This window comes from Clavelina lepadiformis, chromosome 1 (genome assembly GCF_947623445.1).
Source record: "Clavelina lepadiformis chromosome 1, kaClaLepa1.1, whole genome shotgun sequence".
NCBI lineage: Eukaryota > Metazoa > Chordata > Ascidiacea > Aplousobranchia > Clavelinidae > Clavelina > Clavelina lepadiformis.
Window position 1 is genome coordinate 3,940,058 of NC_135240.1, and position 60,522 is coordinate 4,000,579.

The 60,522-nt window shown below is 37.0% G+C and overlaps 1 protein-coding gene and 2 long non-coding RNA genes across 8 annotated transcripts; 2 read left to right on the forward strand and 1 right to left on the reverse strand.

Annotated features, from left to right (window-relative positions):
* Positions 1–3,595: 3,595 nt before the first annotated feature.
* On the forward strand, positions 3,596–4,377 carry LOC143469601 (uncharacterized). Its single transcript, XR_013119156.1, has 5 exons — positions 3,596–3,721; positions 3,794–3,876; positions 3,972–4,103; positions 4,194–4,263; positions 4,344–4,377. It is a non-coding gene; the product is annotated as an uncharacterized LOC143469601 (long non-coding RNA).
* A 37,161-nt stretch (positions 4,378–41,538) lies between these two features.
* Positions 41,539–47,152, reverse strand: LOC143453780 (putative ATP-dependent RNA helicase DDX4). The gene is given in 15 exon segments (XM_076954960.1): positions 41,539–41,676; positions 41,781–41,813; positions 41,894–41,963; positions 42,054–42,185; positions 42,281–42,442; positions 42,538–42,646; positions 43,368–43,525; positions 43,675–43,710; positions 43,712–43,775; positions 43,891–44,057; positions 44,147–44,308; positions 44,413–44,535; positions 44,663–44,779; positions 44,876–45,072; positions 47,016–47,152. Coding segments are annotated over 14 exon segments (1,491 nt in total). The 5' UTR covers positions 44,993–45,072; positions 47,016–47,152; the 3' UTR covers positions 41,539–41,635.
* A 913-nt stretch (positions 47,153–48,065) lies between these two features.
* LOC143468893 (uncharacterized) lies at positions 48,066–58,104 on the forward strand. 6 transcript variants are annotated; one of them, XR_013119040.1, is made up of 9 exons: positions 48,066–48,969; positions 49,057–49,207; positions 49,407–49,698; positions 51,096–51,692; positions 51,892–52,183; positions 53,581–54,177; positions 54,377–54,668; positions 56,066–56,662; positions 56,862–58,104. It is a non-coding gene; the product is annotated as an uncharacterized LOC143468893 (long non-coding RNA). The 6 variants fall into 6 exon arrangements; XR_013119041.1 differs by having other exon boundaries at positions 48,070–49,207; positions 56,066–56,424; positions 56,512–56,662; positions 56,862–58,102; XR_013119039.1 differs by having other exon boundaries at positions 48,071–49,207; positions 53,581–53,939; positions 54,027–54,177; positions 56,862–58,101.
* Positions 58,105–60,522: the final 2,418 nt, after the last annotated feature.

Here is a 60,522-nt window from a genome sequence, read left to right on the forward strand (position 1 = left end):
ATTGTTAAGCCATTTATCTTTTATGTTCGCAGTCTTCTAGCTTTCAGTGAAATGTTCATTAGCTAAGAGACAAGTAGTAGGTTTTAGGTCATAATAAGATAGCTGGTGGCTTATATTATTTCCCAAAGGAATACATGTCACAATGGTTAACCCGAACAATGCAGACAGTGAGTCATATTAAAAAAGTAAGAGATTTTCCGGTCCAATGCGCATGTGACGTAGTTACAGGATGAATATCAGGGCCGATAGAAATGGATTCGTAAATTGCGACAGTGCGAGGAGTAACGTTTGTTTTGCGGCATTCGCGAATGTATCTGCGACGTAGGATCCGTTGATCATAGTTTCATCAGTAGCAGTAAGGCTTGTCATGACATGTCGCATTTGTTCCTTGAGAAGGTTGGCTTCAGACAAAGAGCTGAACAACGATTTAAAATCAGTAAACGAGTCAGAGTCAGGTAGCTCGTAGAGGATTTTCTCGCAATCGGGTGCCTTTGTAGTTGACGTGTATAAGCGACAAAAGTAAGTTGAGTTAGTGCACCTGCACATGTTCCTGCGACAAGGTGTAGTTGTGATACAGGGACAGTGTGTCCCAGAACTCGGAAGACAAAACTTCCTACTGGTCGATACGATTCTAGCAGATGTACTCCTGGTAAAACAATGCTGTCTGAAATGAGTTGGCCGTATTGACTGTGGCCGTTTTGATCGCGATATAGGATGAGAGGACGTTGGCTAAATGCCAGGGTTGCTTTCACGTTGGCCTGTCGAGTGGTTGATGTTGGGCGTGAATTTCTGGCCGCTCTGAAATGAGATATATTTTAAAGCTGCTGTTGTGCCACTTGCATTAGGAGGTTCCCTCTGCTCTTTTGCAGGAGAAAGTGTGAAACCGGGCCGAGTTTAGTTCTTTGTCTTCAATTTATGTTTGCTAATTGTGTTTGGCACCAACCTGCAAATTGATCGTGCGTTAAACATCATTACTGTAATTTTCATTTTGCGACACTGAGTGCATTTCCGGGTATTAAACGCCTAATTGTCTTTTGCGTGCTGTAGTTGGGTTCAATGTCGCCAACAAGAAACTAGCGAAGGAAAACTCATTAATCCCTAAAGATGGTTGTAAATATGTCGCAGTCGCCAAACCGACGGATTTTTATATTTTAGTGCCAGAACCCGTGGAAAATTCCCTTCTGAACACGTTTTGGATAGAACGTTGTAATGGGGTTTGTAGCATACAAGTGTTTTTTTTAGTTATGAGATACTTTGAAGCAAATTAAAAATGAATTACTGTGCTATCTGCAATTTGCAACAGAAAAGTCCTAACCATTTCATCACCCCGAAAGTTAAATTTGCCACAAAATGTTTAATTGTTGACATAATGACGTAATAATTGATACAAAGCGTTTTTGTTGTGCCTGCAATGTCGCTTGTTTCGATAGACTTTAAGATAAAATAAACGAATCATTGCAGATTTGCAGTATATGTTGGCCATGGTTTCATTTCGATAAACCAGAGGTTTTTTGTATAGCGGACCTTGAGATGTCAAACGTATACGAAATTTTTAGAAGTAGACATTTAGGTAGTAGAGTTATTGCAATCGAATGGTTTTAACATAAAAATTAAACCCACTTAAAAACCTTAAAAAGAGTTAGATTCTCACAATGTTATCCACGTCAATTCCAATCATTAATCATTAAAGTCGAAGTCAAAGAAATACGACTCATTTTATGGTATAGCCATAGCGGTAAAATGTTCATTCCTCATAGAAAATTAGAAATTCTAAATCATCACGATATCTAATTAAGCCTAACCGCGAGATCGACCGATCGCGAGATCTTGGGCTTAACTTTTTTCCCATACAGCTGCATGACGCCACATAATGTTATAAATTGGATGAAATCAAATGAATCATGTTCAATATATGACTCTGAGTTCTGGTCGTTTATCAAAAGAACGAGTTTTAAAACTTAACTTCAGATAGCACAGCGGAAACATTTCCCGATTTTGCTGTAGGCGGCGCCTTATTTTTTTATGTTGGGTCAGTCCTCAAATCGCTACCATTAAAATTAAAGTAAAGCACTACAATAGCCACTTTAAAATTGATAACGTCCTGGATCGTTGCTTTTGCCGTCACCCGCTGCGGTTTTAATGATTGTTCACTATTTATTAATTTCTTCTTTCACTCGAATTTCTGTTATAATTCCTCCCTGCCAAAGTTTTCTCTTCTATTGACTCGTATAATTTGTTAATTGTATGCGTTTGTCCAACCGTGTACCATTTTTGAGGTCATGGTTTCTTTGCACATGCTTTAGTTGTCTTTGATAAATGGCCGCCCAGCCAATTTTTTATTATTTCAAGTCAGAAACCTTTAATTTGCGTTAGATGTTTCCGGTGGTAGCTGTAGAGTCAGGTGAACATGTTATTTAGTTTATGTCTGTATTTATAAATAGCCGCAGATCAATAACCGCATTTCTCCGCATCAGGCTTGTATGTGGAGTAAGGACGAGAATGCGATCTCTCCAATGCTGGGCTGCAAGGTCACTCAAAAGTAGTCGGGAAGCTTCAACAACACGCATCAGGTCGCATGGAGCTGGATTTTGTGTCTGGCTGGTGTTGGAATAAGCTGCATTTCGATTTCAGTGAATTATCTCGCAAAATTGTTTCAAAATTAAAACTTGTAGAAGCAGTGCTGAGGCTGATGCACGTGACAAGGTTTGAATAGGTTTGAAACTACACCGCGGTTATTTTGCGAGTGACACAAAAAATATTGTCTACGAGTGCATCAAAAATTCAAAATGTGGCTTAAAAACGTAAAGTTTTGAAAAAATTCAGTAACTTTAAAAAATCAAAACAGTTGCTAGAACAGAGTTTAATAAACGACACTGACAGCGTTAAATTGTTTCAAAAGAGAATCTTCCTCAAAACCCCGTCTCTGCCAGTGCCCGAGAGAAGCTGGAAGTTCTTGAGGACGACCGGATATCTGATAGTCGGGGTCGAGTAGGGACCACTTGGGTATTTGGAGGTGGATAGGGGCGAGGCAGCCCTGGTTAAGTGGGACGTCGTAGCCCACCATGCACCTGAGGCAGTAGATGATGGCAGACTTGCGGATCGCTCTCGGCGCGTTCAACTTGTTTATCACCATAGGGGATGTACTCTCGAAATCGGTTGTCGCGCTTCTCGATATGAGCTTCTGGACCAGGTGGATACTCTAAACAGAAAGCTTCGTTGAAATGTCTGTGATTGATACAGTTGTGGCGTCACAAAGACACTTAACTTCTGGTTAGCGGCAACTAGCGCCCTCAAGTCGGCCAGGTTGCCATGGAGATTGTGGGTCCGGCTGCAACTAGTGAATTCTCCTGGGAGCGTGAGAAACGCGGTTACTTCTGTGAGGAAACAAGTAAAAACAAGTTCAAAAGGGTTTAAAGCAGTGGTTCCCAACCTGGGGTCCGTGAGTTTCTTGGTTGCATGTAGGCTACTTTATTTCTCTATTGTTTGTACAACGAAAGAAGAGAATCATAAATATTTTAAGACACTATTTCATTGAAATTTGCAGCAGCTCTCAAGTATATCCGATATTTCAGTAAATATCCCTCAATAGTAGGTTATACATTAAATAACAAGACATTTTCTGATTGAATTCTTGGCAAATTTTAGGTACGGGTCCGCAGGCTTGAAAATTTATTAAAAGGGGTCCGCGACTAAAAAAACATTGGGAACCACTGGTTTAAAGGTAATTTTGACTCATTACAAAACCAGAAACCAATTCTTCATTTCACACAACAACTACCGTGAAACTTTTCAGCATCATATGATCAGCATCATTCTTTCTATGACAACACTAAGGATGCCCAGTTAGCAAGATCACTTGTAAAGGTTTTGTCAGAGGTTAGTGCCTATTGATGAAATGATAATCTCACATCATGTATTAAAGTAACTAGTTGTTTGGTAGGCGCGTGCAATAACCAGTTTCTCAAACACAGGCAGTGCAAGACGTGCCGCCCTGGCTGGAGAGTTGTGCGGAATCGGCAGTTGGCTCTAGTTTTGGTGCAGATAGAGGTGAATTCGGTGGACGTGATGCTCGTCGCGGAGGACGCCGAGCAAAACAAAACCAGGTAAAGTTGGTTGTCACTTTCTATCCGTTTGTAATTATTTTTGCTGTTTATTTGCGTTTTCAATTTATCTTGAACTTCAATGTTTGCTAGGGCTTTGGTGGCGGCAATGATGACTTCGGCTCACGATCAACGGGTGACTATGATTACAACGATGGCGGCGGTAAGTGTGACTTCTGCTGCGTCAATTACAATTAAACTTGGAGAAATATAAGACAGTTGTAAATTGATGTGTTATTGCAGGATTTGATGGACGTTCAGCGGCACAAAACAATGGTAAATTTTTCATCTAAGTGAAGAAATATGGCACTTTTTAATAGATACAATCTCCAGTAACATATACACTTGTCTGTAATATATTAATTCTATAATATATGCAGAACCTTCTGGATTTGGAGACGATGAGGATGACTGGGATTAAACAACGTAAATTTTGTTCGGAAACGTCTGAGAATTTACGTTTAAAATAATTTGTCCTGATTCTATACCCGTTTTCCTTTTTTGTTTTGTGTCTTGCTTTGTGGCGTTTGCGAGTATTTTACACTTATGCGTAACTTTGATTTTTCTTTTAACTACTCGTTTTTGCAATGCCATACAGCGTTCGTGATAATTTAATAATTGCAATAATATTATACAAATTGGCATTTGCATGATTCTTTGTATTTTCTTCAGCTGGAATTAATTAAATGTTTAAACAGACGTGTTTATCGTCGTTAAGCAGTTATTCAAACAAGAAATTCTAAACCGACATATTGGACGCAGATACAAGTATTTCAAGTAGCATTGTTTTCACGGCGTAAAGTTTGAGTGTACTTGATGAAATGTTTAGATGACGTAGAATGTATGCAATACGTGGTTTTATGGTAGCAGTGTAATAATAACATGGCGTTAGCTGATTGGCAGACGTGTATGATATAAAAGGTTAAGCTTGGTTCAAATCGTCCTGGCTGCTCGGGCTGGCGAGGCTCTGCAAGGGCTTGTCCCTTCAGGACTTGCTAGTACTTCTCTCAGTTTTTAGTTTTGGATCTGTTTTACGTTTTGGCTTATTCAGTATTGAGTTCAAGTGAGTTCTATTGAGTATTGAGTTCTATTCAAATGTGGAATGGTGATTAATTGGTTTCGATGTGACGACTTATTCGGACAATATAACAAATAGACTTTATGAAGTTGGTGTTGATTTGAAGAAACATTATTGAGGCAGTAAACGCAACGGAGTCAAAAACAATTATCTCGGAGTCAAACAGTAAGACAAGACAAGCCGTTCAGAAAGCGAAAAACTGGGAAGAAACGCACGGGGTAAATTGTTTTTTGAAATAAAAGTGTGCATGTTAGAATGCGCGTAAAGTCAATTTTTTTCGGGGCGCCATACCCCCAGAACCCCTTGGAAAGATTACATCATTACATCTCCCGTAATTTTGGGGCCACAAAATCAAGTCACGCCATACCTCGCTTTTGCTTCACTGTATATAAGCTCCTCGAGCGACTTGACTCCTCCAGCCACCACTGTATATAAGCGCATACATACATAATTATTAATTAGTTCTACGTGGGCATTTCTCCATAGCATTTATATTACAAATAATATTTTAATTTTAAATGCAAACCAAAAGATAATAATTCCAGGAGCGGAGGACAAGCGGTTGCAGAGAAGAGCAGCTAAAGATTTGAATAAAGCATGGCCGCCAAAAACGTTTACAGAGTGAAATAAAACTTACATTACCATGCTGCTTAACTGCATATTCTGTTCATGCCAGAGATTAACAAGCTATTAGCAGCGAAATTGATCAAAATTTGTACGTACGAACATCACTGTTTATATTTCTCGGAAATTCAGAGACTGTCAAGAAAGTGTTATCACGTATTGGCAGCGTACGGTGTGCAGAGAGCAAGTGTGAAGACTTGTGTCGAGTAATCTTGAGAAAAGAGTCATAGGAGGTCTCGCGATCGATAGGTGGGCGACATCAGTAATTTTAGGTGGCATCCAATCAAGACATGGATCGCACTTGCTCGAAAGCGGACTTTCGTTTCTTCTGGGACCTTGTAAAGCGTTTTTTTGTTTACTAATTGCGGCCGCAAACTAATGCAAAAATGAACAAATAATCAAATATCTCACCGTTCTGATATACAAGTTGTAATTTGTAATGCACTCCATTGTTTTTTTTTCTGGCCGGGAACTTCCTAAAAATATTGGAATATTGTAAAATACTTTAAGTAAAAAAAATTACTTTTGCGAAATAGAAATACAGCAGAGGACGACGATAATAAGCTTTTCTTTTAATCGTTCACTTGGTACACGCTGATATATATAAGCTAAGGAAGTAGACTCAAAATTTTAACCGAAAAATAATAAAAATGATAAAATCAAAATAACTGTACGTTTTTGAGTTGTTTTTCTTAAATTAAAAGTAATAAGAAAACTACCGTTTCATTTTCCACAAAACCAACAAATGCGCTATTTTCTATGTCCACAAGTTGCCAATTTAGATCATGGAACGTCACAATGAAGTGAAAGAAGTTCCTTTTACGCAACTTACTAGGCGGCTGTTTTTCGAAATGTGCTTCCCGAAGCCAGACCCTGCAAAAAGAAAAAAAATTCAGAAAATCCCAAATTTAAAGCGCACAGACATATAAGAAAGATCGACTATAGGCTATAGCAAATATCAGCCTTTATTCATGACTTGTTCATGTTGACATATTTGGTCGCGTTTTCAACTAACAAAATGGCCGCCGTAATTGGCTACGCGAAAAACGTCTACTTAAAACTTTACGCTCTTTTTAAAATTTTTACCAAATCAAAATATATTGCAAGACTCAAATAAAAACTCACAAAACACGGTGTGTCTCATATTTCTAGCGCAAAAGAAATTATTTCTCGTTAGTAGCCAACAACGTTGCTAACATTGCGCCGTCATAAACACTATTAAAGCTCTTTTTGCTAAAAAACTTTGCGTCTGCGTCAAAACTTTGCAAAAGCTTGTATTTTTAATTCGATTTTCCTCTGCTCTTTGACTTAACAGTGCATGAGAAGAAACGCAAATCTGATTTCGAAATCGATCTATTGATTTCGGTTGCATGCTTGCGCGAATACAGCCTCATGTTTGACTTTGCCTTGCTCAAAACTTAAAGATAAAACGTTACAATTCTCGCCTTGTTTACGTTTGAGAATAATATCAGTCGGCCGGTATGTCCCAATGCACCACTGCTAATTGTGCATCAATAGAAAGGTCCTCGCCCGGTGAGATAACACGGTGTGCTCGAGAACAACCTTGAAAATATTTAGGTAATTATTACCACAGTTGATGAAAAGATTGATGGATGCTTTGCTGCGGGCGCTGAGATTTACTGAGTATAGAAACGTGGGTATTACGCTCAGAAATATTTTTTAAGATATATTTCTTGTCTAAAAAACATTTTCGTCGTTAAAGTTTTACAAGAACTTAAAAACGAATTCTTATTCTGAACTAGATTCAAAATTACCAGAATCACTGACTGCTAATACGGTTAAAAATTCCAAAATTGGTGCAAAAGTTCACAAATTCAATCGCGCGACAGAAACGAGATTTCTTAAAAATAAATTACCAATTCGTTTGGTTGACAAATCATCAAAAGAAAATTATTATTATTGTCTTGGCTCTGAATTTGTTGCCTGTGATGGTTGTCACGCTGTGTTTTGAGCACAGAGTCTGCAACATCTGCAACATGTTGAGCAACAGTCTGGGTTTGCAACATCTTGAGCAACATTTTGTAACTTTCTTATCTTTTACGTGTGGACACAAGGAACACCAATTCCTCTTCTATAACGTGTTTGACTTCGATAACATAACACTAATTTTGCCTAATTTCCCTAATTCAGCCGGCTGACAACAGTTCATTTAACCGCCCAAATTATCACTTTGGCATCATTAAAAGGTTCATATTTATTATTTAAGCTTAATTTTTACCTTTTTTTTAGCAAATGGGAACTTTCCATATGTATGAATCCATTTAAAAGTTAAACTTGCTAATATTTCTGTTACTTTGGAAAATTGTTGAAATGCAATTCATATTTAATATTTTAGCTAGATTTTTTACTTTATTTAGCAAATGGGTACACTCAGTCGCCATTTGCAAACCCTGTTTAGCAAATGGGTACAATCAGTCACCCTTTGTAAGTTATATTTCGCACGGGTACAATTGTGCACGAAGTAACTATTACCAAATGTATCTCGCAAAATATACGGACCTGGTCATTTTTTAAGCCGACTCCCACTTCTCTCCAGCCAGTCAAAAATCAACATAGTCACGGCACCATCAAGTCCAAAGTTGTGAAGGTAACTCATAAATATTTGCTTTGAATGGTGATAAATTTCTATACATTTTTGCTACCAGCACAAAGGCAGAAGTCACGGAATGAATGGTTCTCTGTGAATTCGACTTTAGCAATCTTAAGCTAACGAACGAAAACCCTTGAATTACCTGGGTCAGAGCTTACTGTGGTTGTGCTGACCGACTACCTGAAAGGGCGTATAAAGGTTTCTTATAGTTATTAGAAGTGGTTACTGTGGTCCATATCTCGACTCTGCACTTGCTTATTGCTTTCTAACCCCAGCACCAATATCACACGCCTCAAGTTCCATCCTGAGTATAACAAATACTTGCAAGAGTCATATTAGTCTTCTTGTTGTGTTCGTCAGGCGATCCTACGAAAAAGTGACGGAAGGCTGCTTTCTATCCTTCAGCTGACTGTGGACCCACAACCTCCTGTGGTTGACCAGACTTTCCGATTTTACAACCCGGAACAAACTTTCTTGAAAAAATGCATTAGACTCCTCCCATTTAATAATAACTCTGGTAAGCGGCAACTTTATTTGATTCTATTTAGTTATTTTCGTTTCTATTGCCTTTACTTGTGTTAATTTTTCCTCGTTCTGATTTTAGTGCTCTGTCTTATAACACTGGGCAATAGATTCGGGCTTTTTCAAAAACGACTGCAAAACTTTTGATCATGTTTAAATTGTTACGTCGCAGATCATCAATTCCATGTCGTATGCAGCGATCCAGAAATTGTTTGCCAAGCTAGGTCACTTAGCCGTGACGAGCCGCGGGAAGTTTTCTTAAAAGCACCATATGGTAATTCCCCGTCTATAAGAAGATTATTCCTGGCCATTTATAAGTAAGAGTTTAAAGTTTCATCTTGATCAAAGTTGGCATCTCAATCGACTAAAGACTTTTAAATTCAATCTTAAGGACTAGCATATTTTTTTCTTGAAGATTTTGTAAATTTCGTTTTTCTAATAAGCATGCACAGCTAGGGTACTTTTTAAGCCACATTCATTGGCAGTGGTTTATTTGATTTCATCTTCATTTTTTAATGCAATTTTAAACCTATACCCAACTTTACTGTGTTTAACTTACAAAATAACCTGTTGTTATGATATTATTATTTCTTACGTTCCAGACTGGCGAAGAAGGGGTTCCGTTATCGAATAGTTTATTTATTTGTGAAAAACCACGAATAGATCACACGCAGTTTCTAACGAAGGACAAGCCCTATGCCGAACCGTGTCCATTTCGATGCGGTGCGTTTTATTTAACTTGAACCATACTTTGCAGACTTAGTCAGTACAGTAATACAAAGCTTTGCTTATAAAAGTTAAATATGAGTAGAGAAACTAATAAGAGAAGTCATTTTTGCAGGTCAGGTGATAGTATCAAAGGTGTATTTGGGTAAAAGCGCCCCTGCTCAAGGCACAGCCAGGTAAAGTTTTTTCTTTGTTAAATCGTGTTCTTAACTTCTTACTCTAACATATTTGTCAAGATGTGATATGTTGTTTAAGGATTAGCACTGAGAAATATCACAACATCGACAGCGTGTACCGACCAAGGAAAGAATGAGTTGACTCCGCGTCACAGTCCACTAAAAGTAAGCAGCCCAATATCTGCCACAAAACTCCGATGGTTAGTGGCATCTATGTGGGATGGTGGGCACAAACAGTGTTTGATTTAACCAAACTTTGTTACCCACAGTTTAAGACTGTGAATGCAGCACTCGCCAGTGTGAATGGTTCGTCTTTGACCGTGACCTTGTGCTCCCAGAATACATCATTAATTTAGAATACTTGGCAAAGGTAAGCTGATGACGTCATATTGGTAGAAATTGCGTTACGTCACTGTCATTTGCAGAAGTCAACGTCTCCGCTTCAGCTGCGCGTCGGGCAGTGTGACGGCTAAACGCCAAGGTGCCAGGCTCAAATGCAGTCATCACTTTGGTAACGTCAAGTGATCCGAGTGTGCTGTATGTCAATGAGGAGGATAAAAAGAAGATAAGAAGATAAAAAGCAACGGAAGTTCCGCCACAGGTTCGTCCGCGGTCTCGACTCGTCTCACTGTCTGAAGACCTCCTCTTGAAATTGGGCCGTGCAATATCCATCTCTCAAATTACAGTGAGCGGAGAAAGTTTTCATGGCTTGTCAAGTTGTAGCAAGAATGTTGAATCGGTCGGAACCAAATACAATCTCTCTCTCACTTCCAGGTGCTCAACTTGCACGGGAATGGTCTAGGCAAGTTGAAGGGAATCAAGACGTTGTCGCAGTTGAAACGCTTGATTGTCAGTTTTAACGAGCTGAACAGACTGGACGACATTGCTTAGATGCCGCAACTGGAGCAGGTTGATGCCAGTTTCAACAAAACCAACTCTTGTCAACTCTTGCTGACATTGTACTTCAGTTCGGTGCGTACATAATTGCTTATATAAGTTATGAGATTTTAATTGGGTCAATTCACTCACTGTGATGGGTAATTGGATCAATAACTGCCACTTGGGGCGGGGAAGCATCGTAAGCAGCATATTATATAGATAACACTGGTCTACACAAAATTTCAGGTTTGGGTTTTGACAACTCATTTTAGCTAATTTTGGGGCGCTGAATCCGAAAATGAACTCAGATTTTTTCTATCACATCACGTTTTTGAGATATGAAATATCCTTAATTTTTGAAAAAAATCAATTTTTGCCCCCCCCTCTGTTGTCAAAACAAGGAATTCTGATGCAATAAACACTGTTTTATCTGCAATAATCTAGCTTTAATTAGCAAACAAGCATTCTATATTATATTCACACAAATTTGCGTTGTCTTTATTAAAATTTCATGTTTTGGAATAAAAAATAGGCATACAAAAGAGCAACCATAATAACATCAAACGCTACATTATGCTGACGAACCTGTCGATAGGACAGTGACAAGGTATTATCTGAATTATAGCCTACAGTTCACACTATATGCACATAGACAACGGAGTGCAGAAATTCTGAAGACACACACAGAAATAGCAAAGTGCCAAAATAAAGATTGACTCAAAGGGACTTGGGCAGGGCGAGTTCAGAAACAGTCAACAAAAGAGCTTTCATAAAATATGAACTCTTCACTTATAAGCTTAAAAATGCTCTTTTGAGGGAATTTCTTTTATGAGCAGCATCTGGAATTTCTCTTTTCAAACTCCAGCAATAGTCGGCCATCATATGACAATCCCACCGACCTTGATAACGTTCCTCCATAATTTTAATATCCTGGTCGAAACGTTCACCATGTTCTTCACTAACTTTCCCAAGGTTTTCTGGAAACTCATCTGCATGGCTCTTCAAGTAGTGAACTTTGATGCTCATCCTGCATCCCAAATCTTCAAAACTAAGCAGTAGCTCCCTTAAGAGATCGTTATAGTTTTCTGTTTCCCATAAAATGGAAGGATATAAGTATAGTTATAGTTCTGCAAGTGATATAAATACTGGCTGTGGCTTTTCATCACTGTGAGGAACTGGCCGCAATGCCGAATCCAGATTTGGATATTTCAAACGATGTTTACTCTTTTTGTTATACCCTTTCACACTAACAAGACAAAAATAACAATCGTCAACATGTTTCGTTGCTCTCGCCAAATCATGGGTATTCCAAATTTCATTTGTGAACCTTTTCTTTGCGACCAACTTCTCAGACATTCAACGCAGGTTTTGCACGCTTTATGAGGAGCCCAGCTTTTGTCCTGGTCCCCTAACTTGACTTTAAAGTAAGCAAGATATGGCCTTTTTACAAACGTGGTAATATTGCATTGTTGAGACTTCAACATGAAGCATCCACAAATGTAACAAAATATATCCGGATCATTACAACATTTTCTTCTTTTGCTGGAAGCAGACATTCGAGCAGATTGTAAAAGAGAACTAGAGGCTATCGGCGGGTTTGTCGTTTGCAAGTATATGTTTGATTTGAACCATTTGGTCAACCAAGGCATAACCAATCTTTGTCTCGTTATAAAACCTGATGATCTCAGGCCCCTTTTTGGGGTCTTCTTCGTCAATGCTCATATCGTGATGCATGCTGCGGCTCTTCATAGTAGTAACACTTATACGACATATACAACTTATACGAGTGAAAACTTGCACGAAGTAACTATTACCAAATGTATCTCGCAACGTTGCAGGTATCAAATTGCACGAAATAAAAATTACCAAATGTAACTCGCAATGTATACGGCTATCAAATTGCCAAAAAGTATGGTATCTGGAAAATGGTTATGCATTTTGTAGACATTTCCAGATTACCTTGCAAATCACTACTTCAAGTTAGAAATTTAACTGGGCAACTCGCAAAAGGTTATTGTATTGCACAGCGTTTAACTTTTGAAATTTTAATTTTGTGTATAGTAAAGAAACGTATTGCAATAATGTTGATTATGACAGACAAGACACACAGGTTTACCTCCACTATCTGTGAATACAAACTCTTCCTCCCATTCCGTTTTAAAATTTCTATTCTCCTCTTCATACTTTCTCTTTTGGCAATAATTCCTCAACAACATTTCTTGGATAAAATCCTTTTGCAATTATTGATATAACCGTAACCCACACTGGAAACTAGGTCAGCCCTGACGTGCAGCTTAAATCTGACGGTTTACTTAACTACAGTGTACAGGTTAGCAGTTTAGCACACTTCTTCACAAATCACAATATATTACTCTTCGGAGTGTAGTTTCATTTTTACTAACAATCAGTTGACTGTTACTGCTTGTGATAGAACGCATTGTTTCATAATCTGATCAATTAACTCGTCTAGACCGGAAAAATGGATGTCTAAATCAACAATGCAAATTCATTAAAGAGCCGCAGTTTGGCCACCCCTGCACTAGGCATTGATAACGTTTCTCTTCAGTAAGTTCAGTGTGAGTTATGATATGAATTTTATCATACGAATTTTAGGGCACCTTGCGTTGATAAACTTCCTGAAAAAACAAGCTGTTTGCCCAACACAACCATATGGTGCAATTTTATATTTCATAAATACAACAAAGTCATTGATATAACATGTAAATGTGAACAAATAAAACACGAACAAATGGATGCAACATCTGGATGAATGGTTTGTAAATGTCTTTTGATGCTGATTTTTGTCCAAAGACCCCTTCAAAATATTTAGATTTCCTCAATAGGAGGTTTAAAATTTGTTTATGCATCAGTCATTAAACATTGTCAATGTCGTTTTACAGTGTCAATAGTTTCAAGACTCCGCAAATTGTTATTTTCGGAAAAGGAATGTTGAAACACTTGGCAATAATAAGATCAATCTCCATTGTGGATTTTGATATGACCTTTCAATATGTGGCTTCGGGTAAATGACTTGAGGCAAACTTGGCAATGATAAGGTCGCTCACCAGTGTGGACTGTGGATTCCCATATGAGCTTTTAAATTACCGCTTGTGGTAAATGACTTGAGGCAAACTTGGCACTGATAAGGTCGCTCACCAGTGTGGATTCTCATATGAGTTTTCAAATTACTGCTATCTGAAAATGACTTGTAGCACACCTGGCATTGATAACGTCGCTCACCAGTGTGCATTCTCATATGAAGTTTTAAATTACTGCTTGTGGTAAATGACTTGAAACAAAGTTGGCACTGGTAAGGTTTCTCACAAGTGTGCATTCTCATATGAGCTTGCAAACTTCCACTTGCGGTAAATGTCTTGAGGCACACCTGGCATTGATATGGTCGTTCACCTGTGTGGATTCTCATATGAGCTTTTAAATTACTGCTATCTGAAAATGACTTGTAGCACACCTGGCATTGATAAGGTCGTTCACCAGTGTGCATTCTCATATGAACTTTTAAATTACTGCTTGTGGTAAATGACTTGAAACAAAGTTGGCACTGATAAGGTCGCTCACCAGTGTGGATTCTCATATGAGCTTGCAAACTTCCACTTGTGGTAAATGTCTTGAGGCACACCTGGCATTGATATGGTCGTTCACCTGTGTGCATTCTCATATGAGCTTTTAAATGTTGGCTTTGAGTAAATAACTTTTTACAAAACTTGCAGTGATAATTACGCTCTCCAGTATGAGTTCTTACATGATCTTTCAAACTGCTGCTTTGGCCAAATGACTTGTCGCACACATCGCATTGATAAGGTCGCTCACCTGTGTGAGTTCTTAAATGTTGTTTCAAGTTGCTTTTGCATTTGAATGATTTATCACAAAATTTGCAGGAAAATTTCTTTTCTTGTCCTTCTTTATTAAAAACGTCTTGTGAAATCCCATCACTGATTGATTTTAACAAAACGTCAACTGGCATTCCAACTACTTGACGATCAATTGCGTTAACACTTAATATTATACAAACTTATAACCTATTTTCTGAAAAGAACTTAAATATTTGAAGGTTTTATTGATAGGAGTAAACTCATATAATGGGTAAATGTTTTAATAAAAATAATCAATATCAATAATTGTTTGCAAAATTAATTACAAAGTAAAAAAAGCAGTGACTGTCACATATAAAAACGAAATTCAAAAAGTTTCAAAGACTTTTTGGCATGAGGCCTAAGTCAAGTGACATTTCGGCGACAGATTGAGGTCTAACCATTTTTATTATCATTGTTTTTAATTTAGACAACCATAAAACCAAAATAAAGCTAAGCAATAACGCCAAAGAAATATGTTGTGTTATCTGATGAACTGTGGCAAAAGTATCCTTGTTTCAGAAAACGAAGTAATGATTTTGAAGCTGAATGCATTACTTGTGCATATGCGTATAGTTATCCAAAAACATGTGATAAATTCGTTAAACGTAAAACTCTACTTGCATTGTACTAGCTGGCGAAATTGGCCTTTTTTTAGGCGATGAAAATATGGTAGGTACAATATACAGCCAAAATCATACGTAATATTCTTAATCAGTGATATCACAAAAACCTCTAATCTCAAACAACTTCTGTAATGAAAAAAGTTACTTTCCAGAAGTCAAACTCTTCTAAATAATCGAGAAAACAATTTAATTATATTGTATAATAATATATATTATAATATGCTGCTTAACCTTAGTCTATTCTAGACACTGTATATTAAGATGGAAAATGAATTGCGGTATCTACAGTATTAAGTAGTAAAGAAATGACAACATTTAGCCAACATTTTACGGCTTAAAAATTGGTTTTCTGAAAAATGACATGCTAATTTTTTACATTCGAAGAATGGATTATTTCACGTTAACTGCTTCAATTTCATTAATTAATGTGAAAAACATTATACAACAAACATATTATACAAAAGTTTAACAAAACTACCATTAACCTACATGCAGATAAGTTAGCTATAAAAGTAAGGCTGCAAAACCTGAAGGTGCACCTAGTCGCTTGCCTTCAATTCCTTCATTGTCCATCCATTCTTCCATTCTATCAGAAAAATACGTACACTTCATTATTGCACGAAAACATTCACTGTCCTACCAGTTTTGCAAATAAAATAAATAAGCAAATATTTGAACATCGTTAAATACAAGAAAGCCAGCAAAAATATTTCTGGAAAATGTGCCATCAAATTGTAGTTAGTAGCCTAGCTTAGCCTTTTAACAAAGCCGGATCTCATCGCTTATCTAATCTGACTTCGCACGCGTTGCATTTGCATCTGGTTTATGAAATAACGCCAACCTAGCTCCGACGAAATATTTCCGCTATTTATATTTATTTATATTTATTTATAATTATTTATATTTATTTATAATTATTTATATTTATTTATATTTATTTATATTTATTTATATTTATTTATATTTATTTATATTTATTTATATTTATTTATATTTATTTATATTTATTTATATTTATTTATATTTATTTATATTTATTTATATTTATTTATATTTATTTATATTTATTTATATTTATTTATATTTATTTATATTTATTTATATTTATTTATATTTATTTTTATTTATTTATATTTATTTATATTTATTTATATTTATTTATATTTATTTATATTTATTTATATTTATTTATATTTATTTATATTTATTTATATTTATTTATATTTATTTATATTTATTTATATTTATTTATATTTATTTATATTTATTTATATTTATTTATATTTATTTATATTTATTTATATTTATTTATATTTATTTATATTTATTTATATTTATTTATATTTATTTATATTTATTTATATTTATTTATATTTATTTATATTTATTTATATTTATTTATATTTATTTATATTTATTTATATTTATTTATATTTATTTATATTTATTTATATTTATTTATATTTATTTATATTTATTTTTATTTATTTATATTTATTTATATTTATTTATATTTATTTCTATTTATTTATATTTATTTATATTTATTTCTATTTATTTATATTTATTTATATTTATTTCTATTTTATTCTATTATATGTCTATTTTATTTTATTTCTATTGAATTGAATTCTTTAAATTATATGTGTAAGATATCAGATACCGGATGTTATTTTGTTTGATGACGAAAACAAAAGACTGGTACCATACATCAATGCATTTAATGTGGTTAGTGTAATAAATTCAAACAAATATGAATGTTGACGGACTCTTATTTTCATTTTGTAATTTCTTAAATACAGCTAGATGGTCTCTTTTTTATTTTTAAATACAACTAAATTTGCTAAGACTTTGTACATATACATTCTATGAGTATATTATATAGTAGATTGTATCTGTAGTATGTACAAAGACAGTTTTATGTCAAAATTAGTCAAAATTAACAGAACGTCTTAACCTGCAAATGTTTCTCTTTATATGTCTCCAGGTTAATGGACTCCAATGTTTTGAAATCACAAACTTGTGGTACACCGAGGCAAATCTTGCGTTTCCTCTCATTCTGCAATTCGTGAATACGTGCTTCCATTGATGAGGTGACGTCTTCGAAGAAGAATTCAAAAGCTCCCTGAAAGATTTATTTAATCTACGAACTATATGACTATAGGCCTACTACCTAAATTCTAAAGCCTTATCATGTCAACTTTAACTTAACACACATCTATCACCTTCTGGCAGTATCTTGCTGACCCTCGTTACCTAAAATTGTGTTAAGTCATGAGATAGATGTGGACGAAGATAAAAAAGGAATTACCTGTTTCTAATCAGATGATCTAGGTTATGCCAAAAAGTTTCTTACTCGGTGACCAGGTACAACAAAGGCCAATTGAAAGACTTGCGCCAGTAACTGAAAGGTCGTTACGTTCGAGTTGGACTTCCTGAAAATGCGAAACAGCGTGATCGAATTAAATACACGCTGTTATGATTACATCCTATTTACACATACTGCCTCGATAAACAATGTCATGTAATCGCTATAAAATACACATAGTTCGTTTCCATATCTCAAACAATACTGCACCACAAAGCCTATGCATATAAAGGAATACACTTCATTGCTTTTTTTACACTAATACATAAACATTTTAACGCAACTAAAGAATATATAATCTTTTAGATTTTAGAATATTAAACAGCAGTTAACATAATTATTCATCCAATATGTTTCTAAACTGTTTTCTTATTTTCTAACGCTGCGATCTCTAACATTGCATGAGTTTTTTCTACTGCACAGTCAGTTTATACTGTGTGTATTTACCAAAACTTATGATTGGGAAGTTTTTTCGGCGGCGGTCCATAGAATCAGCCATCTCCATTGCCTTGGGTTGATCAGCGTGAAGCTTGCCGCGTAGGTGTCTCACGAGGCCATTCCAAGAAGTCAGGAACTTTTTGCAAAGTTCGCACTTGAAATCACATTTCCCATTAATTTTTTTATCGTTCACGACTTTGCAGTGACGCGATATGTTCGCATTCATGACACCACAGTATCTAGAACAATTACTAACACCATTATGTCATTATTCTCGGACATGTTTGGCTTTCGTTTTCTTTTACACATAGAAATCAAAAACAGCATTGACAAGCTGAAGGTATTTTAAATTATCTTCCATTCATACTTGAAAGCTGTTCGAAATTATAATAGAACTTACAGACACTTTTTCTTCTTATTTAGTCCAGTATTAGAAGATCCAGATTTTGTGATTTCCGACTGCGCTTGTCCATTATCCTTATTCATGAACCGGTCATTTTGTTCTGTTGCTGGGTCACTTTTATCATCTCCCTGCTGTTATAAAAAGAAAACTTGCTGTTGTTCAAATTCATTTAAATTTAGATGGTTTAAGTGTCTATATACCTGTGGCATCGTAATGATGACAAAAAGTGCACAAATAAAGGTGCTGTAATAGGCAAAATATCGGAGACCCACGTTTAAGGGCTTTAAGGGTCTGTAGGTCCATCTGAAGCCCTATCTAAAACAATGCAAAGTACAATTTTTCAATTTGAATTTGCTTCTAAACAAGCCCGGTCATCTTGCTGAGTTTTTGTATCCGCCGAGATGTAGGTCAAAAGGACTTAATGCGGTATTTTGAGAAAATTCTCGTATCTGGAATTCTCGCACCAAATGCTTCAACTTTTTAACAACTGTTTTCCTTACATTTCTCCAAAAAATCAGCCAAAAAGCCTTAACTTTGAACCAACACAAAACGTTAACTTTAGCCTGAACCTACACTCCGCTCACGCCATAACAACAGCAAACCTCCACAGATTAAGGTGACATGCGCACTGGACCGGAACCATTGATACTTTTTCTATAGTGACGTCTTGGATGCGACCTTCGTAACAATCGCCGGGTTGCCGTTTTAAAACTACTGAAAATCGTACTACACCCCCTTCAAAGGCAAATTGTCAAGTTGACTTGGCTATCACGTACAACTCTTTTTCGCTTTAAAGACAGTAAATAGGCATTATGCGTGCGATTGCCGCCATAGTTGTCCCAAAGATCAGAATCTCCAATCGAAACGCAAAAAAATCGTTTGCCGCTAGATGGCGCAAAAATCGACTTATTTTATCACGTTATACAGGGACTCAATTTGAATTGAACAATTGAAAATAAATTGAAAAAAAATTGAAAGTTAAAACAATTTGAATTTCACACCTCTGTCAATGTGAACACTTACAAGCGAGGGTCAAAATGCCATTTCGGAAACATCCTAAGCGACATAGGTTCTCCAATGGTCACCGCTTTTATGAAAGAAAGGAGTCAGTTCCACGTAGCTCAGCTGAGTCGAAACTAAAATGGAAAAGGCCATCAGGTAAGAAAGTCTGTAATAAAATGGTATTATGAATATTGCTGCTGCTGTAGTTGTATTAATTAAAGCAGTTTGGTATACCAAATGAGCTTTGACCCTACCAAATTTGAATCCAAAAAGTAGCAAAACCTGTTTTTTTTTATAACGTTTAAGTGCGTTTAAACTAAAGAAATATCCAAAATGCTAGATTCAGAGATGATCTCGCTGAAACATCCTAACACGGGTGACATTTTGGGTCACCATCTTCTACGACCTCTAGTCAAGGAGGAAAGGGTTCGATTGTTGAATTTAAATGCTTTTGTTGTGACTTTGTTAGTTAGAGTTTCGCCACTTTTGATAAAGTCTCTGGGCAGGAAAATCGTAGTATGTGGCAAAGCAATAGCAAAGTAAACCTTCAGTTGGCCTGTGGAATCATGCTTAGCGGTCTACGCCGGCGATCCGCGCAAGCTTTTTTAAGCTGCCTTGATCTTCCTTCACCAAATTTGAAGCGGCTGTCACGGTACTGCAAGAAAACTTCAGACTTGGTCTCGAAGTGCAACGAAGACGACATGAGAGACAGGCGAATTAGTCTGAAGGAGCGGAACTTGCGCGTTGGACTTCCTTCAAAGGCAAAAGTGTCGGTGGAAGCTGATTCACGGTAAGAAAAACAAACTGTTATGACACTAAAATCTATCAAACATTTTATTAGCATCCTGTGAGCTGGTACTTTTCTTCCTATTGAAATTGAACTAACCATCACACGGTACCGTTTTAGTAAGTAAAACCTACTTTGTATATGGTACATCAGTTTTACGTCATCTTAATATAGACTTAACGTGGGTCTTGCGGCAGCTTCTAAGCAACTAACCCAACCCGCAACACAGGTTGTAAGTGTTATGGCGGAAAATGTAACACCAAAAAAGAGCATTATTGCAATTGGCATCGACTGATGTGAGGTCAAATGACCAATTCCCAATAGGGGTTCCGCCAGGTTAGCAATTTAATTTAAGTTTAATGTGAGTTACTTACTTCTCAATCGCAAATAACTGCAACATTTTCCGGTCAGCAAGCTTTCATCAACAGCTACTGTACCTTTACTTATACGAATGTCGTATACGTGTTACAGGAAATATGGGACGTACCTTGGGTGAACAACTGGCAAAGGACCTGCAGCGGGACGCGATCGATGTCGACGTTTTAACGACCGACAACGATTCCAAGTTCTTCGAAGGTTTTTCAAAGCAAATGGAAAATAGCCAAAAACAGCAGGTTTGCACACATTTCGTTCACTTGGTCGGCGCATGAAACAACTAAAACTGGGCACGCTTTTTCCGGCAAGAGACACGAACAGAACCGTAGCGGCGCGATCCCAAAAAAAGTTTGCATTGGAGTGCCAAAGCAGACTTTTCGCTGAATATAAAGTCTGCATATTAAAATACGGAAATAACATTGATGAAATGGCCGCAAAACTTATCGGCGCAGCTGACGCCATGTTAGGCTGCCTGCAAGGTGACCATAGCGACTGCAAGCGGTTGTCCTTTGTCTGTCGCGGTAGAGAAAAGCCAGTAACTTGGGACAGCCGCAGGGTGCGACTTGTGCTTGACGAGCACGCGAAACTAACTTGCAAGCGGGCAATAGCAAAATATTTCAACAAAACAATTCTGTCAAGAATACGTCTTGACAGAAACACAAATAAGGTTGAAAGTGTTAACGCTACACTGGCAAAGACTTTACAAAAGGTCGACATTTTCAAGTAACTATGGCTGGGCGTGCTCACCTGGCTGTGATATGCCGTAATAATGGCCTTGGCAGTGGGATAGCAAGGGCTTGCGCAGCTTAAGGCGTTGGTTTGGAAGTGGGTTCTCCAGCAACGAAACGCTTAGCTGGTCTTCAGGCGGAACAAGTCCAGGCTGGATTGGAGAAAGACACTCCGGCAGCTCGAAGGCGACGAAAGTTCTGCAAAAGTAGGAGATTTAGACAACACGAGAATCGTGCAGTAACGGAGACTTATAAAAATGACTCACGTAATTATCGTGTGAAGTAGCGTTTAAGGCCAAAACATGCACGTTTTAAAGTTGTCATGGCCAAAGCAAAAGTGGTTTTGCAAGCAGCGTTTTCTTGCGTTGTTAATTTCGGCTGGCTCCAAACTTAAATGGTGCGGATTGACACAAAGACGGTCATGGCACGCGTGACTTACGTGAAGTTTGCCGGTAAGCGGTATGGGCGACTGATCCACCAGTAGCATATAAGCAAGCCGGTGTGCGCCATATCGCTTACCGCCAAAATTCATGCATCCTAGCCATAACTGGTTTTTGCCCCAACCCAGCTAAGGCAACAAGCGTTTGGAGCGAGCCGAACTTTCTTAAATGTTAAATTTTCAATTGCGTTTCCAATCACCTGCATTGTGCATTAAAATAAAGAGTTACTTGTTCTAAAGTGTCTGGTTATTCCGATTTAAAGCTGTACGCTCCAAAACTTGCCCAAAAGTGCTGTAAAAACACTCAATGCAACAACAGGGCTTTGTCTTACCAAACCAAAAGTAATATAATAAAAAAACAAGAAATTAAACATTTCTAGACACCGAACACTTCTTTTTTCCAGGTTTTTTTTGCTAGGCAGCATTACAGCAAGGTAGGCTAAAAGCAAAATTAAAGTTTGAACAAGTTTAACATTTCGCCTTGCAATTGCTATAATTTTGCTTAAAGGGTCTGTAGGTCCATTTGAAGCCCTATCTAAAACCGCACTGGACCGGAACCATTGATACTTTTTCTATAGTGACGTCTTGGATAAGACCTTCGTAACAATCGCCGGGTTGCCGTTTTAAAACTACTGAAAATCGTAGTACACCCCCTTCATACACTAAAAAAAGCCTAACAATCTAAAAAGAATCAAAAATTTTAACAGCTACGTTACACAACACGCCTTAATGTGATGTATAATTTAGGTCACCCTTAACTCATTCCTTCGTTATTCACCCTGGAAATGTTTTATTTTTCACCGGGCCCGCCAGCATTGGCTCTTATGTGACAACCCTCAGGTACAGCAACTGTTTGTTGTTGCCGTCACTGCGCGCGCCATACGTTTTATGAGTCGAACTGACGTTATCGGCGATAAGCGACGTTATCGGCCAGTTAATTGCGCGAATTAGAATCTGTCAACGTATTTCGTTTTTACGGATTTCGATAAATTAATTATCGGTCTTTTCGAACTCGGCATTATTACGTAATTAGTGAACCTGGGTCTCCGTTATATTCAGCAATACATTTGATCAATGATGATCATCACAACATCATATCATGACTTGAAAGACTAAATCACTCCGGACATACATTACCATTGGCAATTAACCCGGAGAGTTAAACTTTTCACGAAATCATAATTATTTTTAAAGGTAAAGACGTGAAAACCAGTACAAAGTGTAGTTGTTTGGTTACGTTAATCACAATGACGTGTTCGTATCCAGCAGAAACAATTGCTGCCGTTTTGTTTGATTGAAATTGAGGTATGTTATTTTACCCGCTGAGATCTATACAACAAATTACTTCAGGTCAAGTTGCAAGTCTAAACCTATGGAATCAGTTTGCGCGGAAATACTCGTAAGAATTAGTGGTAACAACCTGAATAATATCAAAATAAATACTTATCTCTGAAGCCGTCTTACTTCAGAAGATTCCAATGTGGTTTGTTTTGATCCGGCTGGTCTATTCCCCGTACCCACGACGCTATCATCGTCGTAATTTTTTTCCTTTTCATTTTCATCACCTTCTTGTTCCTAATGCAGAGATAGGTTTAAACCGGTAAGTTTTATTTTTGCCAGTAAAATTGACATTGTCTTTATTATTTTATCGATAAATGCAAACAACACGATGTTTCCTCAAACGGAGGTCAGACTGCTTTTGGTCCTCTTCTTTGCGGTTCTTTCCCGCACAATTCTCTTCCCCTAGAAAAGAATAGCAATTTATTTCATTCACGTAACTGGTTACATAAGTGCGCACACATTTACACAAGCTAGTGTACAATACCTGATGTCACAAAGTCAACCATCTCGATGTCAGTCATTTGGTTCATATTCAATGTCGTTAATTTGTTTACTGATATCACCTGTACAAATTAATTTATACATTTTCTTTGGCCACTTTTTAGCGATTTGGGAAACACTATACTGTACTCAAACTGTTTTTGAGCTCTATCTGATCAACGACTATGGCTAACTTGAAAATAGTTAAAAAACTGTAAAACATTTGGTCCAAGCCAAGTGTGTCCCTTAAGCTGTCTGGCAAACTGAACAGCAGTACATGTAAATGATCTTTTAGTCTTCCAGCAAAAAGGGATGCGTTATATAGTCAGTTACCATTTGACAATACCCTACACGAAATTAGAAAAAAATGACCTAATATTGGCAAATACAAAAGAAATGAGCGAAACAGAGCGTGATGTTAATTGACCGTGGGATACTATAAGACGCTTTGATGGAAAACGTTATAAATCATACCATGGAGAGTTTAGAATTGAAAAAACAAAGATATGCGCCCTAGAAAGTTAATGATGCAAAGCCTTATACAAGTGATACAACTCGACTTGCTGTATTGTCAAGAAAACGTTCCTCAATGAGCTTGATTGAGGCGCGAGTACCAGGATGCGCGATATTACGGAAGAGTTCAAATACAGTGCGATGCGCCGCGATTCCCCGGTCAATATAACTGCAAAATTCGCGTCTTCTTTGTGACTTCTTTGTGGTCTGTCATTCGTGATGCCGCACAATGGAGTTGGCGACTTGTGACGACCTCACGACCTCAGTGCAGTTGGAAAGTAACAAGTCAATAGTTACCTTTATACTGTTTCCAGAATGGAAGCGAAGATACAGAATCAATGAAAACATCCGAATGGGCAACGGCTGCATTATGGGTCCGCGAAGGTTTCCCCTTCGCGCGTTTCCAGATTTCTGTCGAATTTTCCCACCAAACACGCGACCGATCGTTTTCGCGCGTCTTGTGGTAAAAATAGATGCCAGGTCCTATTTGACAATAAACTGCGGGGAAAAAATGACGACCGATAAACCAATGTCTAGAAATAGGTTGCTAGGTTTGATAAAACCATAAATTTTAGAAAATAAATGAGACAAATAGGGCGTAAAGTTAATTCACCGTGGGTTATAGACCTAACGATCAAAAACGTTATCAATCATACCATGGTGAGTTTAGAACTAAAGAAACTAAGAAAGGTGCCCTAGAAAGGGAATGATGCAAAGACTTATACAACTGACACAACTCGAAAGCTTTGTTTAACTTTTCACCCAATTTTACAAAAGGCATTTGGTAAAACCTCAGTCAACACAGTCACAGGCTAATATGCCACAAACGCATGTTATGCATGAGACAAACTTGGCATAGATAAGGTCGGGATAGGTAGGTAGGTTATGGATAACATTTTCAATGCCGTTTGATATTTGAAAAGTTAAAGGCAGTAGCTATTTGTTAACCCTATTTAGCAAATGTTTACAATCAGTAGCAATTTGTTAACACTATTTAGCAAACGGCAAATTTAGCAAGGGTATTTATCGAATTTCTTCAGTTCTAAATTCACCACCTTAAAGTTGATAACGTTTTAGATCAGTACGTTTTCCTGTACCCCATTATGAATCAACTTTTCGCTCAACTTTGCTCCTTTCTTTCGTCTTCTTCTTCGTGTCGAGTAGATGGTTTCTTGCTAAAGAACGAAACAGAAGAAAACTGCTAAAGAACGATAAAATAAAATAAATAAATAAATAAATTAAAGATAAAATAATAAAGACAATGTCAATTTTACTGGCAAAAATAAAACTTACCGGTTTAAACCTATCTCTGCATTAGGAACAAGAAGGTGATGAAAATGAAAAGGAAAAAAATTACGACGATGATAGCGTCGTGGGTACGGGGAATAGACCAGCCGGATCAAAACAAACCACATTGGAATCTTCTGAAGTAAGACGGCTTCAGAGATAAGTATTTATTTTGATATTATTCAGGTTGTTACCACTAATTCTTACGAGTATTTCCGCGCAAACTGATTCCATAGGTTTAGACTTGCAACTTGACCTGAAGTAATTTGTTGTATAGATCTCAGCGGGTAAAATAACATACCTCAATTTCAATCAAACAAAACGGCAGCAATTGTTTCTGCTGGATACGAACACGTCATTGTGATTAACGTAACCAAACAACTACACTTTGTACTGGTTTTCACGTCTTTACCTTTAAAAATAATTATGATTTCGTGAAAAGTTTAACTCTCCGGGTTAATTGCCAATGGTAATGTATGTCCGGAGTGATTTAGTCTTTCAAGTCATGATATGATGTTGTGATGTTCATCATTGATCAAATGTATTGCTGAATATAACGGAGACCCAGGTTCACTAATTACGTAATAATGCCGAGTTCGAAAAGACCGATAATTAATTTATCGAAATCCGTAAAAACGAAATACGTTGACAGATTCTAATTCGCGCAATTAACTGGCCGATAACGTCGCTTATCGCCGATAACGTCAGTTCGACTCATAAAACGTATGGCGCGCGCAGTGACGGCAACAACAAACAGTTGCTGTACCTGAGGGTTGTCACATAAGAGCCAATGCTGGCGGGCCCGGTGAAAAATAAAACATTTCCAGGGTGAATAACGAAGGAATGAGTTAAGGGTGACCTAAATTATACATCACATTAAGGCGTGTTGTGTAACGTAGCTGTTAAAATTTTTGATTCTTTTTAGATTGTTAGGCTTTTTTTAGTGTATGAAGGGGGTGTACTACGATTTTCAGTAGTTTTAAAACGGCAACCCGGCGATTGTTACGAAGGTCTTATCCAAGACGTCACTATAGAAAAAGTATCAATGGTTCCGGTCCAGTGCGGTTTTAGATAGGGCTTCAAATGGACCTACAGACCCTTTAAGCAAAATTATAGCAATTGCAAGGCGAAATGTTAAACTTGTTCAAACTTTAATTTTGCTTTTAGCCTACCTTGCTGTAATGCTGCCTAGCAAAAAAAACCTGGAAAAAAGAAGTGTTCGGTGTCTAGAAATGTTTAATTTCTTGTTTTTTTATTATATTACTTTTGGTTTGGTAAGACAAAGCCCTGTTGTTGCATTGAGTGTTTTTACAGCACTTTTGGGCAAGTTTTGGAGCGTACAGCTTTAAATCGGAATAACCAGACACTTTAGAACAAGTAACTCTTTATTTTAATGCACAATGCAGGTGATTGGAAACGCAATTGAAAATTTAACATTTAAGAAAGTTCGGCTCGCTCCAAACGCTTGTTGCCTTAGCTGGGTTGGGGCAAAAACCAGTTATGGCTAGGATGCATGAATTTTGGCGGTAAGCGATATGGCGCACACCGGCTTGCTTATATGCTACTGGTGGATCAGTCGCCCATACCGCTTACCGGCAACCTTCACGTAAGTCACGCGTGCCATGACCGTCTTTGTGTCAATCCGCACCATTTAAGTTTGGAGCCAGCCGAAATTAACAACGCAAGAAAACGCTGCTTGCAAAACCACTTTTGCTTTGGCCATGACAACTTTAAAACGTGCATGTTTTGGCCTTAAACGCTACTTCACACGATAATTACGTGAGTCATTTTTATAAGTCTCCGTTACTGCACGCTTCTCGTGTTGTCTAAATCTCCTACTTTTGCAGAACTTTCGTCGCCTTCGAGCTGCCGGAGTGTCTTTCTCCAATCCAGCCTGGACTTGTTCCGCCTGAAGACCAGCTAAGCGTTTCGTTGCTGGAGAACCCACTTCCAAACCAACGCCTTAAGCTGCGCAAGCCCTTGCTATCCCACTGCCAAGGCCATTATTACGGCATATCACAGCCAGGTGAGCACGCCCAGCCATAGTTACTTGAAAATGTCGACCTTTTGTAAAGTCTTTGCCAGTGTAGCGTTAACACTTTCAACCTTATTTGTGTTTCTGTCAAGACGTATTCTTGACAGAATTGTTTTGTTGAAATATTTTGCTATTGCCCGCTTGCAAGTTAGTTTCGCGTGCTCGTCAAGCACAAGTCGCACCCTGCGGCTGTCCCAAGTTACTGGCTTTTCTCTACCGCGACAGACAAAGGACAACCGCTTGCAGTCGCTATGGTCACCTTGCAGGCAGCCTAACATGGCGTCAGCTGCGCCGATAAGTTTTGCGGCCATTTCATCAATGTTATTTCCGTATTTTAATATGCAGACTTTATATTCAGCGAAAAGTCTGCTTTGGCACTCCAATGCAAACTTTTTTTGGGATCGCGCCGCTACGGTTCTGTTCGTGTCTCTTGCCGGAAAAAGCGTGCCCAGTTTTAGTTGTTTCATGCGCCGACCAAGTGAACGAAATGTGTGCAAACCTGCTGTTTTTGGCTATTTTCCATTTGCTTTGAAAAACCTTCGAAGAACTTGGAATCGTTGTCGGTCGTTAAAACGTCGACATCGATCGCGTCCCGCTGCAGGTCCTTTGCCAGTTGTTCACCCAAGGTACGTCCCATATTTCCTGTAACACGTATACGACATTCGTATAAGTAAAGGTACAGTAGCTGTTGATGAAAGCTTGCTGACCGGAAAATGTTGCAGTTATTTGCGATTGAGAAGTAAGTAACTCACATTAAACTTAAATTAAATTGCTAACCTGGCGGAACCCCTTTTGGGAATTGGTCATTTGACCTCACATCAGTCGATGCCAATTGCAATAATGCTCTTTTTTGGTGTTACATTTTCCGCCATAACACTTACAACCTGTGTTGCGGGTTGGGTTAGTTGCTTAGAAGCTGCCGCAAGACCCACGTTAAGTCTATATTAAGATGACGTAAAACTGATGTACCATATACAAAGTAGGTTTTACTTACTAAAACGGTACCGTGTGATGGTTAGTTCAATTTCAATAGGAAGAAAAGCACCAGCTCACAGGATGCTAATAAAATGTTTGATAGATTTTAGTGTCATAACAGTTTGTTTTTCTTACCGTGAATCAGCTTCCACCGACACTTTTGCCTTTGAAGGAAGTCCAACGCGCAAGTTCCGCTCCTTCAGACTAATTCGCCTGTCTCTCATGTCGTCTTCGTTGCACTTCGAGACCAAGTCTGAAGTTTTCTTGCAGTACCGTGACAACCGCTTCAAATTTGGTGAAGGAAGATCAAGGCAGCTTAAAAAAGCTTGCGCGGATCGCCGGCGTAGACCGCTAAGCATGATTCCACAGGCCAACTGAAGGTTTACTTTGCTATTGCTTTGCCACATACTACGATTTTCCTGCCCAGAGACTTTATCAAAAGTGGCGAAACTCTAACTAACAAAGTCACAACAAAAGCATTTAAATTCAACAATCGAACCCTTTCCTCCTTGACTAGAGGTCGTAGAAGATGGTGACCCAAAATGTCATCCGTGTTAGGATGTTTCAGCGAGATCATCTCTGAATCTAGCATTTTGGATATTTCTTTAGTTTAAACGCACTTAAACGTTATAAAAAAAACAGGTTTTGCTACTTTTTGGATTCAAATTTGGTAGGGTCAAAGCTCATTTGGTATACCAAACTGCTTTAATTAATACAACTACAGCAGCAGCAATATTCATAATACCATTTTATTACAGACTTTCTTACCTGATGGCCTTTTCCATTTTAGTTTCGACTCAGCTGAGCTACGTGGAACTGACTCCTTTCTTTCATAAAAGCGGTGACCATTGGAGAACCTATGTCGCTTAGGATGTTTCCGAAATGGCATTTTGACCCTCGCTTGTAAGTGTTCACATTGACAGAGGTGTGAAATTCAAATTGTTTTAACTTTCAATTTTTTTTCAATTTATTTTCAATTGTTCAATTCAAATTGAGTCCCTGTATAACGTGATAAAATAAGTCGATTTTTGCGCCATCTAGCGGCAAACGATTTTTTTGCGTTTCGATTGGAGATTCTGATCTTTGGGACAACTATGGCGGCAATCGCACGCATAATGCCTATTTACTGTCTTTAAAGCGAAAAAGAGTTGTACGTGATAGCCAAGTCAACTTGACAATTTGCCTTTGAAGGGGGTGTAGTACGATTTTCAGTAGTTTTAAAACGGCAACCCGGCGATTGTTACGAAGGTCGCATCCAAGACGTCACTATAGAAAAAGTATCAATGGTTCCGGTCCAGTGCGCATGTCACCTTAATCTGTGGAGGTTTGCTGTTGTTATGGCGTGAGCGGAGTGTAGGTTCAGGCTAAAGTTAACGTTTTGTGTTGGTTCAAAGTTAAGGCTTTTTGGCTGATTTTTTGGAGAAATGTAAGGAAAACAGTTGTTAAAAAGTTGAAGCATTTGGTGCGAGAATTCCAGATACGAGAATTTTCTCAAAATACCGCATTAAGTCCTTTTGACCTACATCTCGGCGGATACAAAAACTCAGCAAGATGACCGGGCTTGTTTAGAAGCAAATTCAAATTGAAAAATTGTACTTTGCATTGTTTTAGATAGGGCTTCAGATGGACCTACAGACCCTTAAAGCCCTTAAACGTGGGTCTCCGATATTTTGCCTATTACAGCACCTTTATTTGTGCACTTTTTGTCATCATTACGATGCCACAGGTATATAGACACTTAAACCATCTAAATTTAAATGAATTTGAACAACAGCAAGTTTTCTTTTTATAACAGCAGGGAGATGATAAAAGTGACCCAGCAACAGAACAAAATGACCGGTTCATGAATAAGGATTATGGACAAGCGCAGTCGGAAATCACAAAATCTGGATCTTCTAATACTGGATTAAATAAGAAGAAAAAGTGTCTGTAAGTTCTATTATAATTTCGAACAGCTTTCAAGTATGAATGGAAGATAATTTAAAATACCTTCAGCTTGTCAATGCTGTTTTTGATTTCTATGTGTAAAAGAAAACGAAAGCCAAACATGTCCGAGAATAATGACATAATGGTGTTAGTAATTGTTCTAGATACTGTGGTGTCATGAATGCGAACATATCGCGTCACTGCAAAGTCGTGAACGATAAAAAAATTAATGGGAAATGTGATTTCAAGTGCGAACTTTGCAAAAAGTTCCTGACTTCTTGGAATGGCCTCGTGAGACACCTACGCGGCAAGCTTCACGCTGATCAACCCAAGGCAATGGAGATGGCTGATTCTATGGACCGCCGCCGAAAAAACTTCCCAATCGTAAGTTTTGGTAAATACACACAGTATAAACTGACTGTGCAGTAGAAAAAACTCATGCAATGTTAGAGATCGCAGCGTTAGAAAATAAGAAAACAGTTTAGAAACATATTGGATGAATAATTATGTTAACTGCTGTTTAATATTCTAAAATCTAAAAGATTATATATTCTTTAGTTGCGTTAAAATGTTTATGTATTAGTGTAAAAAAAGCAATGAAGTGTATTCCTTTATATGCATAGGCTTTGTGGTGCAGTATTGTTTGAGATATGGAAACGAACTATGTGTATTTTATAGCGATTACATGACATTGTTTATCGAGGCAGTATGTGTAAATAGGATGTAATCATAACAGCGTGTATTTAATTCGATCACGCTGTTTCGCATTTTCAGGAAGTCCAACTCGAACGTAACGACCTTTCAGTTACTGGCGCAAGTCTTTCAATTGGCCTTTGTTGTACCTGGTCACCGAGTAAGAAACTTTTTGGCATAACCTAGATCATCTGATTAGAAACAGGTAATTCCTTTTTTATCTTCGTCCACATCTATCTCATGACTTAACACAATTTTAGGTAACGAGGGTCAGCAAGATACTGCCAGAAGGTGATAGATGTGTGTTAAGTTAAAGTTGACATGATAAGGCTTTAGAATTTAGGTAGTAGGCCTATAGTCATATAGTTCGTAGATTAAATAAATCTTTCAGGGAGCTTTTGAATTCTTCTTCGAAGACGTCACCTCATCAATGGAAGCACGTATTCACGAATTGCAGAATGAGAGGAAACGCAAGATTTGCCTCGGTGTACCACAAGTTTGTGATTTCAAAACATTGGAGTCCATTAACCTGGAGACATATAAAGAGAAACATTTGCAGGTTAAGACGTTCTGTTAATTTTGACTAATTTTGACATAAAACTGTCTTTGTACATACTACAGATACAATCTACTATATAATATACTCATAGAATGTATATGTACAAAGTCTTAGCAAATTTAGTTGTATTTAAAAATAAAAAAGAGACCATCTAGCTGTATTTAAGAAATTACAAAATGAAAATAAGAGTCCGTCAACATTCATATTTGTTTGAATTTATTACACTAACCACATTAAATGCATTGATGTATGGTACCAGTCTTTTGTTTTCGTCATCAAACAAAATAACATCCGGTATCTGATATCTTACACATATAATTTAAAGAATTCAATTCAATAGAAATAAAATAAAATAGACATATAATAGAATAAAATAGAAATAAATATAAATAAATAGAAATAAATATAAATAAATATAAATAAATAGAAATAAATAGAAATAAATATAAATAAATATAAATAAATAAAAATAAATATAAATAAATATAAATAAATATAAATAAATATAAATAAATATAAATAAATATAAATAAATATAAATAAATATAAATAAATATAAATAAATATAAATAAATATAAATAAATATAAATAAATATAAATAAATATAAATAAATATAAATAAATATAAATAAATATAAATAAATATAAATAAATATAAATAAATATAAATAAATATAAATAAATATAAATAAATATAAATAAATATAAATAAATATAAATAAATATAAATAAATATAAATAAATATAAATAAATATAAATAAATATAAATAAATATAAATAAATATAAATAAATATAAATAAATATAAATAAATATAAATAAATATAAATAAATATAAATAAATATAAATAAATAGAAATAAATAGAAATAAATATAAATAAATATAAATAAATATAAATAAATATAAATAAATATAAATAAATATAAATAAATATAAATAAATATAAATAAATATAAATAAATATAAATAAATATAAATAAATATAAATAAATATAAATAAATATAAATAAATATAAATAAATATAAATAAATATAAATAAATATAAATAAATATAAATAAATATAAATAATTATAAATAAATATAAATAATTATAAATAAATATAAATAAATATAAATAGCGGAAATATTTCGTCGGAGCTAGGTTGGCGTTATTTCATAAACCAGATGCAAATGCAACGCGTGCGAAGTCAGATTAGATAAGCGATGAGATCCGGCTTTGTTAAAAGGCTAAGCTAGGCTACTAACTACAATTTGATGGCACATTTTCCAGAAATATTTTTGCTGGCTTTCTTGTATTTAACGATGTTCAAATATTTGCTTATTTATTTTATTTGCAAAACTGGTAGGACAGTGAATGTTTTCGTGCAATAATGAAGTGTACGTATTTTTCTGATAGAATGGAAGAATGGATGGACAATGAAGGAATTGAAGGCAAGCGACTAGGTGCACCTTCAGGTTTTGCAGCCTTACTTTTATAGCTAACTTATCTGCATGTAGGTTAATGGTAGTTTTGTTAAACTTTTGTATAATATGTTTGTTGTATAATGTTTTTCACATTAATTAATGAAATTGAAGCAGTTAACGTGAAATAATCCATTCTTCGAATGTAAAAAATTAGCATGTCATTTTTCAGAAAACCAATTTTTAAGCCGTAAAATGTTGGCTAAATGTTGTCATTTCTTTACTACTTAATACTGTAGATACCGCAATTCATTTTCCATCTTAATATACAGTGTCTAGAATAGACTAAGGTTAAGCAGCATATTATAATATATATTATTATACAATATAATTAAATTATTTTCTCGATTATTTAGAAGAGTTTGACTTCTGGAAAGTAACTTTTTTCATTACAGAAGTTGTTTGAGATTAGGGGTTTTTGTGATATCACTGATTAAGAATATTACGTATGATTTTGGCTGTTTATTGTACCTACCATATTTTCATCGCCTAAAAAAAGGCCAATTTCGCCAGCTAGTACAATGCAAGTAGAGTTTTACGTTTAACGAATTTATCACATGTTTTTGGATAACTATACGCATATGCACAAGTAATGCATTCAGCTTCAAAATCATTACTTCGTTTTCTGAAACAAGGATACTTTTGCCACAGTTCATCAGATAACACAACATATTTCTTTGGCGTTATTGCTTAGCTTTATTTTGGTTTTATGGTTGTCTAAATTAAAAACAATGATAATAAAAATGGTTAGAACTCAATCTGTCGCCGAAATGTCACTTGACTTAGGCCTCATGCCAAAAAGTCTTTGAAACTTTTTGAATTTCGTTTTTATATGTGACAGTCACTGCTTTTTTTACTTTGTAATTAATTTTGCAAACAATTATTGATATTGATTATTTTTATTAAAACATTTACCCATTATATGAGTTTACTCCTATCAATAAAACCTTCAAATATTTAAGTTCTTTTCAGAAAATAGGTTATAAGTTTGTATAATATTAAGTGTTAACGCAATTGATCGTCAAGTAGTTGGAATGCCAGTTGACGTTTTGTTAAAATCAATCAGTGATGGGATTTCACAAGACGTTTTTAATAAAGAAGGACAAGAAAAGAAATTTTCCTGCAAATTTTGTGATAAATCATTCAAATGCAAAAGCAACTTGAAACAACATTTAAGAACTCACACAGGTGAGCGACCTTATCAATGCGATGTGTGCGACAAGTCATTTGGCCAAAGCAGCAGTTTGAAAGATCATGTAAGAACTCATACTGGAGAGCGTAATTATCACTGCAAGTTTTGTAAAAAGTTATTTACTCAAAGCCAACATTTAAAAGCTCATATGAGAATGCACACAGGTGAACGACCATATCAATGCCAGGTGTGCCTCAAGACATTTACCACAAGTGGAAGTTTGCAAGCTCATATGAGAATGCACACTGGTGAGAAACCTTATCAGTGCCAACTTTGTTTCAAGTCATTTACCACAAGCAGTAATTTAAAAGTTCATATGAGAATGCACACTGGTGAGCGACCTTATCAATGCCAGGTGTGCTACAAGTCATTTTCAGATAGCAGTAATTTAATAGCTCATATGAGAATGCACACAGGTGAACGACCATATCAATGCCAGGTGTGCCTCAAGACATTTACCGCAAGTGGAAGTTTGCAAGCTCATATGAGAATGCACACTGGTGAGAAACCTTATCAGTGCCAACTTTGTTTCAAGGCATTTACCACAAGCAGTAATTTAAAACTTCATATGAGAATGCACACTGGTGAGCGAATTTATCAATGCCAGGTGTGCTACAAGTCATTTTCAGATAGCAGTAATTTGAAAACTCATATGAGAATCCACACTGGTGAGCGACCTTATCAGTGCCAAGTTTGCCTCAAGTCATTTACCACAAGCGGTAATTTAAAAGCTCATATGGGAATCCACACTGGTGAGCGACCTTATCATTGCCAAGTTTGCCTCAAGTCATTTACCCGAAGCCACATATTGAAAGGTCATATCAAAATCCACAATGGAGATTGATCTTATTATTGCCAAGTGTTTCAACATTCCTTTTCCGAAAATAACAATTTGCGGAGTCTTGAAACTATTGACACTGTAAAACGACATTGACAATGTTTAATGACTGATGCATAAACAAATTTTAAACCTCCTATTGAGGAAATCTAAATATTTTGATGGGGTCTTTGGACAAAAATCAGCATCAAAAGACATTTACAAACCATTCATCCAGATGTTGCATCCATTTGTTTGTGTTTTATTTGTTCACATTTACATGTTATATCAATGACTTTGTTGTATTTATGAAATATAAAATTGCACCATATGGTTGTGTTGGGCAAACAGCTTGTTTTTTCAGGAAGTTTATCAACGCAAGGTGCCCTAAAATTCGTATGATAAAATTCATATCATAACTCACACTGAACTTACTGAAGAGAAACGTTATCAATGCCTAGTGCAGGGGTGGCCAAACTGCGGCTCTTTAATGAATTTGCATTGTTGATTTAGACATCCATTTTTCCGGTCTAGACGAGCTAATTGATCAGATTATGAAACAATGCGTTCTATCACAAGCAGTAACAGTCAACTGATTGTTAGTAAAAATGAAACTACACTCCGAAGAGTAATATATTGTGAAGAAGTGTGCTAAACTGCTAACCTGTACACTGTAGTTAAGTAAACCGTCAGATTTAAGCTGCACTTCAGGGCTGACCTAGTTTCCAGTGTGGGTTACGGTTATATCAATAATTGCAAAAGGATTTTATCCAAGAAATGTTGTTGAGGAATTATTGCCAAAAGAGAAAGTATGAAGAGGAGAATAGAAATTTTAAAACGGAATGGGAGGAAGAGTTTGTATTCACAGATAGTGGAGGTAAACCTGTGTGTCTTGTCTGTCATAATCAACATTATTGCAATACGTTTCTTTACTATACACAAAATTAAAATTTCAAAAGTTAAACGCTGTGCAATACAATAACCTTTTGCGAGTTGCCCAGTTAAATTTCTAACTTGAAGTAGTGATTTGCAAGGTAATCTGGAAATGTCTACAAAATGCATAACCATTTTCCAGATACCATACTTTTTGGCAATTTGATAGCCGTATACATTGCGAGTTACATTTGGTAATTTTTATTTCGTGCAATTTGATACCTGCAACGTTGCGAGATACATTTGGTAATAGTTACTTCGTGCAAGTTTTCACTCGTATAAGTTGTATATGTCGTATAAGTGTCACTACTATGAAGAGCCGCAACATGCATCACGATATAAGCATTGACGAAGAAGACCCCAAAAAGAGGCCTGAGATCATCAGGTTTTATAACGAGACAAAGATTGGTTATGCCTTGGTTGACCAAATGGTTCAAATCAAACATATACTTGCAAACGACAAACCCGCCGATAGCCTCTAGTTCTCTTTTACAATCTGCTCGAATGTCTGCTTCCAGCAAAAGAAGAAAATGTTGTAATGATCCGGATATATTTTGTTACATTTGTGGATGCTTCATGTTGAAGTCTCAACAATGCAATATTACCACGTTTGTAAAAAGGCCATATCTTGCTTACTTTAAAGTCAAGTTAGGGGACCAGGACAAAAGCTGGGCTCCTCATAAAGCGTGCAAAACCTGCGTTGAATGTCTGAGAAGTTGGTCGCAAAGAAAAGGTTCACAAATGAAATTTGGAATACCCATGATTTGGCGAGAGCAACGAAACATGTTGACGATTGTTATTTTTGTCTTGTTAGTGTGAAAGGGTATAACAAAAAGAGTAAACATCGTTTGAAATATCCAAATCTGGATTCGGCATTGCGGCCAGTTCCTCACAGTGATGAAAAGCCACAGCCAGTATTTATATCACTTGCAGAACTATAACTATACTTATATCCTTCCATTTTATGGGAAACAGAAAACTATAACGATCTCTTAAGGGAGCTACTGCTTAGTTTTGAAGATTTGGGATGCAGGATGAGCATCAATGTTCACTACTTGAAGAGCCATGCAGATGAGTTTCCAGAAAACCTTGGGAAAGTTAGTGAAGAACATGGTGAACGTTTCGACCAGGATATTAAAATTATGGAGGAACGTTATCAAGGTCGGTGGGATTGTCATATGATGGCCGACTATTGCTGGAGTTTGAAAAGAGAAATTCCAGATGCTGCTCATAAAAGAAAGTCCCTCAAAAGAGCATTTTTAAGCTTATAAGTGAAGAGTTTATATTTTATGAAAGCTCTTTTGTTGACTGTTTCTGAACTCGCCCTGCCCAAGTCCCTTTGAGTCAATCTTTATTTTGGCACTTTGCTATTTCTGTGTGTGTCTTCAGAATTTCTGCACTCCGTTGTCTATGTGCATATAGTGTGAACTGTAGGCTATAATTCAGATAATACCTTGTCACTGTCCTATCGACAGGTTCGTCAGCATAATGTAGCGTTTGATGTTATTATGGTTCTCTTTTGTATGCCTATTTTTTATTCCAAAACATGAAATTTTAATAAAGACAACGCAAATTTGTGTGAATATAATATAGAATGCTTGTTTGCTAATTAAAGCTAGATTATTGCAGATAAAACAGTGTTTATTGCATCAGAATTCCTTGTTTTGACAACAGAGGGGGGGCAAAAATTAATTTTTTTTAAAAATTAAGGATATTTCATATCTCAAAAACGTGATGTGATAGAAAAAATCTGAGTTCATTTTCGGATTCAGCGCCCCAAAATTAGCTAAAATGAGTTGTCAAAACCCAAACCTGAAATTTTGTGTAGACCAGTGTTATCTATATAATATGCTGCTTACGATGCTTCCCCGCCCCAAGTGGCAGCTATTCATCCAATTACCCATCACAGTGAGTGAATTGACCCAATTAAAATCTCATAACTTATATAAGCAATTATGTACGCACCGAACTGAAGTACAATGTCAGCAAGAGTTGACAAGAGTTGATTTTGTTGAAACTGGCATCAACCTGCTCCAGTTGCGGCATCTAAGCAATGTCGTCCAGTCTGTTCAGCTCGTTAAAACTGACAATCAAGCGTTTCAACTGCGACAACGTGTTGATTCCCTTCAACTTGCCTAGACCATTCCCGTGCAAGTTGAGCACCTGGAAGTGAGAGAGAGATTGTATTTGGTTCCGACCGATTCAACATTCTTGCTACAACTTGACAAGCCATGAAAACTTTCTCCGCTCACTGTAATTTGAGAGATGGATATTGCACGGCCCAATTTCAAGAGGAGGTCTTCAGACAGTGAGACGAGTCGAGACCGCGGACGAACCTGTGGCGGAACTTCCGTTGCTTTTTATCTTCTTATCTTCTTTTTATCCTCCTCATTGACATACAGCACACTCGGATCACTTGACGTTACCAAAGTGATGACTGCATTTGAGCCTGGCACCTTGGCGTTTAGCCGTCACACTGCCCGACGCGCAGCTGAAGCGGAGACGTTGACTTCTGCAAATGACAGTGACGTAACGCAATTTCTACCAATATGACGTCATCAGCTTACCTTTGCCAAGTATTCTAAATTAATGATGTATTCTGGGAGCACAAGGTCACGGTCAAAGACGAACCATTCACACTGGCGAGTGCTGCATTCACAGTCTTCAACTGTGGGTAACAAAGTTTGGTTAAATCAAACACTGTTTGTGCCCACCATCCCACATAGATGCCACTAACCATCGGAGTTTTGTGGCAGATATTGGGCTGCTTACTTTTAGTGGACTGTGACGCGGAGTCAACTCATTCTTTCCTTGGTCGGTACACGCTGTCGATGTTGTGATATTTCTCAGTGCTAATCCTTAAACAACATGTCACATCTTGACAAATATGTTAGAGTAAGAAGTTAAGAACACGATTTAACAAAGAAAAAACTTTACCTGGCTGTGCCTTGAGCAGGGGCGCTTTTACCCAAATACACCTTTGATACTATCACCTGACCTGCAAAAATGACTTCTCTTATTAGTTTCTCTACTCATATTTAACTTTTATAAGCAAAGCTTTGTATTACTGTCCTGACTAAGACTGCAAAGTATGGTTCAAGTTAAATAAAACGCACCGCATCGAAATGGACACGGTTCGGCATAGGGCTTGTCCTTCGTTAGAAACTGCGTGTGATCTATTCGTGGTTTTTCACAAATAAATAAACTATTCGATAACGGAACCCCTTCTTCGCCAGTCTGGAACGTAAGAAATAATAATATCATAACAACAGGTTATTTTGTAAGTTAAACACAGTAAAGTTGGGTATAGGTTTACAATTGCATTAAAAAATGAAGATGAAATCAAATAAACCACTGTCAATGAATGTGGCTTAAAAAGTACCCTAGCTGTGCATGCTTATTAGAAAAACGAAATTTACAAAATCTTCAAGAAAAAAATATGCTAGTCCTTAAGATTGAATTTAAAAGTCTTTAGTCGATTGAGATGCCAACTTTGATCAAGATGAAACTTTAAACTCTTACTTATAAATGGCCAGGAATAATCTTCTTATAGACGGGGAATTACCATATGGTGCTTTTAAGAAAACTTCCCGCGGCTCGTCACGGCTGAGTGACCTAGCTTGGCAAACAATTTCTGGATCGCTGCATACGACATGGAATTGATGATCTGCGACGTAACAATTTAAACATGATCAAAAGTTTTGCAGTCGTTTTTGAAAAAGCCCGAATCTATTGCCCAGTGTTATAAGACAGAGCACTAAAATCACTACTTCCTTAGCTTATATATATCAGCGTGTACCAAGTGAACGATTAAAAGAAAAGCTTATTATCGTCGTCCTCTGCTGTATTTCTATTTCGCAAAAGTAATTTTTTTTACTTAAAGTATTTTACAATATTCCAATATTTTTAGGAAGTTCCCGGCCAGAAAAAAAAACAATGGAGTGCATTACAAATTACAACTTGTATATCAGAACGGTGAGATATTTGATTATTTGTTCATTTTTGCATTAGTTTGCGGCCGCAATTAGTAAACAAAAAAACGCTTTACAAGGTCCCAGAAGAAACGAAAGTCCGCTTTCGAGCAAGTGCGATCCATGTCTTGATTGGATGCCACCTAAAATTACTGATGTCGCCCACCTATCGATCGCGAGACCTCCTATGACTCTTTTCTCAAGATTACTCGAGACAAGTCTTCACACTTGCTCTCTGCACACCGTACGCTGCCAATACGTGATAACACTTTCTTGACAGTCTCTGAATTTCCGAGAAATATAAACAGTGATGTTCGTACGTACAAATTTTGATCAATTTCGCTGCTAATAGCTTGTTAATCTCTGGCATGAACAGAATATGCAGTTAAGCAGCATGGTAATGTAAGTTTTATTTCACTCTGTAAACGTTTTTGGCGGCCATGCTTTATTCAAATCTTTAGCTGCTCTTCTCTGCAACCGCTTGTCCTCCGCTCCTGGAATTATTATCTTTTGGTTTGCATTTAAAATTAAAATATTATTTGTAATATAAATGCTATGGAGAAATGCCCACGTAGAACTAATTAATAATTATGTATGTATGCGCTTATATACAGTGGTGGCTGGAGGAGTCAAGTCGCTCGAGGAGCTTATATACAGTGAAGCAAAAGCGAGGTATGGCGTGACTTGATTTTGTGGCCCCAAAATTACGGGAGATGTAATGATGTAATCTTTCCAAGGGGTTCTGGGGGTATGGCGCCCCGAAAAAAATTGACTTTACGCGCATTCTAACATGCACACTTTTATTTCAAAAAACAATTTACCCCGTGCGTTTCTTCCCAGTTTTTCGCTTTCTGAACGGCTTGTCTTGTCTTACTGTTTGACTCCGAGATAATTGTTTTTGACTCCGTTGCGTTTACTGCCTCAATAATGTTTCTTCAAATCAACACCAACTTCATAAAGTCTATTTGTTATATTGTCCGAATAAGTCGTCACATCGAAACCAATTAATCACCATTCCACATTTGAATAGAACTCAATACTCAATAGAACTCACTTGAACTCAATACTGAATAAGCCAAAACGTAAAACAGATCCAAAACTAAAAACTGAGAGAAGTACTAGCAAGTCCTGAAGGGACAAGCCCTTGCAGAGCCTCGCCAGCCCGAGCAGCCAGGACGATTTGAACCAAGCTTAACCTTTTATATCATACACGTCTGCCAATCAGCTAACGCCATGTTATTATTACACTGCTACCATAAAACCACGTATTGCATACATTCTACGTCATCTAAACATTTCATCAAGTACACTCAAACTTTACGCCGTGAAAACAATGCTACTTGAAATACTTGTATCTGCGTCCAATATGTCGGTTTAGAATTTCTTGTTTGAATAACTGCTTAACGACGATAAACACGTCTGTTTAAACATTTAATTAATTCCAGCTGAAGAAAATACAAAGAATCATGCAAATGCCAATTTGTATAATATTATTGCATTTATTAAATTATCACGAACGCTGTATGGCATTGCAAAAACGAGTAGTTAAAAGAAAAATCAAAGTTACGCATAAGTGTAAAATACTCGCAAACGCCACAAAGCAAGACACAAAACAAAAAAGGAAAACGGGTATAGAATCAGGACAAATTATTTTAAACGTAAATTCTCAGACGTTTCCGAACAAAATTTACGTTGTTTAATCCCAGTCATCCTCATCGTCTCCAAATCCAGAAGGTTCTGCATATATTATAGAATTAATATATTACAGACAAGTGTATATGTTACTGGAGATTGTATCTATTAAAAAGTGCCATATTTCTTCACTTAGATGAAAAATTTACCATTGTTTTGTGCCGCTGAACGTCCATCAAATCCTGCAATAACACATCAATTTACAACTGTCTTATATTTCTCCAAGTTTAATTGTAATTGACGCAGCAGAAGTCACACTTACCGCCGCCATCGTTGTAATCATAGTCACCCGTTGAACGTGAGCCGAAGTCATCATTGCCGCCACCAAAGCCCTAGCAAACATTGAAGTTCAAGATAAATTGAAAACGCAAATAAACAGCAAAAATAATTACAAACGGATAGAAAGTGACAACCAACTTTACCTGGTTTTGTTTTGCTCGGCGTCCTCCGCGACGAGCATCACGTCCACCGAATTCACCTCTATCTGCACCAAAACTAGAGCCAACTGCCGATTCCGCACAACTCTCCAGCCAGGGCGGCACGTCTTGCACTGCCTGTGTTTGAGAAACTGGTTATTGCACGCGCCTACCAAACAACTAGTTACTTTAATACATGATGTGAGATTATCATTTCATCAATAGGCACTAACCTCTGACAAAACCTTTACAAGTGATCTTGCTAACTGGGCATCCTTAGTGTTGTCATAGAAAGAAGTAGCTTGACCCAAGTTGCCACAACGGCCAGTCCGCCCAATACGATGCACATATTCATCTATTTCTTTGGGTAAGTCGTAGTTAACAACGTGCTCAACCTATAAAATTCAATAGAACGTAGCTATTGACAGAAAATTGCGCAACAGACCGCTTAATTTTTCAGTGATAAGAATGCAACATAAACATTAATCACCTTAGGAATATCCAGTCCTCTTGCTGCCACGGATGTTGCAATGAGAATAGGGTGAGTGCCATCTTCGAAGTCACATAGTGCTTCCTCGCGCTCCCTCTGTAGTTGATCACTAAGACATGAAAAAAAAACCGTTTGAGCGATTAACAAACATACTTTTGCAAGCACAATTATAACTTACTGTAATTCAAGTAAAAAACGTGATGAAAGCCAAGATATGCTGACTATGAACCTAAACGTTTTTTATGAACGCCACAATTTTCAAGTCTTGCAAAAGCTTCACAACAGAGTTAAGCTAAACGCTTACGTTATCATTTCCAGCTGGAAAGTTATATTGCTGTAGTGCACAAGCCAAGTTACACCACAATCTTTTCGGCTTTTATTTAATGAAAACCTGTACTTTTGCAACTGCAACCTGCAAACCAACAGAACAGTTTTTTCCGTAAATAACAAGAATGAAATATTTATCATCAGCTGCGTTAACTACATTTTAGCATTTCGACTTTTCGAGTGGTTCTTCGAGTTTGCTTCACTTACACTGTTGTTGTTGCGTCGGAGTCAAACATAATAAACGTTTACAAGCTTGTAAAATTAGAAAATGTTGAACTCTAAACATCATGTCTGACCTACTATAGTATATGGTTTCAAATAAATCGGGCAAAAGAAAACGCATTCCAGAGCGGTATTTTGTTTAGTTTGGAATTGAAACTGGCAGAAATTTTCTACACTATGTCTGAAAACTATAGCTCCAGCCTCTAAAAAATTGCTAACTTGTAGCATAAAATACATACTACTGCTGTATTAGCTTACTATAATAACATACTACAAAATACCCATGAATGCTGGTGGCAGGGCAAGAATCCTGAGACAAAGAGCAAGCAAGAAAGTCAGCACTGCGCCTTGTTTCTACGAAAACCAGGGTTCTGGATCGAGTCTTATTTACATTTGCAACTAGTTCCAATAGTTTTGATCTCTTGTCACACTGATCAACCTGACACGAATAACAAAGAAATATATAAAGAAATAAAGCAGCCTATTCCACTAAAAATTGATGCTGACGCTGAAATTAAACACTTTGAGACGAAAAATGGATTGAGTTTTCCAAAATTTCTTTAAAACTCATATTGATGTCGTACTAGCCTGTATTATGGTCTGTGTGATATCAGAGCATGCACCTGGCACCACCAACACGACCAACTGTAAGAAAAAGAAAATCTTCTCTCAAGAAGACATGGGCAAGTCTACAAAAATAAGGCGAAAATAACCTTTTAATTTATCTAATCTTATATTGTGGGAGCTAAGAGTCTGCTACATGAATAGCTCACATATATACGACAAGTGCAAAGTGACAATTACGTTTGAATTTCATCAGGAAATGTAGCGCTGAACATGAGCGTGTGTCTTTCCGTCTTTAAAGGCATGCCAAAAGAATCAGCCAATTTTCGGATTTCAGTTTCGAAGCCCATGTCAAGCATTCTGTCAGCTTCATCCAAAATCAAATACTGAACTTTGTCTAAGCCAACCTGCCAAAAGAGAACACTTTTTAATACCAGTTATTCTAAAAGAAAATGTTGCCTCTCAAAATTTCTAAACTTCAGCAAACATTTCATACCTTTCCCTTGTTTATGAAATCCATCAGGCGACCAGGAGTAGCAATCAGAACATTGCAACCTCTTTGCAATTCCCTCAACTGGTAACCAACACTTGTTCCTCCATAAGCAACTACCGGCCGACATATTGAACCTCTTGCAAATTTACGAGCTTCAAGATATATCTAGACAAGTTTAAACATGTTTAGAAAAATGATTTCAGTGCAATAAACTTATTGTTCCTTCAAAATGACTCCATCATACAGTAGTATTAACAGTCAGCATATACCTGATACACCAGTTCTCTTGTTGGCCCAACCACAATGGCTTCTGGAAGTTGTTTCTCCAAAAACGAAGTGTACTCCAGGCCATTTCGGATTATACTTGCCAAGACAGGAAGTAGAAATGCAACCTTTGAAGATAATGACTAATTCAAAATGAGTTGTTATCCAAGTCATGCATGCCATGTATTATTGTATTTACTCTCATAACTTAGGCTAACTACTAAGTTACAAGGTGTAAGCTTTTGCAAAACATACCGTCTTCCCAGAACCAGTTTGGGCACAAGCCATCAAATCTCTACCACTATTAATAATTGGAATGCTGTATTTCTGAACAGGAGTGGGTTTCTCGTATTTTGCTTTTGCAACATTGGACTGAAAAAAAGGAAAATACAAATTGCATAGTAGATATGCATTTAACGATTTACAACAACTTTTCTTCACATCTGCAGTTAATCTAACAACACGCACCCGAACATATTCTGGTAGATCAGCAGCATCAAATGAATCGATGCATCTTGGAGGATTTACTCCTGTTACTTTAACAGGTATCGAATCGTATTTGCCAAAGTTAATGCCTTTCTGCATGCTACCATATATTGCATCATCAACTTCAGGTGGAGGGGGAGGAATGTAGAGTGCAGGACGATCGTTGTTCTCACCACCATCTTTAAAAAAACCAACACAGAAAAATGATTTTTAAGTTCAAAAGACTGTATACGGTATTACAGTTTTTTCTGTTTGTTTAACTATTAGTAATTTTCCATGTGTCATAACTCATAACATACTGCAACATATTTTCATTGAACTCTTTGATGAAATAGATGAAACAAATCAAGCAATTTCTAAATAATATCATACTTAGTGGATGTGTGCAATGTGTTAGACAAATATAGCAAAATAGATTTCAAAGCTAGAATGGCTTAGTAAAGAAGAAAAAATAAAGCGGCATGAGAAGATTAAAGATCATTCACATCTCAATATATGAGGAAATTGTCTATCTCAGGGGTGGCAAACTCAATCGCACCAGGGGCCAAAACTCCAAACTTATTTAACGCCGCGGGCCGTGAGGATAAAACTTGATTGAACGTTTCGTAACACGAGTATATGAATTGGAACAGTAAGCGAAACACCAAATTATTTTTTTTGACGGTTTTTGGCTGGGAATAAATCGATTTATTCTATCGTATGATGAGGCAACTGTTGTGCTGCTGTATTGTGTGATTTTTTATAATCTTATTTCGTGCTTGAAAACAGTAAGTTACACTGCAAAATGATGCCGTGGGCAGGAAATAGTTCAATGTATAAAATAGCATTGCGTGCATAATGACATTATAGCATATATATATAGCATTATAAAATAGTAAGTAGGCTTACTTCACAAAGAAGTTTGCATCCGATATCAGTAGTTATGGCAACAAGATAATGTGGCAAAATTATATTTTGTACAATTTTTTCTAGATTTCACCTGTGTTTTTCTACGCTTTATTTTTTTTATTGTAAAATACAAACAGGATATAGTTTGGCAATCGGAAGGTTAAATTTATATTTTTCTACACGAGCTTTCGCAAGCATAAGCTCGCTTCTTCAGGTGTACCGCAAAATTTTATATCTATTTATCTTATTTAATAATAATATATGGATACCGTACTACTAATACGGATACCGTACTACTACTACTACGAATATTTAATAATAATGTACGGATACCGTACTACTACTACTACTACGGATATTTAATAATATTGTACGGATACCGTAATTATGCACAGTACGAGCCGTAGGAAACACAAGCCCAATATAATTATAAACAAAATATAATATTATACTATAAAATAAAAAAAATTATTCTTTTGGAAAACAATCTATTTGCGAAGATGGTTTTATACAATGGGAATTTGGACCAGTACTCCACTACTACTACTACTACTACCAAATTTAACACCGTTAATGTTCAACCACATTTAAACTAACCTTTACCTTGAGGTTTGCTATCACCAAAACCTTCAATTCAAAGATGTGTGTTACTTTGGACTTTCAAACAAAAACTTTTCAAGGGACAAGTGCTAAAAGAAGCTAACTTAAACTCATACAGTGGTTGTCAATAACAATACCAGACTAAGAACTTTTTCAATGATATTTAGTGGTGAAGCCACTATCGCCAAAATTAGTAGCCATAATTGGTTACTTGGTGCTATTACGAATGCTTCACCAGTAAATGCACCGGCACTTGAGATGTTTTTTGTTAAAAATAAATGTCACCAGAAACTAATCACCTACGCTCAGAGTTGTATTCAATAAAAAAGATCAAACGGTGTATGTCAGTCTGCCGCTACTACTACATTTGACTGAAACACCAGCCATTAGGCATGTTGACTTCATAGTGACATCATAAATAAATGTTGTCATCTCCGTTATAATTAGTACCAAATATGAAATACTATTTTGGCTACTACTCCTTAGGCAGTACAGTATAATTGAAAAAATCCTTCTCCGGGTTACTTACTAGCAAATATTCTTTGATGTAAGTTCAACTTGATTTTAGCACTTGCCCACACTTGGTAATTTGAAATAGACAGAAAAACACCAATAAAACCAAAAATAGAAATACCTCCAGAATTCGAATCAAAACCACCACTGCCACTGAAACCGCTAGAGATCCCAAAACCACCACTTTTTGGTGCCCAAGCATCATCATCATCATTGGAAGCACCAGAACCATTTTTTGATCCAAGGTTATCAATTGTGTTGTGGTTGTCAAACCGAGAATGAGTCCCAAGTCCATTTGTGGCCCGAAACCCTAAAGAATAAAGTTTCATTCAGGAAAAGCACCAGATGCACATAAATGTTTTTGCTTTTGTAGATTTAGAATTCACCTGATGAAGACGATGAACAGCCAAGTCCGCCTCTTCCACGTCCTGCATTTGGTTTTCCATCACCTACATGACAAGCACGGCAGAAAGTAAGCAAAACAAAGCAACTGGTGCAGGAAAGATAATTTCTTAACATCCTATGAGAACTAGCATGTTTTGGACATGAACATAAGTCCTTCATCAGACAAAAAACATATGTTAACGTTAAAATCAAAGCTGTGTAAATATTTATAACGATTCCATACTTAAGTAGTTGCAAGGAAAAAGGAAGCAAAATTTTGAGGTTATAGATAAGGCGATACAGTAAACGATAACACAAGGGAACACAATTTTTGTTGACTTCGGTCTAACAATTGTTTTTGACTAACTTTTGGGCGCTGATTCCAAAAATGACATTATTTTTTCTCTATCAAGTCAAGTATTTTAGCTTGCCACCCACCACTTTGTCTCATAACCAACAAAAAAGTACAACATTTAAGACATTTGCGTTCATTGTATAAATCATTTTAAGAACTACAAGCAACTGAAAGTATCTTAATGGTTTTCAAATAAACATTTGTAAAGCTCTATTCTGTTCCTTAAGGGCTCACTACCCTACATAAAGACAATTTTGAGCCGGCAACACAGTGATTATTACGTGTTCGTACTCAATGCGTCATATTAAAAAAAGTAAGAAATTTTTCGGTCCAATGCGCATGTGACGTCGATGTGAACTAGTTTTGTTGTTGTTTTGGCGACAGCTGGTTCCAGGTTTAGGCTAAATTGTACATTTTTTGAGGGTTTGATTTTTCGGTTTTTAGGAGTATTTGTGCTAAATTTTTAAGTTCAAAACTTGCTGTAAAGTTTAGGTAGCTGTTATAGAAAACTGAGTACATGGATTTTGTCCAAATTAAGACTGCAGACAGTCCTGACCTAGATGTCGTCGCAAGCCAAAATTCAGTGTAGGTTTATGATGTAAATTTGCGACAGTAGCGTCTTGATTTAATGTACTTTGCATTGAAAAGCCTATCTCATTCAAATGGGTCATGACCCCTTAAGCCAAAAATTTATTATGAATGTAAAACTCAGTTTTTAGGCTTACTTAACTTGCTAGCTTGTCTTTGGGCTACGCTATTAACTAAAATTTGATGGCACACTTTCCAGAAATACTTTTGGCTGGCTTTTTCTGTATTTAACGGCGTTTAGTTCTTTGTTTATTCATTTTATTTGCAAAACTGGTAGGACAGTTATTGTTTTCGTGCTATAATGAAGTGTACGTATTTTTCTGACAGAATGGATGCGTTTTAAGTTAATAAAAGCATAAAGCACTAATATTTTATTAAAATGTACGCAGACAAACGATGAAAAAGCTGATAGAAAATTTAACAAAGGAGTGAAAGGACATGGTTCGGCTGGCTTTTAACGAGTCTTGTCTCTCTGGATTAGCACAATGACCGATAACGGAATGGTAGCATCAACTTTGACGGCCAGGGGCTGGGCGATCATTGACTGACATATATGCTAGTAGTACATAAATCAATTTTACCGCTTGCATGTGATTTGCAAGTAAGTCATTTCCGGCTTTGTGTCGATCCATATCGCCTCATTTTAGAGCCAGCCGACGTGAACATTTCAAGTTAGTGATGCAACCATCATCAATACTGTTTTGGCCATGATGTTTTAAAAATTGCCTTTACAGGCTCTGAGCATTAGGTACTAAAATAGTTGCTATGGTTATTTTTGTAAGTTTCTACTACTGTTCCGCCTAAATCATGCTATTTCAATGGCCCTTTATTTCAGAATTTCCGTCTTCGACGAGCGACTGCATCCATTTTGTTGCTGGGAAGCCTGACTGTAAACGAAAGCCCTATGCATCGCAAGCCATTGGTACTGCTGATGGCGCTACCAAAACCATTGTTTCGACATAAAGCTGCAAGCTGCAATCGACCAGGTATTGTGTTTTCAAAATGGCTGCCTGTCGGCAGCGTTTTCGAAAATGTATCGTTTACACTTTTGCATTTTTTGGTGGTTTTACCTCAACATATTACACCCAAAATTCATTGATTGAAGTATTTGGCAACGGTCTGTTTGCAAAGCAATTATGATTTGTCATTTAGTACAAGACGTATTTTGTTGTTGTTCCATAACAGTGGTCGCGGTTTACCACGGCGAACGAAAGAAAACCGTCGACATTCATTCGCTGTGATCATCTTGCAGGCCGGCTAAAAGAGCTTCTGTTGCGTTGTTTAGCAGACTTGTCACAGTTTGAAGATCCTTTTCAAGTGATTTTCGATGCAGGCTTCGTACTGAGCAAACAACCTCGAATGAAAATGGATGGCAAACTTTTTTCGCGAACGTGCTTTCATCGCGCTGCTAGTGTCTTCTTTTGTAAAGAACTTACCTATGCAAAGCTTTCGAAAACGCCGACCAAGGAATTGAAAGGTATGGACACAGCTTGTCTCACGTGTTACTGGTTGTTCTTGAGTTGATTGCATTTGCTTGGAAAATTCGTTAAAAACCTTTAAATCGTTGTCAGAACGTTAACGACCAAGCCATCCCTTGCATATCTTTGGCAAGCTTCTCCCCTAGGGCATAGGTCGCGCTCCATGTTGATTTACAAAACGGAAATAAATACGATCGCAGTTTTTATGTTATCAGTAGGTGTGTCTTGTCTATATTACTGCTAGACGTCGTCTTCCTACGACTTTCCTGCGAGCGCTCCTAAGATAATCTGGCAACACATAAAATCGCCTTTTTGCCAGATCCTGCTAGCGTATTGTTGAATTATAATCTTGTTCCAGGCTTCCTGCGTTTCGCCATGTCGTACACAGCGCATAGATTTTCAATGGGACTAAATTACTTGTGGCTGGTTCAGAATTTTAACCTTAATTGATGTCTTTTGACCAATTAAGGATGTCTGTGCTCTAATCGCCATCTAGCGGATAGTGTAAATTTGATCTATTTGATAAACATTCAAGCTCTTTTCGATAGAGATGGCCAATCTTTCGCGCACGTTGGACTTTCAGTTGGTATGTTCTAATGCAAGCGTCTTTAACCTTAGACAGTAGGATTAAAAAATTCCCTATAAGGGCTCACTACCCTACATAAAGACAATTTTGAGCCGGCAACACAGTGATTATTACGTGTTCGTACTCAATGCGTCATATTAAAAAAAGTAAGAAATTTTTCGGTCCAATGCGCATGTGACGTCGATGTGAACTAGTTTTGTTGTTGTTTTGGCGACAGCTGGTTCCAGGTTTAGGCTAAATTGTACATTTTTTGAGGGTTTGATTTTTCGGTTTTTAGGAGTATTTGTGCTAAATTTTTAAGTTCAAAACTTGCTGTAAAGTTTAGGTAGCTGTTATAGAAAACTGAGTACATGGATTTTGTCCAAATTAAGACTGCAGACAGTCCTGACCTAGATGTCGTCGCAAGCCAAAATTCAGTGTAGGTTTATGATGTAAATTTGCGACAGTAGCGTCTTGATTTAATGTACTTTGCATTGAAAAGCCTATCTCATTCAAATGGGTCATGACCCCTTAAGCCAAAAATTTATTATGAATGTAAAACTCAGTTTTTAGGCTTACTTAACTTGCTAGCTTGTCTTTGGGCTACGCTATTAACTAAAATTTGATGGCACACTTTCCAGAAATACTTTTGGCTGGCTTTTTCTGTATTTAACGGCGTTTAGTTCTTTGTTTATTCATTTTATTTGCAAAACTGGTAGGACAGTTATTGTTTTCGTGCTATAATGAAGTGTACGTATTTTTCTGACAGAATGGATGCGTTTTAAGTTAATAAAAGCATAAAGCACTAATATTTTATTAAAATGTACGCAGACAAACGATGAAAAAGCTGATAGAAAATTTAACAAAGGAGTGAAAGGACATGGTTCGGCTGGCTTTTAACGAGTCTTGTCTCTCTGGATTAGCACAATGACCGATAACGGAATGGTAGCATCAACTTTGACGGCCAGGGGCTGGGCGATCATTGACTGACATATATGCTAGTAGTACATAAATCAATTTTACCGCTTGCATGTGATTTGCAAGTAAGTCATTTCCGGCTTTGTGTCGATCCATATCGCCTCATTTTAGAGCCAGCCGACGTGAACATTTCAAGTTAGTGATGCAACCATCATCAATACTGTTTTGGCCATGATGTTTTAAAAATTGCCTTTACAGGCTCTGAGCATTAGGTACTAAAATAGTTGCTATGGTTATTTTTGTAAGTTTCTACTACTGTTCCGCCTAAATCATGCTATTTCAATGGCCCTTTATTTCAGAATTTCCGTCTTCGACGAGCGACTGCATCCATTTTGTTGCTGGGAAGCCTGACTGTAAACGAAAGCCCTATGCATCGCAAGCCATTGGTACTGCTGATGGCGCTACCAAAACCATTGTTTCGACATAAAGCTGCAAGCTGCAATCGACCAGGTATTGTGTTTTCAAAATGGCTGCCTGTCGGCAGCGTTTTCGAAAATGTATCGTTTACACTTTTGCATTTTTTGGTGGTTTTACCTCAACATATTACACCCAAAATTCATTGATTGAAGTATTTGGCAACGGTCTGTTTGCAAAGCAATTATGATTTGTCATTTAGTACAAGACGTATTTTGTTGTTGTTCCATAACAGTGGTCGCGGTTTACCACGGCGAACGAAAGAAAACCGTCGACATTCATTCGCTGTGATCATCTTGCAGGCCGGCTAAAAGAGCTTCTGTTGCGTTGTTTAGCAGACTTGTCACAGTTTGAAGATCCTTTTCAAGTGATTTTCGATGCAGGCTTCGTACTGAGCAAACAACCTCGAATGAAAATGGATGGCAAACTTTTTTCGCGAACGTGCTTTCATCGCGCTGCTAGTGTCTTCTTTTGTAAAGAACTTACCTATGCAAAGCTTTCGAAAACGCCGACCAAGGAATTGAAAGGTATGGACACAGCTTGTCTCACGTGTTACTGGTTGTTCTTGAGTTGATTGCATTTGCTTGGAAAATTCGTTAAAAACCTTTAAATCGTTGTCAGAACGTTAACGACCAAGCCATCCCTTGCATATCTTTGGCAAGCTTCTCCCCTAGGGCATAGGTCGCGCTCCATGTTGATTTACAAAACGGAAATAAATACGATCGCAGTTTTTATGTTATCAGTAGGTGTGTCTTGTCTATATTACTGCTAGACGTCGTCTTCCTACGACTTTCCTGCGAGCGCTCCTAAGATAATCTGGCAACACATAAAATCGCCTTTTTGCCAGATCCTGCTAGCGTATTGTTGAATTATAATCTTGTTCCAGGCTTCCTGCGTTTCGCCATGTCGTACACAGCGCATAGATTTTCAATGGGACTAAATTACTTGTGGCTGGTTCAGAATTTTAACCTTAATTGATGTCTTTTGACCAATTAAGGATGTCTGTGCTCTAATCGCCATCTAGCGGATAGTGTAAATTTGATCTATTTGATAAACATTCAAGCTCTTTTCGATAGAGATGGCCAATCTTTCGCGCACGTTGGACTTTCAGTTGGTATGTTCTAATGCAAGCGTCTTTAACCTTAGACAGTAGGATTAAAAAATTCCCTATAAGGGCTCACTACCCTACATAAAGACAATTTTGAGCCGGCAACACAGTGATTATTACGTGTTCGTACTCAATGCGTCATATTAAAAAAAGTAAGAAATTTTTCGGTCCAATGCGCATGTGACGTCGATGTGAACTAGTTTTGTTGTTGTTTTGGCGACAGCTGGTTCCAGGTTTAGGCTAAATTGTACATTTTTTGAGGGTTTGATTTTTCGGTTTTTAGGAGTATTTGTGCTAAATTTTTAAGTTCAAAACTTGCTGTAAAGTTTAGGTAGCTGTTATAGAAAACTGAGTACATGGATTTTGTCCAAATTAAGACTGCAGACAGTCCTGACCTAGATGTCGTCGCAAGCCAAAATTCAGTGTAGGTTTATGATGTAAATTTGCGACAGTAGCGTCTTGATTTAATGTACTTTGCATTGAAAAGCCTATCTCATTCAAATGGGTCATGACCCCTTAAGCCAAAAATTTATTATGAATGTAAAACTCAGTTTTTAGGCTTACTTAACTTGCTAGCTTGTCTTTGGGCTACGCTATTAACTAAAATTTGATGGCACACTTTCCAGAAATACTTTTGGCTGGCTTTTTCTGTATTTAACGGCGTTTAGTTCTTTGTTTATTCATTTTATTTGCAAAACTGGTAGGACAGTTATTGTTTTCGTGCTATAATGAAGTGTACGTATTTTTCTGACAGAATGGATGCGTTTTAAGTTAATAAAAGCATAAAGCACTAATATTTTATTAAAATGTACGCAGACAAACGATGAAAAAGCTGATAGAAAATTTAACAAAGGAGTGAAAGGACATGGTTCGGCTGGCTTTTAACGAGTCTTGTCTCTCTGGATTAGCACAATGACCGATAACGGAATGGTAGCATCAACTTTGACGGCCAGGGGCTGGGCGATCATTGACTGACATATATGCTAGTAGTACATAAATCAATTTTACCGCTTGCATGTGATTTGCAAGTAAGTCATTTCCGGCTTTGTGTCGATCCATATCGCCTCATTTTAGAGCCAGCCGACGTGAACATTTCAAGTTAGTGATGCAACCATCATCAATACTGTTTTGGCCATGATGTTTTAAAAATTGCCTTTACAGGCTCTGAGCATTAGGTACTAAAATAGTTGCTATGGTTATTTTTGTAAGTTTCTACTACTGTTCCGCCTAAATCATGCTATTTCAATGGCCCTTTATTTCAGAATTTCCGTCTTCGACGAGCGACTGCATCCATTTTGTTGCTGGGAAGCCTGACTGTAAACGAAAGCCCTATGCATCGCAAGCCATTGGTACTGCTGATGGCGCTACCAAAACCATTGTTTCGACATAAAGCTGCAAGCTGCAATCGACCAGGTATTGTGTTTTCAAAATGGCTGCCTGTCGGCAGCGTTTTCGAAAATGTATCGTTTACACTTTTGCATTTTTTGGTGGTTTTACCTCAACATATTACACCCAAAATTCATTGATTGAAGTATTTGGCAACGGTCTGTTTGCAAAGCAATTATGATTTGTCATTTAGTACAAGACGTATTTTGTTGTTGTTCCATAACAGTGGTCGCGGTTTACCACGGCGAACGAAAGAAAACCGTCGACATTCATTCGCTGTGATCATCTTGCAGGCCGGCTAAAAGAGCTTCTGTTGCGTTGTTTAGCAGACTTGTCACAGTTTGAAGATCCTTTTCAAGTGATTTTCGATGCAGGCTTCGTACTGAGCAAACAACCTCGAATGAAAATGGATGGCAAACTTTTTTCGCGAACGTGCTTTCATCGCGCTGCTAGTGTCTTCTTTTGTAAAGAACTTACCTATGCAAAGCTTTCGAAAACGCCGACCAAGGAATTGAAAGGTATGGACACAGCTTGTCTCACGTGTTACTGGTTGTTCTTGAGTTGATTGCATTTGCTTGGAAAATTCGTTAAAAACCTTTAAATCGTTGTCAGAACGTTAACGACCAAGCCATCCCTTGCATATCTTTGGCAAGCTTCTCCCCTAGGGCATAGGTCGCGCTCCATGTTGATTTACAAAACGGAAATAAATACGATCGCAGTTTTTATGTTATCAGTAGGTGTGTCTTGTCTATATTACTGCTAGACGTCGTCTTCCTACGACTTTCCTGCGAGCGCTCCTAAGATAATCTGGCAACACATAAAATCGCCTTTTTGCCAGATCCTGCTAGCGTATTGTTGAATTATAATCTTGTTCCAGGCTTCCTGCGTTTCGCCATGTCGTACACAGCGCATAGATTTTCAATGGGACTAAATTACTTGTGGCTGGTTCAGAATTTTAACCTTAATTGATGTCTTTTGACCAATTAAGGATGTCTGTGCTCTAATCGCCATCTAGCGGATAGTGTAAATTTGATCTATTTGATAAACATTCAAGCTCTTTTCGATAGAGATGGCCAATCTTTCGCGCACGTTGGACTTTCAGTTGGTATGTTCTAATGCAAGCGTCTTTAACCTTAGACAGTAGGATTAAAAAATTCCCTATAAGGGCTCACTACCCTACATAAAGACAATTTTGAGCCGGCAACACAGTGATTATTACGTGTTCGTACTCAATGCGTCATATTAAAAAAAGTAAGAAATTTTTCGGTCCAATGCGCATGTGACGTCGATGTGAACTAGTTTTGTTGTTGTTTTGGCGACAGCTGGTTCCAGGTTTAGGCTAAATTGTACATTTTTTGAGGGTTTGATTTTTCGGTTTTTAGGAGTATTTGTGCTAAATTTTTAAGTTCAAAACTTGCTGTAAAGTTTAGGTAGCTGTTATAGAAAACTGAGTACATGGATTTTGTCCAAATTAAGACTGCAGACAGTCCTGACCTAGATGTCGTCGCAAGCCAAAATTCAGTGTAGGTTTATGATGTAAATTTGCGACAGTAGCGTCTTGATTTAATGTACTTTGCATTGAAAAGCCTATCTCATTCAAATGGGTCATGACCCCTTAAGCCAAAAATTTATTATGAATGTAAAACTCAGTTTTTAGGCTTACTTAACTTGCTAGCTTGTCTTTGGGCTACGCTATTAACTAAAATTTGATGGCACACTTTCCAGAAATACTTTTGGCTGGCTTTTTCTGTATTTAACGGCGTTTAGTTCTTTGTTTATTCATTTTATTTGCAAAACTGGTAGGACAGTTATTGTTTTCGTGCTATAATGAAGTGTACGTATTTTTCTGACAGAATGGATGCGTTTTAAGTTAATAAAAGCATAAAGCACTAATATTTTATTAAAATGTACGCAGACAAACGATGAAAAAGCTGATAGAAAATTTAACAAAGGAGTGAAAGGACATGGTTCGGCTGGCTTTTAACGAGTCTTGTCTCTCTGGATTAGCACAATGACCGATAACGGAATGGTAGCATCAACTTTGACGGCCAGGGGCTGGGCGATCATTGACTGACATATATGCTAGTAGTACATAAATCAATTTTACCGCTTGCATGTGATTTGCAAGTAAGTCATTTCCGGCTTTGTGTCGATCCATATCGCCTCATTTTAGAGCCAGCCGACGTGAACATTTCAAGTTAGTGATGCAACCATCATCAATACTGTTTTGGCCATGATGTTTTAAAAATTGCCTTTACAGGCTCTGAGCATTAGGTACTAAAATAGTTGCTATGGTTATTTTTGTAAGTTTCTACTACTGTTCCGCCTAAATCATGCTATTTCAATGGCCCTTTATTTCAGAATTTCCGTCTTCGACGAGCGACTGCATCCATTTTGTTGCTGGGAAGCCTGACTGTAAACGAAAGCCCTATGCATCGCAAGCCATTGGTACTGCTGATGGCGCTACCAAAACCATTGTTTCGACATAAAGCTGCAAGCTGCAATCGACCAGGTATTGTGTTTTCAAAATGGCTGCCTGTCGGCAGCGTTTTCGAAAATGTATCGTTTACACTTTTGCATTTTTTGGTGGTTTTACCTCAACATATTACACCCAAAATTCATTGATTGAAGTATTTGGCAACGGTCTGTTTGCAAAGCAATTATGATTTGTCATTTAGTACAAGACGTATTTTGTTGTTGTTCCATAACAGTGGTCGCGGTTTACCACGGCGAACGAAAGAAAACCGTCGACATTCATTCGCTGTGATCATCTTGCAGGCCGGCTAAAAGAGCTTCTGTTGCGTTGTTTAGCAGACTTGTCACAGTTTGAAGATCCTTTTCAAGTGATTTTCGATGCAGGCTTCGTACTGAGCAAACAACCTCGAATGAAAATGGATGGCAAACTTTTTTCGCGAACGTGCTTTCATCGCGCTGCTAGTGTCTTCTTTTGTAAAGAACTTACCTATGCAAAGCTTTCGAAAACGCCGACCAAGGAATTGAAAGGTATGGACACAGCTTGTCTCACGTGTTACTGGTTGTTCTTGAGTTGATTGCATTTGCTTGGAAAATTCGTTAAAAACCTTTAAATCGTTGTCAGAACGTTAACGACCAAGCCATCCCTTGCATATCTTTGGCAAGCTTCTCCCCTAGGGCATAGGTCGCGCTCCATGTTGATTTACAAAACGGAAATAAATACGATCGCAGTTTTTATGTTATCAGTAGGTGTGTCTTGTCTATATTACTGCTAGACGTCGTCTTCCTACGACTTTCCTGCGAGCGCTCCTAAGATAATCTGGCAACACATAAAATCGCCTTTTTGCCAGATCCTGCTAGCGTATTGTTGAATTATAATCTTGTTCCAGGCTTCCTGCGTTTCGCCATGTCGTACACAGCGCATAGATTTTCAATGGGACTAAATTACTTGTGGCTGGTTCAGAATTTTAACCTTAATTGATGTCTTTTGACCAATTAAGGATGTCTGTGCTCTAATCGCCATCTAGCGGATAGTGTAAATTTGATCTATTTGATAAACATTCAAGCTCTTTTCGATAGAGATGGCCAATCTTTCGCGCACGTTGGACTTTCAGTTGGTATGTTCTAATGCAAGCGTCTTTAACCTTAGACAGTAGGATTAAAAAATTCCCTATAAGGGCTCACTACCCTACATAAAGACAATTTTGAGCCGGCAACACAGTGATTATTACGTGTTCGTACTCAATGCGTCATATTAAAAAAAGTAAGAAATTTTTCGGTCCAATGCGCATGTGACGTCGATGTGAACTAGTTTTGTTGTTGTTTTGGCGACAGCTGGTTCCAGGTTTAGGCTAAATTGTACATTTTTTGAGGGTTTGATTTTTCGGTTTTTAGGAGTATTTGTGCTAAATTTTTAAGTTCAAAACTTGCTGTAAAGTTTAGGTAGCTGTTATAGAAAACTGAGTACATGGATTTTGTCCAAATTAAGACTGCAGACAGTCCTGACCTAGATGTCGTCGCAAGCCAAAATTCAGTGTAGGTTTATGATGTAAATTTGCGACAGTAGCGTCTTGATTTAATGTACTTTGCATTGAAAAGCCTATCTCATTCAAATGGGTCATGACCCCTTAAAGCGGATATTGCTTCTGCAGGACAAATAAAGTGCGAGTTTTAGGACAAAAAGTTACGCTTGTAGCTTTTCCTTGCATGTTCAAGCTGTATGCATTCTCGCTTAATACTCCAGCAATAGTCAGGCAGCATATGTAAGTCCCATCTTCCCTCCATCACCTTCAGATCTTGGTGGAATCTTTCTCCTTGCACATCGCTGACCGCACAAAGGTTTTCCGGGAAATTAGCAAAATGGCTATGCAAAAACTGCATCTTGATGCTCATGTTGCAGCCGAGTTCTCTGTAGCTTTCCACTAGCTTCAGAACAATATCAATATAATTCTCTGCCCGTGCATTCCCATGAATTCCCTCGACAAGGTTTTTATATGATAACCACGCATTTTCTTCCAATTCTGAGTCTCTGACATTAAACCAACGAAACGTTCATATTTGTTGAGTTGCCAAATTTGTGGACCATCAAATACATCAGCTTTAATTTTTTGTATTTACAGGCATTTGTATGTTATATAGCAAAATAGAATTCAAAGCTAGAATGGCTTAGTAAAGAAGAAAAAATAAAGCGGCATGAGAAGATTAAAGATCATTCACATCTCAATATACGAGGAAATTGTCTATCTCAGGGGTGGCAAACTCAATCGCACCAGGGGCCAAAACTCCAAACTTATTTAACGCCGCGGGCCGTGAGGATAAAACTTGATTGAACGTTTCGTAACACAAGTATATGAATTGGAACAGTAAGCGAAACACCAAATTTTTTTTTGACGGTTTTTGGCTGGGAATAAATCGATTTATTCTATCGTATGATGAGGCAACTGTTGTGCTGCTGTATTGTGTGATTTGTTATAATCTTGTTTCGTGCTTGAAAACAGTAAGTTACACTGCAAAATGATGCCGTGGGCAGGAAATAGTTCAATGTATAAAATAGCATTGCGTGCATAATGACATTATAGCATATATATATAGCATTATAAAATAGTAAGTAGGCTTACTTCACAAAGAAGTTTGCATCCGATATCAGTAGTTATGGCAACAAGATAATGTGGCAAAATTATATTTTGTACAATTTTTTCTAGATTTCACCTGTGTTTTTCTACGCTTTATTTTTTTTATTGTAAAATACAAACAGGATATAGTTTGGCACTCGGAAAGTTAAATTTATATTTTTCTACACGAGCTTTCGCAAGCATAAGCTCGCTTCTTCAGGTGTACCGCAAAATTTTATATCTATTTATCTTATTTAATAATGTATGGATACCGTACTACTAATACGGATACCGTACTACTACTACTACGAATATTTAATAATAATGTACGGATACCGTACTACTACTACTACGGATATTTAATAATATTGTACGGATACCGTAATTATGTACAGTACGAGCCGTAGGAAACACAAGCCCAATATAATTATAAACGAAATATAATATTATACTATAAAATAACAAAAATTATTCTTTTGGAAAACAATCTATTTGCGAAGATGGTTTTATACAATGGGAATTTGGACCAGTACTCCACTACTACTACTACTACTACCAAATTTAACACCGTTAATGTTCAACCACATTTAAACTAACCTTTACCTTGAGGTTTGCTATCACCAAAACCTTCAATTCAAAGATGTGTGTTACTTTGGACTTTCAAACAAAAACTTTTCAAGGGACAAGTGCTAAAAGAAGCTAACTTAAACTCATACAGTGGTTGTCAATAACAATACCAGACTAAGAACTTTTTCAATGATATTTAGTGGTGAAGCCACTATCGCCAAAATTAGTAGCCATAATTGGTTACTTGGTGCTATTACGAATGCTTCACCAGTAAATGCACTTGAGATGTTTTTTGTTAAAAATAAATGTCACCAGAAACTAATCACCTACGCTCAGAGTTGTATTCAATAAAAAAGATCAAACGGTGTATGTCAGTCTGCCGCTACTACTACATTTGACTGAAACACCAGCCATTAGGCATGTTGACTTCATAATGACATCATAAATAAATGTTGTCATCTCCGTTATAATTAGTACCAAATATGAAATACTATTTTGGCTACTACTCCTTAGGCAGTACAGTATACTTGAAAAAATCCTTCTCCGGGTTACTTACTAGCAAATATTCTTTGATGTAAGTTCAACTTGATTTTAGCACTTGCCCACACTTGGTAATTCGAAATAGACAGAAAAACACCAATAAAACCAAAAATAGAAATACCTCCAGAATTCGAATCAAAACCACCACTGCCACTGAAACCGCTAGAGATCCCAAAACCAC